We start from the raw sequence: 70,466 nt of genomic DNA, 5'->3' as shown, positions 1-70,466 counted from the left end.
TTTTTTCTCTTGTTTCCGCCCTGCAGGTGCTCAACAGGAAATCTGGTGTCTTATTTTCAGTCTTCAAAGTTGAGCTGACAGCTATGAAACTCATTTTGCTGTGTATTTTTGGCTTCAGTTTAGGTGCGTATATACGTTATGAAGGATTTTCCATCTAAAGATTCCCTCACAGGTTCTTGTTCAGCTTAAGTATTGAATGAATATTTCTCACTAAACTCCCCTTGTGTTGTTTCCAAACTTATATCATTTTCTTTCATCTGTGGAACAAAAAAAGGTGATATTTGTAAGAATTCCCTGCCTTTCTTTAACATACAGCATCAGAAGTAAACTATATTTGTAAATAGTACAGGAAGTAGTCCCTACAGCTTATACACTACATTTCAAGTTTGCTGAAAATTCAAACCGCAAACCCAATTGAACAATTTCCACACTTCTTGTTTTGTATATTATTTATATTACATATATATTTTTTTATATTTGTATGTTTTATCACTCTTTTATTAAAGAAATTAATACTTTTATTCAGCAAGGACTAATTAAATTGATCAAAAGTTACAGTAGAAACATGTTGCAAAATAATTATAAATGCTGTTCTTTTTAACCTTTTCTTCATCAAAAAATCTGATTCCTTAAAATATTTAGAATTAACTGTTTTCAACATTAATAATAATAATCAGAAATGTTTCATGAGCAGCAAATCAGCATATTAGAATGATTTCTGAAGGATCATGTGACACTGAAGACTGGAGTAATGATGCTGAAAATTCAGCTTTGATAACAGGAATAAATTATATTTGACAATATATTCAAATGGGGGAAAAATTTTAGTAATATTTCACAATATTACAGTTTTTACCCAAGTAAATGCAGTGAACATAAGAGACTTCCTTCAAAAGATTTAAATGTCAAGTTCTGCACATTTAAACTGCTTTCTGATTGACTGATGCAGTGCTCCAGTTCAAGCACTGCACCTGTAGGTGAATTACTGCAACAAAGCCACCACAAACTAGGAGTTTTTATTTCAGTCAAGCTCAAGTAGAACAGTTTCACAAATGTGCTTTTCAAATGTTGTTAATCTCACTCCATTTTTTAACTATGAATGTTGAAAAATACTGAACGGATTTGTATGATCACTATAGATGATTCAGACATAAATTGCATTTTCATACCTGCAGATTTTGCCGCTAAATGCCAAGAGAATCTTTATGGATTGAACGGAAAATCAATCCATCTGAGCATCAGTCTCAAAAATCAGTCTAAAGTTGTATGGCGACGGTTCAACAGGAAAGAGTTGCTTGCAAACTCAGATGGAGTTCCCCCTGATTATGAGAAAAGAATGAAATTAAACTTGTCAGATTGGTCTTTGACAATACACAACCTTGAGGTAAATGACAGTGGACTATACGAGGCCCTTACAAACTGGGAGCGAGACACAGTTGCTGCTTTCGCACTTACAGTGGAGAGTAAGAGCCGTCTTAATCTTCATTTACATACGTGATGTATACTTCAGTATCTCAGCTCAGATGTTGCTGCTAACTCATCTTGTGGTCCTTTTCCAGACACTGTCTCTGAGCCTGTAATTGAAGTGATTCCCCATGATGTTAATTCGTCTGCTGGAGTGTGTCGGGCTACAGTGAACTGCTCCGTTGATGGCAGCTGGGCCACGTATGACTGCGACCTAAGTCGCTGTGAGAAGAAGACAAATTCCTCCATCAACATCACTGTCACTGTACTGGACAGCAGAGGCTTCCAGTGCCACGCCAACAACAATGTGAGCAAGAATCATTCTCGGGCTGTCAGCATTATGTGTAAGCATGAAGTTTATTTAATACTCATCTTGTTTCATGTTTCACGCAGTTTGTACTTTACCCTGTAATAATTAACCATACGTTTGGGATTTCACACTGTACATTTGTAAACTACTCGTTAATGTTCTTATTAGCATATTTATGAGATTAATAACATTAATTGGATGAGTACAGGATGCAAAGAGTGTGTGCTTTAATAGCTGTCACATCTGTCATGTAAATCCCCTCTGGTTTCTTATGAAAGAAAAACTGAAGAAAGGAAGGAACGCAGAGGAGTGTTTAATTTCATCGTCTAGGGGAAACCGACAAAGTTTCTGTTGCTTTGCAAAGTGCATGAATATTTAATATTCGATATTAGTAAACATGGAGGTGGTTGCTTGGTTAATTGTTGGCATTACGTTTGGCACCACAAACTGCTTGATTGTTTATATCATCACAAATATGTGACCCTGGACCACAAAACCAGTCATAAGGGTCAGTTTTTTGAAATTGAGATTTATACATCAAAGCTGAATAAATAAGCTTTCCATCGATGTCGTTTTGTTAGGATAGGACTATATTTGGCCGAGATAGGACTATTTGAAAATCTGGAATCTAAGGGTGCAAAAAAATCGAAATATTGAAAAAAATCGCCTTTTAAAGTTGTCCAAATGAAGTCCTTAGCAATGCATATCCACTCACAAAAATAAATTTTTGATATATTTTTGGTAGGAGATTTACAAACAATCTTCATGGAACATGAATTTTACTTAATATATAAGAAATATAAATATAAAAGAAAAATCGACAATGTATTGTTGGCTATTGCTACAAACATACCCGTGCGACTTCTGACTGGTTTTGTGGTCCAGGGTCACATATGTAAACTATCCTATCAGCTCTAAAGTGCTAAATGTGGACAATTAGGTATTGCATTTAATGTACTGAAAATGTTAACATCATGAATTTCTGTAAAGCTGCTTTGAAAAAATTTAAGAAATAGCACTGAAAGTCAGAGTAAACTCATTTTCTGAAGAACAAGGAGGAAACGTTACTTACTTCAGCATTAAAAATGACTCTGGCTCCGTCTGAAATCGCATAGTCTGTTGAGTAGGAACTTATTTTTAGGTCATTTAGTGTTAATGCTCCTAAGTGATGCAATTCACTACCCCTTACACTTCGTAATATCTCATCTTTGTCTACCTTCAAGACTCAGATAAAACATATCTATTTAATATGTATTTTTGGATAATGTGGCTATATATGGCTTTTGTGTTTTCAATGTGTGTGTGAGGGTGCAAATGTATTGTATTGTACAATGTAAAGTGACCATGAGCAATGAAAAGGCGCTATATAAATAAATCTTATTATTATTTTGAATAAGTACTTCGCCACAGCTAAAAAAGTATGTTCAATATAGTATGAATGTGTGTAGTATGAATGTAATCCAGACGCACTACATTCATCATGTTGTCATTATCACGTGACCTACAGCGTCATTTGCGTCACTTCACTGCCATTCACAAATCCTCTCCTGTGGTCTCATGGGATAGTAAAGTGTCCATTGTTCACTCATATCTTTCTGGGAGAATTAGGATATTTTGCATCCTCTTCTGCTCTAATGAAGTGTGGGGCTCTGCAAGGATTGATATCAGGTCCAGTCTTATTTTCTATTTACATGCTTCCATTGGCTGATATTATCATCTTTATGCTTGCTGATGATACTCGGCTTTATCTCCCTATAAAAATGGGGGATAATTTGGCCTTACAGTCTCTCTTTGATTGTTTTAATGATATTAAGGAGTGGATGGCAGACATTTTTCTCCACCTGAATGAATCAAAGACTGAAGTGATAGTGTTTGGCCCTCTGAGTTTTTCCAAACATATAATTGATCAATTAGGCCTTTTTAAATCCAAGGTACATAATCAAGCAAGGAGTCTGGGAGTTCTTTTTGATGCTGAATTAAAATTTGATAAGAATATCAATTCTGTGGTTAGAGATGGTTTTCACCCATTCATTCCCAAGTCGTGACTAAAATAAAAAGGAGACAGGGCCTTTTCTGTTGCAGCTCATCGTTTAAGAGTTTACCCCTCCATGTTAGATCTTGTGCCACCCTTGATGCATTTAAATCTCATTTAAAGACTCCTCTCTTCTCTCTTGCATTTGATCATAATTAATTCTATGTAATTTTTGTCATTGTTTTATACTTTGTTTTAAAATCTTAGATTGTATGTGTTAGGTATGGTAACTTTAATACTTTGGCCAGTGTGTGTTGTTTTTAAAGGTGCTATATAAATAAATGTGATTGATTGATTGATTGATCATATAACACTTCAGAATCCTAGGTCATCTGGGTACTTTTTGACTCTTTTATGAGTACTGTGAATTCTCACATACTTTTTTTTGCCACATACTGTTTTTTTGTCTGCTATATTGAAGGAAGTATGTGATTTCAGAAACAGCCTTTATTTCAGGGTTTAATAAAATAAATAAAATAATAAAATAAAATATAAAATAATAACATAAAATGAAATGAAATAAAACTAAAATAATGAAACAAAATTAAAATCATTGTTTAAATGGCAGTTTTGTTGTTGATTCTCTGTCTACAATGTTTGTTTTTATAAATGTTAATATTTCCATTTATCTTCAGGGCTTAAAATAAAATACATTTTTATTTTGTTTTATTTTACCTTCAAAGTAAAACAATTAAATAAAAGATAACAAAATAATAATAAAGCCTTATAGCTGTTTTGTTGTTGTTTCTCTGTTTAAAATGTGTGTTTTAATATTTCTATTTGTCTGCAGGCCGTGAAAAACAGCAAAGTGATTTGCCCCCTCCACCACACCTCATCTCTTGGATCGCTGTCACCGTTGGTACCAGTGTGGCGTTGGGTTTGTTTATTGGTTTGATTGTAGTAATTGTCAAGAAAAGAGAGTCTTCAAAAGTTTATCCACAGGTATCAGTCAGATTCTCTTTCGGAATGGAATTATTTGTCATTTATCATTCTTTGTCATTTTAACTCTGTTCTTTCTCTGTATCAGTCCAGTCATGCTGTGACAGGCCGCAGCATCAATACAGTGATTGAACAGCATGAAACGATCTACAGCACAGTGCAAAAACCAGACGCATTCCAGAATCCTCCAGGAAACAACACTGACAGCAACACAGAAGGGACTGTCTATGACATTCCAACACGACATGTATGTTATGTTTTATATTGAGATTTTATCTTTTTCAGTTTTTTTTGTAACTGATATTACCAGTTTAGATGCAGTAAAACTTTGTTTGACCTGTTTGTTTGTTGGTTTGTGTCTTTTTTCAGCACAAGGCCTGTCAAATACACAGTGTGGTGGTAGAAAATGAGGAGCAACAGCGATCTGGACACGACAGAACTGTTAAAGTAAAAGCTACTGTACATCAGGCAGCAGAACCCGAATCAGAACAAATGAACACGGTTTACTGCAAGCTAGGAGAGATATGACACACACCGATACTGTACACGCCAGAGACGTCACCTCAGTGGTGACTTAAACCACAGAAGATCCATGTGAGAAGAAAAACTTGTACATTTTGTGTGTTTTTTATTACTGAATAGATGAATTGGCGCTCAGTTAAGCATTTAAATGGTCATTGATGGATGCTTACTGCATATTGTGCAAAATACACTGTATGCTGCCTGCTATTTTTATTAAAATAGTATGTGAAACAGTATGCATTACACTCTTAAAAATAAAGGTTCCAAAAAGTTTTTTTTAGCAAAGCAATTCATAGTTTCCAGTCATATGACTAGCACAGAGACCTCGGAGAGGTCTATCAGTTTTCCATCTCAAAAGAAGAAAAACAAAATATGCAAACAAAATGCAAGTTGATGTGATCCATATACATCACCTGCTGCAGTGTTTCAATCAATAAAACAGCTGGATATTCTAAAACACTTAGCACTTATGCACCAAAACAGTGATATTATAAGATCGAATTCAGTATTGATGATGCATACTATATACAGACAAGCAGGTAAGCCCAGAATACAAACTGAAAACAGTGTTAAATGGTTAAGCATTTTCTTTTCTATGCTTATTTTCTAAAGGTTCTATGGATTTTAAAGGTTCTTCATGGAACCATTGATACCAATAAAGAACCGGTATTTGTAAGAGTGTGTGCGATATTCAGAACAGTCCAGTGACCTCATTGTGTAGCATGTTTAATCCAGCAAGTTGTTATCTCTGAAAAAAGCTAATTTTTTTTCACTTTTAATTCCATTTTGTGTTATAATGTCATAATTGTTTTGATTAAATAATGAGTCAAGGAACAAATGTTAAAAATCACAGCATGTGCCGTATATAGTTCATTCATCACACTTGCACATTTTGGCAAATGCAATAGTTGGTCATCCAAATATTTAATGCAAACAAATATTGCATACTGATACTGTGCACAGTATTGTTACTGTTATACATTACACATTCTCTCAATCGCACTGCGTGATGTTTAATATTTCTTTGGTGCTCAGGTTTGAATGAATCTAATCATTGCTCATTATAGTGTCCTATATGAATCTGGGGGTGACAACACTTTAGTTATGAATGGAGATGAAATATTTTAATGTAATACTAAAGTTTTATTTTTGTAAAATAAAGGCAATTTTAGAGTAATTGTTTTGTTCATTTTTTTATTTATTGCTGCACTCATTTAATTTAAGGAAGATATAAAAGATATAAAAACTGACACAATCAGGTTGAAAAAAAAAAAAAAAAAAAAAAAAAAAACTGCATGAATCCAGATTATGATATTATTTAGCTGAAGGAGGGCATATGATTAACGCTTTCCGCATATAACCGATGTGGTTTTACTAGCAGCACACACAGGAAGTTCACATTTGTCTTTGGTGAATAGAATAAGGTACTCAAATCATTTTCAAATAATGTCATAGGGAAAATTCAAAGATATATAAATATTTACATTTACATTTAGTCATTTAGCAGAGGCTTTTATCCAAAGCGACTTAAAAATGAGAATAGTAGAATCAATCAAAACAACATGAGAACAACAGCACGTAAGTGCTGTGTGAAGTCACAGTTATGACCGTAACGTGCTCGTAGCGAGGATTATTTTTTTATTATTATTTTTTTAATATATAAAAATAATCGTGATAATAATCGTTATCACGATTAGAAGATCTGGCATCTGTCAAATCATGTATTAAGCGAGGTACGAAGAATATGCCCCAGATTGATTTTTTCCCCTGTCATATATCTACAGAAGTTCTTACTGAGAATTAACAGAGGTTTAGATGTTGATTTTTTAGTGAAAATGTTTCATCTCATGGTCACCATTATGGGGATCAGTATTTGATTTAGTTTGGTATTATTATTATTATTATTTTGTATTATTATTATTTCATCCACGTGCACACACACACACCATAAACACACACAGTAAACACACACCTAGAGCAGTGAGTAGACATTTTTGCTGTGGTGCCTGGGGAGCGATTGGAGGTCAGGTGCCTTGCTCAAGGGCACCTCAGTTGTGTAGGTGGGGTGAGTTCATTCACTCCCCATTTCCTGCCGGTACTGAGACCCCAAACCAGCGAACTTCGGGTTGTAAGTCCGACTCTACCATTAGGCCACAACTGCCCCCCCAGGCATTTTGCAGGCCAGACAAAAAACACTTAAAACTATTTTATTGACGTGATTAAAATACAAGCAGTGCAGGTATGAATGAAAGAGAAACACACAGTAAACACCAAAAAGAAGACACTAAAACACAAAGTGCAATGACATAAAAACAAGCAAATCATCTCTATATGGTGACATCTAGTGGACAATGAGAGGATAGATAGATAGATAGGCTACATGAACATTATACAGGATTTAACTCCAGAATGCTATTTTTTTTTTCTTATAATATTCATAATTCTGTAAATATACTATAGTAAGCAGTGTATTAGCGGTTAGAAGCCATTACAGACAGTTATTTCTCTAGACGTAGACCTTAACTTTACTGGCCACTAACAAGGAAAAACTGGCCTTGATTGACTATGCAAGTGTCAAAATTTCAACTACATTATACAATAAAGAGAGTTTTTTTTTTTTTACAAATTTGACATTTTTTTGAAAAAAAAAAAAAAAAATCAAAATCATCATGTGGTGTTGTGCTGACCTCAACTTAGCGATGACACAAAACGTGTTATAAAATATCATAGATTATGCATATTTGCTGGTTATGATTAACAGCGGTAATTTATAATAAATCATTAATAATTATGGCAATATCTCCAACAATTTTTACTGTTGAAAGTTTTGTCTAATTTTATCTTGAGCATTCGTCATGTCACTAGATCCAGCAACAGCACCTGCAAGTATAAAATTTATATTTATTGTAATTGGACGATATAGTGATATTTTGACTTTTTAGTTTATCTCACCTTAACCTGTTTACATCTTCAGTTTGGAGTAAACAGTGTCAGAACTCTCACTGGTCTTTCCTAACATATGACAAGAGCTGAGTGTTCACTATTTAAGTGACATCACTATTAACATCAGTCATTTATTTATGCATTTATTTTACTGCATTATGTTACAACAAACAATCAGAATAGCCTATGCACCGCAGCAGATCCGTTGTGGTCATACCTTTGTGTTCTTTCTTTTTCTTCATTTCCTTTACTGATTTCAGGTCAATCTCAACATAGGTCACATCAGAAGGTCCAATTACTATGTCTGCGTTTCAAAAAAAGAGATCTATCTTTTTCTGGTTTCACTTTGTATTTTAAGTTATTGTAGGTATTTCCGTTCAAAATGGTGGCTGCTATTTTGTTATCCATGATGGAAAATCTATATCAGTGTCGCTGTATATAATTCTGTATATTCTAATAGATTATTGCAGTTCAATATATTTGAGTATTTCAGGGTGATGACAGACTGACCGGCCTGTGGTGGTGTTTGTTCACACTTCTGTTCCTCTGTATGTCTGATGTTGTGCTGCTGATGGTCAGTAGAGGGAGACAGAGATCCTCCACCTATACTCAAACACAGAGAAGCTTTAGCAGTGATTCAAGCCCAGATTTTCAAAACGCAAACACGGCTTTCCTGCCCTCAGTTTACGACAGGTATTCATATAAAATTGTCTTCAACCATAAAAGCGCTTTCAATGATAATTATATTGCAGTTCGTCTCTTGGCTTTATTTGAAGAGATGAGAGAAACCTTTGTTGTGTTTGCAGCGCCACAGCATGACCAGTAAGAAAATGAGAAGAAATAAGACACTCAGTCCTGCAGTCACTCCAATTATCAGAGCACGAGATCCTGATGGTCCTGAAGATCCTTATGTTTTAAAATAAAAGGTCAGTAAATCAAATTAATCAAGTCAAGTTTAGGGTAGCGAATCATCTGGAATTTGATCATTAGGCTAAATTAAATTCAATCTTTTTTGTAAATTAAAATAGCTGAAGTTAGTTATCAGTAGAGTTAGGCTACCATTAAATAATCAGTGGAGCACATACAACATTAATTCACCCAATCTGTTCTCTGTTGCATTTACTGATAAATTGCTCATATAGCTTGGTGGTTATACTGTTTCTTATTTGTAGACATTTTTTTACTCATGATGTGAAGAAGAGATTCTCACACTCACCTGATAGCATCAGTGTAACTTCATCACTGGTGTGTCTCTCTTCCTCTACAGCTGTAATTACCTGTGTGAGATTCATTAACAGAACTGATTCTGTATTCCTGTGATTGACTCTTATGAATCACTGAATCATCACATTCCAGGTGTAGTTCCAGCTAGTGACGTCTGTCTCCTGAATGTCACATGTGAGAGTGATTGTCTGTCCTCTGAACACTCGTCCATCAGGCTGAACACGCACTACAGCTTTGGGTCTCTCTGTGCAAAATTAATTTAAGTTTAATTTAACTGACAGCACTTCATACTGTTGATGGGTAGTGTTGATTTGTGTAATATTACAGTAAACCCAAAATCAGATTGCCCTGTAAAAACCAGCTCTTGCCTCTTACTGTTAGCAGGACTCCTGGACTTTGTGTTGTGGAGTTCTTTCCTCCTACACTGCATCCATACTTTCCTGCATCAGAGACTCTCACATCACTCAGTGTGTGTGTTTCATCACCAGATTTTATTTTGATGAAGTCTTTGTACCAGATAAAGCTCAGCCCAGTTGAGCGTCCCACATCACAGCTGAGAGTAACTGTGTCTCCAGTGAACACTGAACTCTGGGACTTCACAGTTACTCTGGGTTTGTCTGTAAAATTTCATGATAATCTTGAGTTAATATACAGTCTTCATTCATTGTCTATCACTGCTTATGATTTTTATCATTTATATTAAAGGCGTCTTAATTTTACCTCACCCTTCATCTTATTTTCCTTTGTCATTATGAGTAATGTACTACTAACATGAGTTCTCATAAAGAATTAGCATGATAATAAAATTCTGTGAGACATGGCTCGTGAAATCGGGTACTTAAAGGGTTAGTTCACCCAAAAATGAAAATTCTGTCATTTATTACTTACCCTCATGCCGTTCCACACCCGTAAGACCTTCGTTAATCTTCGGAACACAAATTAAGATATTTTTGTTGAAATCCGATGGCTCAGTGAGGCCTTCATAGGGAGCAATGACATTTCCTCTCAAGATTAATTAATGTACTAAAAACATTTTTAAATCAGTTCATGTGAGTACAGTGGTTCAATATTAATATTATAAAGTGACGAGAATATTTTTGGTGCGTCAAAAAAACCAAAATGACTTATTTAGTGATGGCTGATTTCAAAACACTGCTTCAGGAAGCATCGGAGCATTATGAATCAGTGTATCGAATCATGATTCAGATCGCGTGTCAAACTGCCAATGACTGAAATCATGTGACTTTGGCGCTCTGAACAGCAGATTCGATACACTGATTCATAATGCTCCGATACTTCCTGAAGAATTGTTTTGAAATCGGCCATCGCTAAATAAGTCGTTATTTTGTTTTTTTGGTGCTCCAAAAATATTCTCTTCGCTTTATAATATTAATATTGAGCCACTGTACTCACATGAACCGATTTAAATATGTTTTTAGTACCTTTATGGATCTTGAGAGAGGAAATGTCATTGCTCCCTATAAAGGCCTCACAGGCCATCGGATTTCAACAAAAATATCTTAATTTGTGTTCCGAAGATTAACGAAGGTCTTACGGGTGTGGAACGGCATGAGGGTAAGTAATAAATGACAGAATGGGTGAACTAACCCTTTAACATGCTGTTTATAACATGCAGCATCTAGAAATGTTCAATAGTACAGTTTTTTTCAGATGCAGTTTATTAATCGTTTCATGTATCATTTGAGCAAGATCCTGATGTCAGCCACTGATGATCACTCACCAAACACAGTCAGAGTTACTGTATCACTCCATTCAGAGCAGTCTGATCCTTTGCAGCCCTGACACCTGCATATCTGTTTGCGCTCTGCAGTGATCTTGATCTCTTTCTCAGTGGTGGCGTACTCTGTATCTCCACACTGCCATCTGTGTGTCCATCCCTCCCCCTGTATGTCACATGTGAGAGTGACAGTCACTCCTCGAATCTGTGATAGTTCAGGCTGAACAGTCAGAACAGGTTTAGGTGTCTCTGTAAGAACTGCACAAACAGAATTTATGATAAAACATACAAAGAAACCAAGATAAATGAAGCAATATAAGATGATAGTGAAAATGGCAATGTGTGTATTTCTTGTTTATACAAACTATACTCTGGAAACCTCATGCCCCACAAGATGAGAACAATAAACTAGCATTTGATAGGGGAAGTGACATCATTAGTCAGTAATTTCACCACATCACAATTAAGACTAAGATGCACTTACTGCTTTAGTGAAGTTGCTTTCTTTATTTACAACCTTCTCCTTTTCTTCTGTGCAAGTAAAAGCCCCAGACTCACATGACACATTAAGTGAAACAGTGTCACTGATCTCTGACTTCTGTCCATCACTTTTTTTCTCTCCTCTACAGGTGATGTTACTGCTGCTGTGAGACACACCAGTTTTATGCTGAATCTTTGTCATGTGATGGGCCGAGACATCCCTCATAAACCAGCTGTATGTCCAGTCGTCTTCATTTCCTGGTTTTTTACATCTGACAGTGACGGATTCAGTTTAGGCTCTTATCATACAGGCTTTGGTCTCTCTATAACATAACATAAAACATTCAGATGTAGTTTAAACATTAATCAATACATTAGTTTCATACACATCTCAGCTATATAGGACCCAATAAATGACATAAACACTCTCGACACTATGCTGTAAATGATTTCTGTTCCACTGCATTATGTGTGTGGATTTGAAGAAAATATTAATATATAAATCACCTTGCGTTTGTCCAGTGTGGTTTGAAATCAGCACTAAAAAGGAAAAATAACCAAACCAAACACACACACAAATTAAAAAGGTGGGTGAGATAAATTAAAACACACTCATTTACAGAACACTTCATTAAGCAGTGACTGTTGATTTGATGCAAGATATTTTGGCTGCAGCCCAACTCTGTCCATCTCTGTTCTATAAAGTATATCCCTATTCTTTCACATCTATATAAGGCAGTCAATAACTGGAGATATTGAAGGTGAAAGAGGAAGTGTGAAGAAAACATCTTCATTCTTATGAATATATGACACTATCATGATACAATTGAAACCACAATGTGAGGAAAAGCTCACGCTATCGGACTGCAGATCTTATTTTTCATGCCATCAGCGCTTGATATGGGAAGTGACATCATTAGTCAGTAATTTCACCACATCACAATTAAGACTATGCACTTACTGCTTTAGTGAAGATCTGCCAAAGACAACACTTTACAGAACATGACAGCATGTCTGATTCAACTCATTTCAAACCTTAAACTGAATGACCGAAGACAGTACTGTATCAGTACTCACAGTAATGATCGCATCAAATTCAAGGCGTTGATGCTTGCTTACAGAGCTACCACAGGCTCAGCACCCTCCTACTTCCACTCACTCTTACGAGTCTACACTCCTACCAGAAGCCTAAGCTCATTAAAGGAGTGAAGGCTTGTGGTACCATCACAGAGAGGCACAAAATCACTCTCCAGGACATTTTCATTCACTGTCCCTTGCAGGTGGAATGATCTTCCTGCCTTTATCTGGAATGCAGAATCCCTGGCAATATTCAAAAGACAGCTGAAAACCCATCTCTTTTGTGAGCACTTAACCTCATCTTAAAAAAAAAAAAAAAAAAAAAAAAAAACTTCTTATACCTATCCTTTCACTTCCTCTAATCCCTCTGGATAGTAGCTTATGATACTCTGAGCACTGCCTATAATTGTATTGTGAGCACTTCTTGTCTATTTGCCTCTTCATGACGACTCGCTTGTTGTATTCCTCACTTGTAAGTCGCTTTGGATAAAAGCGTCTGCCAAATGAATAAATGTAAATGTAAATGATCAAAACACTGATCTCATTCAGCTACAGCAAATCAGTGTTTTTCACTTTCAAACACAGATCATGAGCTACAGATTTGATACTCAGTACCACTCAAAGAATGATAAACAGATTTAATACATAAAAATATGAAAAACAGATGAACACTGATTCACTACATCATTATTCAAAATATGGAAATAAAGCATAAATGAAAAACAATACTCACAGAGCATTAGAGGAAGTGAAGTGAGCTCCATACTGATCTATTAATGACTTGCTGCATAACACAATCTGTTTTAAACTCTCAGCACTTCCTGTACAAACAGAAGAAACCGTAGTTCACAGGTCTGAGATGCAGCATCAAACAACCCTTTCCTGCTTATACTTCACGCAGCTGATCCTGATTTTAGAACCCAATAACAATTTAGAACAAAATAAAGAAACAAAAACAATATTAGTATCCTCTTTTAAGAAATGTTGAAGAGTTCCTAATAGTAATAAAGAGTCTTGAATTAAGAAAAGTCTTGGCATGTTCATATGTGTACATTATACTGGTGATTTGTTAGGAATGGATGCAAAGACTGAATCATTTATTCCAGTGCTGGATCTGAATTGTGCTTTATATGCATCACTTTACTCAAACATTATGAATTACTGTTAGACTAGTCAAAAGAGGTATTGCCAAATGCCTGAGGGAAAAGGGAAATAAGACACAAATGTTACCAAGAATTTCTGGGTGATTGTGCAACAAATCTTTAAAGGGTAATTGAGCCACTTCCAGTCCACAGATACTTTTATCAGTTTTCAGCATGAGAATGTGAGATGTACGAGTGACTGGAGGTCAGTGTAAGTAATTTAAAGCCAAACTGCATCTGTTAAAGTCAAATAATCAAACTTCTGCAGCTGCCACTTCATGGTAACTGTGTGTGCATGAAGGCCTTTGCCTATAGAAGTTTTATATGTGATAAATCAGATTATCTTTACAATGATGACTTATACAATGATGACATATAAAAAAGAAAAGAAAAAGAAAAAGTCCCTGTTTGGATTTTAATAGGCAAATACTTAAGAATCTATGAATGGATCATTATTACAGTGATTATTATGTTTCTAGCATGTTATGTTTGGCAACAGATCTTTTAACCCTTAAAGATGGAGTGTGTAGCTTTTCATTTCTTAAACAACCATGTAGGAAGACACATCATGGCCATATTCCAGGATGACAATGTCAAGATTCACCAGGGTTAAAATTGTGAAAGAATGGTTTGGAGGGAGCATGAAGAATCATTTTCACACATGAATTGGCACCTCTGAGTCCAGATCTTAAATTCATTGAAAGTCTTTTGGATGTGCTGGAGGAGACTTTACAGAGTGCTTGACTCTTGCATTGTCAATACAAAATCTTGACCAAAAAATTATGCACCTCTTCATGGAAATAACATCAAAACATTTATTTCCATTGAGAGGTGCATCATTTTTTGGTCAAGATCTTGTATTGACAATGCAAGAGGAGAGCACTCTGTAAAGTCTTCTCCAGCACATCCCAAAAACTTACACTGAGGTTAAGGTCTGAATGCCAATTCATGTGTGAAAATGATTCTTCATCAGAATCAGAATCAGAATCAGAAAGAGCTTTATTGCCAGGTATGTTGTTTACACATACTAGGAATTTGTTTTAGTGACAGAAGCTCCACAGTGCAACAGAGTAACAGCGACAAGACAAGACACATAATAAAAAGAATAAAATAATAATATACAAATTTACAAGATAGACAAAGTGCAAAAAAAGCAAAAGACAATATATATTATAGACAATTGTATGTACAATTATGTGTGCAAATTGAGATATAAATAAGTGTTTTAAGTAAATAATATGTAATAGTGTTGTGTGTTCCGTGTTTGTCAAGTGTTCATGAGATGGATTGCTTGAGGGAAGAAACTGTTCCTGTGTCTGGTCGTTCTGGTGCTCAGGGCTCTGTAGCGTCGACCGGATGGCAACAGTTCAAAGAGGGAGTGTGCTGGATGTGAGGGGTCCAGAGTGATCTTCTTTGCCCTTTTTCTCACTCTGGATAAGTACAGTTCTTGGAGAGTGGGGAGGGTTGTGCCAATGATTCGCTCAGCAGACCGGACTACCCTCTGTAGTCTTCTGAGGTCAGATTTGGTAGCTGAGCTGAACCAGACGGTAATTGAAGTGCAGAGGATGGATTCAATGATGGCAGAGTAGAACTGTTTCAGCAGCTCCTGTGGTAGGTTGAACTTCCTCAGCTGGCGAAGGAAGTACAACCTCTGCTGGGCCTTTTTCACAATGGACTCGATGTGGTTGTCCCACTTCAGGTCCTGGGAGATGGTGGTGCCCAGGAACCTGAATGACTCCACTGCAGTCACAGTGCTGTTCATGATGGTGAGTGGGGGGAGAGCAGGTGGGTTTTTCCTGAAGTCCACGATCATCTCCACTGTCTTGAGCGTGTTGAGCTCCAGGTTGTTAAGACTGCACCAGACAGCCAGCTGTTCAACCTCCAGTCTGTAAGCAGACTCGTCACCGTCCTGGATGAGGCCGATCAGTGTGGTGTCATCCGCAAACTTCAGGAGCTTGACAGAGGGGTCTTTAGAGGTGCAGTCGTTGGTGTAGAGGGAGAAGAGCAGTGGGGAGAGCACACAGCCCTGAGGGGCGCCGGTGCTGATGGTGAGGGTGCTGGATGAGAATTTCCCCAGCCTCACTAGCTGCTGCCTGTCTGTCAGGAAGCTGGTGATCCACTGACAGACAGAGGTGGGCACGGAGAGCTGAGTTAGTTTAGGCTGGAGGAGTGATGGGACAATGGTGTTAAAAGCAGAGCTGAAGTCCACAAACAGGATCCTCACATAAGACCCTGGTCTGTCCAGATGCTGGAGAACATAATGCAGTCCCATATTGACTGCATCATCCACAGACCTGTTTGCTCGGTAAGCAAACTGCAGGGGGTCCAGTAAGGGTCCAGTGATGTCCTTCAGAAAAGCCAGAACCAGTCTTTCAAATGACTTCATGGCCACAGACGTTAGAGCCACAGGTCTGTAGTCATTTAGTCCAGTAATTTTGGGTTTCTTTGGGACGGGGATGATGGTGGAGCGTTTGAAGCATGAGGGGACTTCGCACAGCTCCAGTGATCTGTTGAAGATCTGTGTGAAGATGGGGGCCAGCTGGTCAGCGCAGGTTTTCAGACAGGCTGGTGAAACGCTGTCTGGGCCTGGTGCCTTTCTTCTCTTGTTCTTTCTGAAGACCTGGCGCACGTCATCTTCACTGAACTGAATTGCAGGTGTGGGGGAGAGTGGGGTTGATGGAGGTGTGAATGGTGATTTTTCAAACCTGCAATAAAACCCATTCAGATCGTCTGCCAGTCGTTGATTCTCCACAGAGCTGGGGGATGGTGTCTTGTAGTTGGTAATGTCTTTCAGACCTTTCCACACTGAAGCTGTGTCATTAGAAGAGAACTGATTCCGAAGTTTATCAGAATAATTCCTCTTTGCCACTCTGATCTCCTTTTCCAGTGTGTATTTGGCCTGTTTGTACAAGACTCTGTCCCCTTTTCTGCGAGCATCTTCTTTGGCCTGACGGAGCTGGCTGAGTTTTGCAGTGAACCAGGGTTTGTCATTGTTGTCATAAATGAGTCTTTGTAGGAATGCACAGATCCTCACAGAAACTGATATATGATGTAACAGTCTCTGTGAGCTCGTCCAGATCGGTGGCAGCAACTTCAAAAACACTCCAATCAGTCCATTCGAAACAGGCTTGTAAAGCCCGCTCTGTTTCGGTGGTCCATCTCTTTACAGTCTTTGCTACAGGTTTAGCTGATTTCAGTTTCTGCCTGTAGGTTGGTATGAGATGAATTAAACAGTGATCAGAGAGCCCCAAAGCTGCCCGTGGGACAGAGTGATATGCATCCTTTATTGCTGTGTAACAATGGTCGAGTATATTACTGTCTCTGGTGGGACAAGTAACATGCTGTCTGTATTTGGGCAGTTCACGTGAGAGAATCGCTTTATTAAAGTCCCCGAGAATGATAAGAACAGAGTCCGGGTGTTGTTGCTCGCTCTCTGTGATCATATCAGCGAGTAACTGTAAAGCCGAGCTCACGTGCGCTTGCGGAGGAATGTAGACGCTCACCAGAATGAACGAGCAAAACTCCCGCGGCGAATAGAACGGTTTGCAGTTAATGAAGAGTGTTTCAAGATCTGGACAGCACATCTTCTTTAACACCGTTACATCTGAACACCACCTTTCGTTGATGTAAAAGCACGTCCCGCCGCCGCGCGATTTCCCCGTTGATTCAGCGTCGCGATCTGATCTAAACAGCTGAAAGCCCGGCAGACATAACACGCTGTCCGGAATGGCGTCGTTCAGCCAGGTTTCCGTGAAGCACAGAGCAGCCGAGTTCGAGAAATCCTTATTTGTCCGGGAGAGCAGAAGGAGTTCGTCCGTTTTGTTGGGCAGAGAGCGGAGATTCGCCAGATGGATGCTAGGCAGCGGCGTTCTTAATCCGCGCTGTCTGAGCTTCACGAGGGCGCCGGCGCGCTTTCCCCGTCTGCGCGTCCTGAAGCGTCTAAACAGCGCTGCCGCTCCGCCGACTACAACATTCAACAAAACGTCTGAATAATCGAAATCCGGTAAAAGATTTTGTGGTGTGAACTGCCGAATGTTCAGCAGTTCATCCCTGGTAAAACTGATGGTGTTTGAAAAACAGAAAACAGGAAAAACTAACAAAAACAGAACAAACACTGAAGAGCTAAGCACTGTGGCTGCCATGCGCGGCGCCATCTTGATCTTGATCATGCTCCCTCCCAACAATTCTTTCACAATTTGAGCCTGATGAATCTTGACATTGTCATCCTGGAATATGGCCATGATAGATCTTGAAGGGTTAGTTCACCCAAAAATGAAAATTCTGTCATTTATTACTCACCCTCATGCCGTTCCACTCCCATAAGACCTTCGTTAATCTTCGGAACACAAATTAAGATATTTTTGTTGAAATCCAATGGCTCCATGAGGCCTGCATAGCCAGCAATGACATTTCCTCTCTCAAGATCCAATAATGATTCAGCGTATCGAATCATGATTCGGATCACGTGTTAAACCACCAAACTGCTGAAATCACGTGACTTTGGAGCTCCGAACCGCTGATTCGACACGCTGATTCATAATGCTCCGAAGCTTCCTGAAGCAGTGTTTTGAAATTGGCCAGTCATTATTTTGTTTTTTTGGCGCACCAAAAATATTCTCATTGCTTTATAATATTACGATAGAACCACTGAACTCACATGAACTGATTTAAATATGTTTTTAGTACATTAATGGATCTTGAGAGAGGAAATGTCATTACTCCCTATGCAGGCCTCACTGAGCCATCGGATTTCAACAAAAATATCTTAATTTGTGTTCCGAAGATTAACGAAGGTCTTACGGGTGTGGAACGGCATGAGGGTGAGAAATAAATTACATTATTTTCATTTTTGGGTGAACTAACCCTTTAATACATGGTTGTATAAGAAATGAAAAACTACACACGCAATCTTTCAGGGTTAAAAGAACCGTTGCCAAACATAACATGCTACAAAAATAATAATCACTGTAATAATGATCCATCGTAATAATGATCCATCCATAGACTCTTAAGTATTTGCCTATTAAAATCCAAACAGCAACTTTTTTTTTTTGGCCAGGCATGTAAACTTAATTTGATAATGTCATGGTTGTTGCTTTCTTGTTGTCTGATTTGACTGTATATTGCTGTTGAATTATGATAAGTGCCATTGGCTGTTTTAAGCTTTTAATATTTGACAGTCAAATTTAGTTGGAATATATATTTCTCTCACGATCCTTCCAAACCAGTATGCTAACATCTTAATGTAGGTTTCTGACTTAAAGTATTGATGTCTGAACTATCATGTGAAAATATATAAATCAAGCAAAATAAATAAATAAATAAAAAACCCTCAAATCTCAACATTTGCAAATCTGTTTGTGATGGATTTATTTCCTATGAGGCAGCAACCTCAACACTATATTCCCTACTTCTGGCATGTCTAATCATGTCATTAGTGTTTATAATAACAATGAAGCTTTAGTATTTAAGAAAAACACATTTGCATTACTCTTCCTTTAATTAATTGTTTAAGAAATCATGATCAACTTAATCATGATCAAACATGAGAATCAGCCACAGACAGATGTGGCGTGTGCTTCAAGCTGCACAAAACCACTTCTGAATGAAACACTCCACAAGTCCCTCAGCGATCTTCCTTTCATTAAAGCCACTGTCAAAGTGCTAATTCAAAACTAGGATGGCACACTCAATCGTTTACAACTGTCAATACACAAAATTGCATGAAATATGCACGCAGCCTTGTTCATTAGCGGTGCACGCTCTGGATTTGATACGACGATGCTAAAATAAATCTTCATTTGTCGCGTGTTTTAGTCTTAAAATAAAGTTCAATATCTCTACTCGATGTGTACGTTGTTTTTACTCTACTAAACTATCTTTCAACTCCAGTTTTATTCCAAATATGAAAGGAGAAAACACAAGCAAAGGCGTTAGTGGAGGAGCACAGACACTGAACAGGGCAGGTTGAATCTACACAGTTCTCATGCTGTGGTTAAATGCGCAGCTCTGCCCAGCAGCGGCTCATTGTTGATCACAGTCAGTTTGTGTGAGTAAAGATTTGCTCTGAGAAATCATGGCAGAAGAAACCGCTCCAGCGTCTGCCGCGACCAAAGCGACCAAGAAGAAATCAGCCGCTAAACGCAAGAGAACCGGCCCAAGCGTCGGCGAGCTCATCGTCAAGACTGTGTCCGCATCTAAGGAGAGGAGCGGTGTGTCCCTCGCTGCCCTGAAGAAAGCGCTCGCTGCCGGTGGCTACGATGTGGAGAAGAACAACTCCCGTGTCAAGATCGCCGTTAAGAGTCTGGTGACTAAAGGTACCCTGGTCCAGACCAAAGGGACCGGCGCCTCTGGCTCCTTCAAGCTCAACAAGAAGCAGGCTGAGACCAAGACAAAACCTGCTAAGAAAGCTGCTCCTAAAGCCAAGAAGCCCGCATCCAAGAAACCTGCTGCCGCTAAGAAGCCCAAAACTGCAGCAGCAAAGAAACCCAAAACTGCAGCAGCAAAGAAATCCGCCGCTAAGAAAACGCCGAAGAAGGCGAAGAAACCAGCCGCTAAAAAGGCAACAAAGAGCCCCAAGAAGGCAAAGAAACCAGCGACTCCTAAGAAAGCAGCAACTCCTAAAAAAGCAGCCAAAAGCCCTAAAAAGGCAAAGGCAGCCAAACCCAAAACGGCGAAACCTAAAGCAGCCAAGCCTAAAAAGACAGCAGCAAAAAAGAAATAAACTCCCTACTTTACCCCTGTGTGTTTTATAAAAAAGGCTCTTTTAAGAGCCACCCACTAATTCATAAAGAGCATTATTTCATTGCCTATTTAGTTTAAATTCACTTTAGTACATTTAAACAATACATATTTTGTTCTGTTATCTTAAACCCCAAAATGTCAGATGGTGCAACTCCCTGAACAAATGAACAGACTAATAAAATATTTAACATTTTATAAATATCAGTAGTTTTAAAGCTATTGAGATAATTGAAAAACTTTTGTCCAGCAATTTTTACATCGTCAGGGTTGCACAACTGCAAACAGTCGACTCTTTTATTATGAATTGACAAGGTAATAACAAACATGATAATGCTTCATCCAGAGGACCCCAACTGATCATTATGGCAGGTTTGTAAAGGCTTGTAGATCTCTCAAATACTGTTAAAAACTGCTAATTTCAAGTATGGGTAGGTTGATACACTTTCCATGTCAGGTGGTATAACTATAGTATATATACTGTATACATACTTGGTTGTACTGCCTGCCATAAAAACAGTCAAAAAAATGAATTTAAACACTTTGAAATGTTATTTAACAGCTGAAACTTGTTTAAACACATTTTTCATGACGATATGCATTACATCAGTTTTGAAAAGATATTTTGAAAAGATGATACACATTTTTTAAGCTTTATTTGTCAATGACCCAAATACATTTAGACATTAAATTTAATAATAATGTGAACATTTTGATGAAATCTGAAGTATCAGTACTTAGATGTTTGACATGTTTATAGCAGTAAACTATATGACTACAAAGCTTCAAGGCCAACTTGTTATAATGCTTTAAAAGTAAAAATTGGGCCGTATAGCGGTTTATACATAATGGTAATTCAGCTATACATAAAAAAATAAATAATGTAACGTTACATACGAAATAAATAATTTTAAAAAACAATGAAAATTAAGAAATAAAAACTGAAGAAATTAATGAAGTAATTAAATCGAAATACATTAAAAGAAAGCTAAGAGGCCGTTGACGTATGCTTGAGGGTTGTCAGTAGAAGGATTTGGAATTTGGAGAGAAGTTCACCAATTGGCTTGATGATGTGTTCAGACACCAGCCAATAAGAGACGGTGTGCTTTCATCTAAATATCTAACACAATTGTTCATCGTATCTCACTTTTACTCTGGGTGTGTCTCAATCAGTTCCCTAGCTCCCGAGCTCCCGAGCTCGTGAATCAGTATATCGTGTACACGAATTCGGGCACTGATAAGGACAGTAAAAGATGCTTGTTTACTACACATTGGGACACTTATGACTCTATTTCCGGCGACGTGACAAAGTCCTCATTGTACAACATCACTACTGGTATTTATGAACAACAACAGAGCTGATATTTTCTGACATTGTAATGTTATTTAAAGTACATTATGATTAATTATTTGCTTGTTACATATACGTGCAACATTTCAGCCGTGAATAAATTATAAATGTTAGCTAGATTATGTTCATTACCTGTCTAGCGATGTATGTTTATGCTGAAATATAATAAAATAACGGTTTGTATTTTTAAATACATCTATCGTGTATCGTTATGTGTAGTGAGTTGGCTCACGTGATTCAAGTTTCGCGCTTCAGAATTTCCGTTAAGGGAGCATAGTGAGCATCGATGCTCCCTGGTTTTCACGGTGCATTGTGGGACTTTTCAGGGAGCGACCGTTTCAGTGCCCTGGAAGGATTCTGCGATTGAGACAGCCCTTAAAATGGCCGACTTCCTGGTCAGTCCCCTGACTACTGAACTAGGGAGCTGATTGAGACACAGGGACCGTGTTCTTCTTGTTGAGTAAATTACACGTCACAATGAGCGGAAGAGGCAAAACCGGTGGTAAGGCTCGCGCCAAGGCCAAGACTCGTTCTTCCAGGGCTGGACTGCAGTTCCCCGTCGGCCGTGTTCACAGGCTTCTCCGCAAAGGCAACTATGCCGAGCGCGTTGGTGCCGGTGCTCCGGTTTATTTGGCCGCTGTGCTCGAGTATCTCACTGCTGAGATTCTGGAGTTGGTTGGAAACGCCGCTCGCGACAACAAGAAGACCCGTATCATTCCTCGTCACCTGCAGTTGGCGGTGCGCAATGACGAGGAGTTGAACAAGCTTCTGGGTGGCGTGACCATCGCTCAGGGTGGTGTGCTACCCAACATTCAGGCCGTGCTGCTGCCCAAGAAAACCGAGAAGCCAGCGAAGACCAAGTAAACTGATTGGAGGTTCTCTTCAAAAGGCTCTTTTAAGAGCCACCCAATTTGTCTATCAGAGTGCTTTCTTGTTTCGTCCCATTTTTATTTGAATTTATCTCGAGTCCGTTTGATTTAAAAAAAAAAAAAAAAGAAAAAAAAAAAAAAAATCGAAAACTACACATGAATTGACGGTTCTTGTTAAAGTTAAATGGTGCCACAGGTTTAAGTTTGTTTTTTACGGAAATGGCTCTTTTAAGAGTGGGTCGTTTTGTCTTTGATTCTATTCATAAATCACTTTTTTTTTTTTTACTCACTGCACTGTTCATAGGGGTTTAATTATGAAAATACAGTTTTTGGCACGACTAAACAGATTAAAACTGATATTTACAACGAAACATGATGTATCTGTACATGTCTCCGTTTTTATTAGTTCCACAAGTCCAACTCTGCACATTTAATAAGATTTAAAGAAACAATCACAGGTTTTGGTGTACAAATTTAAAACTGATTTCGCCCATTCTATTTTTGTGTATTCAAAGAGAAACAACAAAAGGACGTTTGGGCGGGAATCACACACTGTCCTCTCCTGTTTGAAAACAGGAGACGCAAAGCCATTGGCCAAATGTTATTAGGAAAATAACCAATCGAATGCATCTAAAGTTACGACATCCAATGAACGAATGGCAACTCTACGCTTAAATAAACGATGTGTTCGGTGAGCTATTTCGTTTATTCCCTTCAAAGCAATAGCTGAGCTCCTTAGAAATGGCAAGAACAAAGCAGACCGCTCGTAAATCTACTGGAGGAAAAGCCCCGAGGAAGCAGCTGGCCACTAAAGCTGCTCGTAAGAGCGCACCAGCTACCGGTGGCGTCAAGAAGCCTCATCGTTACAGGCCCGGTACCGTGGCACTGAGAGAGATTCGCCGTTATCAGAAATCCACTGAACTGCTGATTCGTAAACTGCCATTCCAGCGTCTGGTGAGAGAAATCGCTCAAGATTTCAAGACGGATCTTCGCTTCCAGAGCTCAGCTGTCATGGCCCTGCAGGAGGCTAGTGAGGCTTATTTGGTCGGTCTGTTTGAAGACACCAACTTGTGCGCCATCCACGCCAAGAGGGTCACCATCATGCCCAAAGACATTCAGCTGGCCCGCCGCATTCGCGGAGAGCGCGCTTAAATTTATAGTCATAAAAACCCAAAGGCTCTTTTAAGAGCCACCTCAATGTCTTTATGAAAGACTATTTTTCTTTACTTGAACTTTCTTAGCGTTAGAACGTAGGTGTATTTGATTCAGATCTGCTGAGGTAAAAAAAAAAAAAAAAACTGGCTAAAGGCAAATGTGCAATATGTAATATTTTTGCAGTAAAATATCCAAAAACTACTAGGCCAGTGTTATATATTTTGTTCACTTGAGTACTTATATCCCAAGTGTTTCCAACTATTTGTAAATGGTGAGAAAATTGCAATTTTAACCAAGGCTCTGGGACTTGTGAGAGGTCGCCTGTCAATTGCTTCATACCCGCGTTACCCTCGGTTTCCGGTTTTATTTTGTAGAAACCATGGAAACACCAAAGATGTTTATGTTTATGTTTATATATATATATAATATCTTTTAATAGACAGAAACAACTGTTTTGATATTTATAGACAAATGAATTGTTATATAACTCAACACGTTTAGTCTTATTGTTTAAATCAATTTTCTTGATTTTGAGTACCATACCTCAGAGCAGTGGTGAGTGGTTCTCAAACCTGTCCTGGGGACCCCCCACCACTGCACATTTTGCATGTCACCCTCATCTAACACCCCTGATTCAAGTCATCAGCTAATTAGTAGAAACTGCAAGAGTTGAATTGGGTGTGTATGATGAGGGAGACATACAAAATGTGCAGCGGTAAGGGGTCCCCAGGACAGGTTTGAGAACCACTGCCTCAGAGAACAATCCAACCATCTCCATTTACTTTGTATTGCGTGAGGCCACCGCTTTGTCATTTCTGACTTATAACAAAAACAGAACATGGTCTAAAAGCTGCTATGTGACAAGGTGTGCAGCAAACAAGCTAAAAAAAAAAACCCAGAACTAAATTTTTGTAAGCTACCGAACCGTAAAAGTCAGCCTTTAAGGAGAAAAAAGTGGATACAGGCAAGAAGTGAAGCATCAGCAGGAAGAATGGGTAAATTTGGGGATCCTGACACTCAGTATGCCTACAACACACTATATTAAAAAAACTGCCATTATGAATACATATGAGAATGGTGGCCTTAATTTCTTAGATTTCACCACTATGAATCACACCTTCAAGATTAATTGGATTAAGCATCACCTAAAAAAAATCCCACTTCTGTCTGGAACTTTATTCCTCATTATGTTTTTTCAAATTTTGGTGGTCTCAATTTTGTTTTGATGTGCAATTATAATATAGATAAAATCCCGGCAAAATTATCTTCCTTTCATAAACAAATGCTCCTTTCTTGGTCATTCATTTATAAACATAATTTTTCTCCTCATCATTATTTCATTTGGAATAATAGAAATATTTTATACAAACACAAATCTCTTTTTTTTTTCAGAATTGGTTTGACAATAATAAGTTAGTTAGTCAATTATATAACAAAGATGGAATGCTCTTTCCTTATGATGAATTCCTTTCTTATTATAAAATAGCAATTACTCCAAGAGTTTTCAATTGTTTTTGGTTCAATTCCCTCAGGTACTCTCATGCTTTTTAGAGGTATTGATAAAAACCTTGCCCCTGAATTAATGTCTTTTGATGTTACAAAATCTTATGTTGGTAACATTTGTTTTTTGTTAAATTCCAAAAATAATAATAGAGCTATTCGTACTCTTTTCCAAAGAGAAATTGATACTGTCCCTTATGTTGTGTCTCATTGGATTTCTTTATTAAGTGGGAAATTGATTTGCTGGAGGAAAGTGTGGTTATTACCACAGAAATATCATCTTAGAAATAAGATTAAAGAAGTTTCTTATAAGCTTATTCACAGTTTTTATCCAGCAAATCATTATTTACAAAAATTTAAAAAAGGAATAAATGTAAATTGTATCTTTTGTAACAAACATGAGGAAACTGCCTTGCACTTATTTTGGCACTGTACATACTCGGTTACACTATGGTGTAAGGTTCAAAGATTTATCAATGAAAATATTAAATGTTTAAAATCACTTTCACTCTTGTGGGAAAACATACTCTTTGGCTTTACTGACTATTCTGATCAAGAAGAACAGTGCTTTTACCTAATAAATCTAATTATATTGTTAACCAAATTTCACATTCATAAGTGCAAATTTACCAATAAGAAACCAAACTTTATGATTTTATTGACTGAAATATCTATATATATATTGACAGTATCAGAGACTCTTTAAACAAGAAAGCTTTAAGAACTTTGAAAGCTTGTGAACTTTATAATACATTTATTTGATTTGTATTGTTTTGAACTTTTATATTTCCCCCTGGCACCCTGTTTTATTTGTTGTAATTTGTTCTTTTCCTTTTTTTTTTTTTTCTTTTCTTCCTTGTAATATTGTTTCATGACACTGTATGTTGGGTGATTCTCCAACTATGGTACTTTTTCTGTCCTTGACAGATATTAAAAAAACTAAAAAACATTTCCACTTTTTTTTTTTTTTTTCACGCTTACTACATGTGTAGGGGAACCTATATATAAAAATCATTGTTCAATTCTTTTGTTTTATATAAAATAGGAGGCATTTTATATGCGTTTTTTACTATTTTGCCTCTGTCCCTAGGCCAGACTTTGGGTCTTCAACCATATCTCACTTAAAATCTAATACTGATATAATTTTAAATTCAAACAGAAAGTATGCATCATAACCCAATTCATTCAAATCTAATATTTTTTTTTATATTTCTTTTCAATTTGACATATTTTAAACATGTTGAACACTTGTCCCTTGGGTTCACTGTCATTTCCTCTGCATTAAATGCAATCCCAGGCTCAGTGCTCTAGATTTGTATACTCAGTAACCATAGTAACTGACACTCCAGAGGAAACCACATGGCTGAATGAAAGAATTGTCCCAGCAGAGGTTAATAAATTGGAGATATATCAAGGTAAATATGAGAAATACTGCGAGTATGTTTATTGTATGTCATTTCTGAACCGCTCATAATTCATTCCGATGGAAACATTTCTGGATTTTTACAATTTCATTAGGTGATATTTGAGATTATTTAATGCTAACTCTAAAACTAACACTAACAGGCTAGTTAAACATGAGATATTAGAGGGAAAGGGGGAAAATGTCATTTCCACAACCGTCTTTTCCACATCTGTCTCCATGGAAGTGATAAAGACAGGTTGGCTGGGCAAGGACATTGTCTGTGCTTAAAAGCAAAGTAGTTTGCCTATAGTACTAAAAATATAGTGTAAACACATAAACTTTACATATAATGTCATAGAGAATGTTTTAAATTGAGATATTTTATTGTTTACAACTAAATCTGACATAGTCTCTCTGTTGTTCTTTAAGATGGCACCCAAAACATCAGCAGAGAAGTCCAGACTATTCAGGGAAAGACTAAAATCTGATCCAAATAAATATGCTGAGTTCCTAAGGAAAGACAGAGAAAGATATGAAAAGAAAAAACAGCAATACACTATCCCTGTTTGAAATAAAAATAAGAATAAACTTCAAACTTGAATTTGAGATTCATTTTGTCCAACACATTGAGGTCATGACTCACTTTTGCATTTCCATCATTTACTACAGGTTTTATATCTGAAATGTTATTTTAACCATAACCCGCCTTTCCCTTGTCATTTCCACAACCACAAATATTTTTTGGTAAAACATTAAAAAAAAAATAAAGTTAAGGTAATGATGGTGGTGGTGTTGATTATTTAGCAGTTAAGGGTAACGTATATGTATATGAGTTGAAAAATATCAGATTTGAAAATGTCAGAAATATGAATGAAAGGTTTCAGTGGCTTAGTGTTCAGCCTTTTTTTTGGTGTTAACTTTGTAAAATCTTAACAGTTGCATTTCGGAGAAATAAATAAATTTACAATTTGGAAAGATGCAAGTGTGATGTGTAACCCAATATATTTATAACTACAAATATTTCAACATTTTTGGTTGAAAACACATGTTTTTGTTCGGTTGTGGAAATGACTATTTATTTTGCGATGTTTGGAAAAAATGTAAAAAAAATACATATTATTTCATAAAAATCAGCACAGCCAACTTCAGGACAGGTATCTAGGCATACTGGAGAAACAAATTATGCCAGTAATATTTTAATTAAAAATGTTTCATTTTCTGAAAATGTCCAGGTCCAAAAAGTACCATAGTTGGAGAATCACCCTGTTATTGTTCTTTGAATAAAAAAAGGAGCAGTGCGTAGAAGACAGCAGCTGTCTTCTTCTACGTTTCTATATCAAAAACTAATAAATTATAGTTTTTTATTTAAAATAAAAGCGATTACAAAGGAAATGTTTACTGTTCATGTTTTTTTATTGTATGGAAAAATCCCACTTAAAAAAAACAGACCGCCATTACATTTTTCCTCTCGCGCACCCCCTGGTAGTAGCTCGCGAACTTTGGGAATCCCTGCATAGAAACAGTCAGACGCGCATGCGCATTATTGATCCAGCCTGAAAAAGTTTTTTTTTTTTTTTTTGTCATGATTCGAGCGTTTGGCAAAAAAAAATGTATTAGACAGTTGTTGTCAGATTTCATTGGTGATTAGAAATATGAAATTTAATCATTCAAAGAGATAGGAGCTGCACTTCTCTCTGTTGTTTACTTTGAAAAATAAGCATTACAATATCAGAATCCAACACTCATTGTACAGTAATATGCTAATATGAGCTGCGTTTTTATATAATATGTGTTATAATTAATACTTTAAAATTCAATTAAAAATGACTGAAACTGTTGGCAGTATTTCACTTTCAATACTTTATTTCATTCCTAAAAATGCGGGAAAATGAAACAAAGAAACCTAATGGGATGGGGGATGGTGGCTGCGAAACATGAGGCGATGGGCGGGATTACCATTTTAAAACCTCTGATTGGGTCTCCTGCATATCGAGGAACGTTTAATGTGTCCAATGAAATCATTCTATGGGTTGGTCCATGAAGACTCACAATCACAGAAGGCCATTCTCCTATTTGATATTAGCATAGGGCAGTATATAAAAACGCGCCTGTAGCAATGTTTGTTAATTCAGCTTTTTGTCTTTGAGCTTAGCATCATGCCTGAACCAGCCAAGTCCGCGCCTAAAAAGGGCTCAAAGAAGGCCGTCACTAAAACCGCTGGCAAAGGAGGAAAGAAGCGCAAGAGGTCCAGGAAGGAGAGCTACGCTATCTATGTGTATAAAGTCTTGAAGCAGGTTCATCCCGACACCGGAATCTCCTCTAAGGCGATGGGAATCATGAACTCTTTCGTCAACGACATCTTCGAGCGCATCGCCGGTGAAGCGTCTCGTCTCGCTCACTACAACAAGCGTTCCACTATCACATCGAGAGAGATCCAGACCGCCGTGCGTCTGCTGCTTCCCGGTGAGCTGGCCAAACACGCCGTGTCTGAGGGCACAAAGGCTGTGACCAAATACACCAGCTCAAAGTAAAGCGGTGTCTAATCTGACTAACGAACCCAAAGGTTCTTTTAAGAGCCACCTATATTGTCTTTAAAAAGAGTTTCAAATGATGGTTATTCTGTTGTGGTTAGGAGACAATGTAACGCTTTTAGTCTTATTACTTTGCGTGAAATTATAGGTAACGCAGTATCAAATGTCCTTTGCAATAAATATTTCACCAATGACAGGTTTATGCATAATTTTAAAGAATCTCAATACAATATTTATATTGACTGCCAAAATAAGGAAATGTTATAAGTTTTGTTCACTAACACTTTATATTGGTACAACTTCATAAATGTTCAGAAGTTGCATTAATCTGGGAGTTCCCAGCATGTTAATGTTATTAGACAAGCCCATGTGTTGAAGATTAATAACTGGAAGATGGCTGTTTATGATAGTTTGGAAAATGACAGTTTGATCTATGTTGTCTGCACCATTTCACATAAAACTGGGATTTCCAAACTTTTTGTCAATCAAATTCATTTGACCTAAAATATTTAAGTACCCACTACCCATGAGTTATTTTAACAACACATTAACATGTGTTTGTATGGGTTTCCTCCTTGTGCTCCGATTCCCCACCCACAATCTAAAGGCTAAAGCATAAGTATTGGTGTGCGTAGGACAGACCTTTGTAAGACCTTTGTTCATCTTCAGAACACAAATTAAGATATTTTTGTTGAAATCCGATAGCTCAGTGAGGCCTGCACATTTTCTCAAGATCCATAAAGTTACTAAAAACATATTTAAGTCAGTTCATGTGAGTACAGTGGTTCAATAATAATATTATAAAGCGATGAGGATATTTTTGGTGCACCAAAAAAACAAAATAACGACTTTAGGGATGGCCGATTTCAAAACACTGCTTCAGGAAGCTTCAGAGCGTTATGAATCAGCGTATCGAATCATAATTCGGATCGCGTGTCAAACCGCCAAACTGCTGAAATCACGTGACTTTGGCGCTCCGAACAGCTGCTGATTCGACACACAGGTTCAAAAAAACATTTTAAAAATGTTTAAAATGATATCAACTCGCATGAGATGAAGAGTTCAGTCATATCAGAGGCCTAAAGAAATCTGATTTATTCTACATGAGTCACCTCATGGGTAGCCTGACTACGTCAGACTTCCTACTTCCGCTCAATTTCATTTCGCTTCTGTACTCAGTCTGATACAGAGTCATAGCTTTGTGTTTGCCACCGGTCTGGAAACAGCCGGGCCAATCAACGAACAGAGGGCGGGTTGAGAGCCGTGACGTAGATGCTAAGCGCCGAGTTTTACATTGTAGGTTAGAGAAATCGAAAACCGAAACGACCGCGGAAATGGGAAACGAGACACGGGATGCAAACTTCGGGATGCATTAACTTCGCATAATCTGCAAAAGTCGTTTACAGCCATGTTCACTCCGGTATTTCGCTCACATCATCATGTGTTTACAACAGGTTTACAGTGGAAGTTCAATCATAGATTTGAGTTAGATGCATGATGTCTGTGCTTCGATGCGGCTGTACAGGCGGATAACATACGTCATAACTAAACGTATCTGATTGGCTTACGGGTAACCAATGATTTTAAACTTCAGACAAGCGTCCCCTAGCGAGAGAGAAAACACTTCTCTATTATGCCATTCCAGACTCTGTCTACGAAGCAAAGTGAAGTAGCAGAGTCTGGTATTACCAGGCTACCTCATGGGGCCAATGAAGGCCAGATGAATCCTCCACACTTTTTCTTGGAGAAGACAATGCCCCTCTTTTCAAAAACTTGCTGCATCCATGCCAGTTGTCAATCTATCATATAGTCCAGACTCCAGTAGGTTACAGTCCAGCTTTAGTTTGGCTCTGTCTTCACCTTCACCCCATATGGACTCAGGACCTTAAAAATTAGAAGAATATTATATACACAATATTAATACACAGCTTGAATACTCAGTTGTTATTAGTCAATTGAACAACCATCTAGCCACGTAATAAGTGCAATAATGTCCATTCAGCCGATGTTATCACAAATAACCCTAAAAGGGTGATCAGAACAGAAAGAATGTACGTTAGACAGAATGTATTATCCATACTTGTTTTTGAAAGGTGCTCATACAATTTTTTGATAAAATCTTTTATCTTTATCTTAATCTTTAAATTATTGCTCATTTATAATTATTATAAAAAAAAAAACATGCACAGGGATATACAGTACCGGTCAAAAGTTTGTAAATATTAGTATTTTTAATGTTTTTCTAAGAAGTCTCATGCTCATCAAGCCTGCATTTATTTGATCAAAAACACAGAAAAAACAGTATCATTGTGAAATATTATTACAATTTAAAAGAATGCTTTTCTATTTTCATTTACTTTAAAATATAATTTATTCTAATTCAGTCTTCAGTGTCACACGATCCTTCAGAAATCATTCTAATAGGCTGATTTATTATCAATGTTGGAAACAGTTGTGCTGCTTAATATTTTTTTATAACCTGTGATACTTTTTACATTGATGAATAAAATCAAATCATCATATTAGAATGATTTCTGAAGGATCATGTGACACTGAAGACTTGCGTAATGATGCTGAAAATTCAGCTTTGATCACAGGAATAAATTACATTTTAAAATATATTAAAATGGAAAACCATTCTTTTAAATGTAATAATATTTTACAATTTTTCTGTTTTTATCACATAAATGCAAGCTTTAATGATTACAAAAGACTTCTTTCAAAAACACAAAAAATAGTAATTTTCCAAACGTTACTGTGTAATACATGTACTGTGCTGTATCCCTTTAGAAATTTCAGAGCTTTCCCTTTGTTGTAGAGGGTTTTTTTTCTGTCACTCCTAAAATCGCAGAATAATATTTATTTATCATTTATCATGATCAAAACACGTTTGAACTAGTTTCAGTTGATTTTTGCGCTTCATGTATGTGACGTCACCAATAGTAAAAACAGTCAAGTGCATACTTTTAGGTTAAATAAATCGGGAGCAAACCTTTAAAAAACCATGAAAACCTCTCATCTACACATAACATGTTATTAAAAGCCCAAATTTTCATAAATAAGAGCTCAATCGATAGAGTTAGCATACTTCTTCTGAAAACGGTTGAAATGCTAACTGACTTTTTCGAAGACGCTAAACCAGAGGTCTCCAAACTCGGGCCTGGAGGGCTACTGTCTTGCATAGTTTAGCTCCAGCTCCAACACACCTGCTTGAAAGTTTCTTGACCTTGATTAGCTGGTTCAGGTGTGTTTAATTGGGGTTGGAGCTAAGATTTGCAGGACAGCGGCCCACCAGGACTGAGTTTGGAGACCCCTGCGCTAAACCATTTCTATAAATTAAATATTCAGTTGTATCATTTACATAAATAAAGTTCTAGATTTTGTATTATTTTGTTTAGGAACACAACCTAATTATTTCATTTCAAACCATGCTTGTATATAGACAGTATTTTTTAATTCCAACACTTTGCTTTGGTTATATATTAAGCTAGTCTCATTATTTTTATTCAGTGTTTTTCGGATTCCTTAATACAGTATACTGTAAAAATACATTTAAATAAATATACATTTATAAAATAAAGATGTCCTGTAAGCACTCAGTAGAAACACTGGACAGACTATCGGCTTACCATGGTACATTGTTAGCTGGTTTACTATGGTCTTACTGCAAAGGCCATAGTTACATCATGGTTCATTATGTAGTTACTATGGTTTTACTACAAAAACCATAGTTTAACTGTGGTTACTGTAGTAAAACCATTGTTCTTTTGTAGTTACTAGGTTTTACTACAAAAACCATATGAAACGGTTTATTATGTAGTTCCTAGGTTTTGCTACAAAACCCATAGTTTAACTGTGGTTACTTTAGTAAAACCATGGTTCATTTTGTAGTTATGGTTTTACTATAAAAACCATAGTTAAACTATGGTTACAACAAAAAAACCATGGTTAATTTTCGTAAGGGAAGAAAGCGGAGAGGCCGTTGAACAGAGGTATACTGCGTGACGTATGCTTGAGGGTTGTCAGTAGCAGAAAGGGGGTTGGCTTCGGAGTTTGGAGAGAAGTTCACCGATTGGCTTGATAATGTGTTCAGACTTCAGCCAATAGGAGACGGTGCGCTTTCATTTAAATGTTGAATCACAGTTGTCTAGATTAGTCCTATATCATTTCTACTTCGCGTTTTACCTGTTGAGTAAATTACACATTATAATGAGTGGTAGAGGCAAAACCGGTGGTAAGGCTCGCGCCAAGGCCAAGAGTCGCTCTTCCAGGGCGGGACTGCAGTTCCCTGTCGGCCGTGTTCACAGGCTTCTCCGCAAAGGCAATTATGCCCAGCGTGTTGGTGCCGGTGCTCCGGTTTATTTGGCCGCTGTGCTCGAGTATCTCACTGCTGAGATCCTGGAGTTGGCTGGAAACGCCGCTCGCGACAACAAGAAGACCCGTATCATTCCTCGTCATCTGCAGCTGGCGGTACGCAATGACGAGGAGTTGAACAAGCTTCTGGGTGGTGTGACCATCGCTCAGGGTGGTGTGCTGCCCAACATTCAGGCCGTGTTATTGCCCAAGAAAACCGAGAAGCCAGCGAAGACCAAATAAACTGACAAAAGGTTCTCTTTAAACAAAAGGCTCTTTTAAGAGCCACCCAATTTCTCTTTGAGAGGGTGATTTCATTTGTCCTATTTATATTTGTATTTATACCTGTCTGCTTAAAAAAAGTAACACTTAAGATGAATGTTCATGAGTCGTCAGATTTTGTAAATATTGATGTATCAAAATAATGCCAGAGTTAAAAAAAAAAATACCAAGGTTAATTTACAAACGGCCCCGTCTGGCATTCCATTCAGAAATCTTTTTTTTTTTTTTTTTTTTCAGCTACTTTATTTCTCTCTTTGGAGTCAATGAAAATGTTATTCTTGGAGAAATTTTAGGTAGGGCATTTATTAAAGATTTTATGAATGTATTATGAAAATGCATATACCCTGGTTTCACAGACGAGGCTTATCTAGTCCTAGACTAAAATGCATGTTTGAGCTGTTTTAACTGAAAGCAACTTGTACCGAAATATCTTAAAATATGTCAGTGCCATTGTTTTGTCTAAAGATGCACACCAGTAAGGTTTTTTTTCTTCTTCTTCTGGGGTACATTTATAAAAGCTACTTATCCTAACTGAACTAAGGCCTAATCCTGGTTTAGGCTAAGCCCTGTCCGGGCCATAGTTTTATCAGCATGGCTAAAAGATATTTAACTTTTATTTATGTATACATATCAATACAAAGAAATAAATTTTTTAACATGGTGATATAAGTAACTGTACTTGTCTCAATTTTTACAGTTCCGTCCAACTCAAAAATTCAAATTCTGCACATTTAATAACATTTAAATAACGGGTTTTTGTGTACAAATTTAAAACTCATTTCAAATAATATTTGGGCGGGAAGGGAACCACAAACTGTCGTCTCTTGTTTGAAAACAGCAGGCGCACAGCCATTGGCCGACTGTTATTAGGACAAAAAACCAATCGAATGTCTCTGAAGCTACACCATCCAATGAATGCATGGCAGCCCTAGGCTTAAATATGCTGTTCAAACGAACCATTCATTCATTCTTTTTTTGCTTTTCAAAGCAGTAAGTAAACTCATTAGAAATAATGGCAAGAACAAAGCAGACCGCTCGCAAGTCTACTGGAGGAAAAGCCCCGAGGAAGCAGCTGGCTACTAAAGCTGCTCGTAAGAGCGCACCAGCTACCGGTGGCGTCAAGAAGCCTCATCGCTACAGGCCCGGTACCGTGGCACTGAGAGAGATTCGCCGTTATCAGAAATCCACTGAACTGCTGATTCGTAAACTGCCATTCCAGCGTCTGGTGAGAGAAATCGCTCAAGATTTCAAGACGGATCTTCGCTTCCAGAGCTCAGCTGTCATGGCTCTGCAAGAGTCTAGTGAAGCTTATTTGGTTGGTCTGTTTGAAGACACCAACTTGTGCGCCATCCACGCCAAGAGGGTCACCATCATGCCCAAAGACATTCAGCTGGCCCGCCGCATTCGCGGAGAGCGCGCTTAAATCCACAGCTGCATCAGTTATACAATCCCAAAAGGCTCTTTTAAGAGCCACTTCAATGTCTCTATGAAAGATCTGCAAGTTTGGCAGGGTGGTAAATTTCGCATCCCAAATGTTATTTGAGCGGATCGAGGATATTAAAAACAACCAGCGGCAACATTGTAAAAGTAGCCCAATTCCGCGGGAAAACCGTGGACTTGGCAACACTGGATAAGGCGTAACAGATGACATATGCTAGAACCGCCCATAACTATGGTTTCAACTAGGTCCTCTGGCTAACCATAAGAGCCTTTTCTTCGCTGTTTTCTTTATTCGGTTTTCGCTTTGGTTGCGAATTGACAGCGTATAGTCATGTCTGGAAGAGGAAAAGGCGGTAAAGGGCTGGGAAAAGGAGGCGCTAAGCGTCACCGAAAGGTTCTTCGCGATAATATCCAGGGAATCACTAAACCCGCTATTCGTCGTCTTGCTCGCCGTGGCGGAGTCAAGCGTATTTCTGGCCTGATCTATGAAGAGACTCGCGGTGTGTTGAAGGTGTTTCTGGAGAACGTCATTCGTGATGCTGTTACCTACACTGAACACGCCAAAAGAAAGACCGTCACCGCCATGGATGTTGTGTACGCTCTGAAACGACAGGGACGCACCCTGTACGGATTCGGAGGTTAAGTGACTCACGAAAAAAAATCCAACGGCTCTTTTAAGAGCCACCCATCTTTTCACATAAAGAACGAGTTTCTATGTGATTCAATGCGTTTAATACGGAGTCTTGAGCATTTGTTTGTGCGGTTTTGTAACTTTCAATGTTTATTGTATGCAGTATAATCTAATATTATAGTGAATTCGTGGTTTTTACATGAAGTAATCACTTTTTGCTTTTAAATAAACGTTAAAATAATACAGAATCCTCAGCTGTGTAGTCATGAAATTATTTACAATATTTCACTTTGAAAAATGCAGGGAAATGAAACAAAGGAATGGAGTTGATGTGGTGGATAGTTGTTATCGATGGGCGTGGTTTACATTTTAAATATTCTGATTGGCTCGCCAAGAAGTCAAGCAACGTTTAATGTGGCCAATGAAATCATTCTGTGGGTCGGTCCACTCACAATCACACATCTCCTGAAATTAGCATAGGGCAAGTGTATAAAAACCCGCCTCTGGCACTACAGTTTTATTGTTGTTTGTGTCTTTGAGCGAAACATCATGCCTGAACCCGCGAAGTCCGCCCCAAAGAAGGGCTCGAAGAAGGCTGTCACTAAAACCGCCGGGAAGAGTGGAAAGAAGCGCAAGAGATCAAGGAAGGAGAGCTATGCTATCTATGTGTACAAAGTCCTGAAGCAGGTTCATCCCGACACCGGAATCTCTTCCAAGGCGATGGGAATCATGAACTCTTTCGTCAACGACATCTTCGAGCGCATCGCCGGTGAAGCGTCTCGTCTCGCTCACTACAACAAGCGTTCCACCATCACATCGAGAGAGATCCAGACCGCCGTGCGTCTGCTGCTGCCCGGTGAGCTGGCCAAACACGCCGTGTCTGAGGGCACAAAGGCTGTGACCAAATACACCAGCTCAAAGTAAAGCGGTATCTAATCTGATCAGCGAACCCAAAGGCTCTTTTAAGAGCCACCCACATTGTCTTTAAAAAGAGCTAAAAAAAACAATTTGTCGTGTTTTGCTGAAGCTGCAGATATTCTAAAGATTCTAAACTATGTTTTATGTAAGAGGTATACTTCTAAAACATTTATTTTTAATGTAAAATTGTACTTTATTCAGCACTGAATTTTTACTATGTAATCACAAACAGGAGACGATGCCTGCTGATACATTTAAAGAGAACCTCGTTCTCCTAAAAACAGATTAAGACAACTCTAAAGCCCCCTTTTGTAGCTTTATTTAGAAACCGACTGACTGGACCAGCCAGGAAACCATAAAACAAACATCAAAGACTTGCAAGTTTGTGTGAGCACATTCACAAATGTTTTTCTTAATTTGAAGTATTTGAGGGCCCTCTTTACAGCCAAACTTGTGTAGTTCTATGGTGGAAAGGATTCCTTTGAATATTTTATATTAACTACCACTGTTGCTGTTGGAAGTCTCTTTGACAGTTTAACAGTAAAAGTACCTGGTGTTCCTCACATTAAATGAATTAAGACATTTATGACATCTTTACTGAAAATTTTGAACTTAATCATGTTTGTGAGTAGAAACATCTCTGTGCTGAAATCTCATCAGTCATTTTAAAGAACATTTTTCATACTAAGGTCTAATATAAAATTGCTGTCGAATGTATACAGGCCTATACAATTTTAACAGTGAGTTTTGTGGCACTAAACAAAACTTTCAAGAACAACTTTCATTAAGACATTGTTTTAGGCTTAGATGATGGTTTACAAATGTGAGACAAAGACATTTATTTCACACTTACTGGCATATACACATTAATTTCAATTTATTTACACAGAACATTTGATACAGAACAAAACTTTGGTCTGTATGTTTACAAATTACTCAAGCAAAATGGAACGGGCAACTGGTAACCAAAATCAATAAAACTGAAGAAAAGAATCATTGTCAAGCCTTCATTATTGGAAGAACAAACATCACAAAGACATGATTAAATCATTGAAGCTTGTTCTTTTAAGGTTATGACAGATCTAAATAATAACAATAACATGTACCAAATAAAAGCAGACACTAAAATATTTCTCAAGCTTAATGACAAATGATATAAGGAAAATCAAATATGCTGACAGAAATAAAAGTATGTCAAATGAATATTCTGAATCTTTTAAACCGTTAATATCAGATTGAAGTTCCTTCCTTCCTCTGTTACGGCATACTGACTTTGGTCTTCAGCAGATGGAACTATGAAATACACATAAAAACATTTATTTCCAACTCAGAAAAAGACAGCGAGCGAGAGAGAGAGAGAGAGAGAAAACAGACAGAAGTTTTACCTTTCGCTCTGTAACATTTGTAAAGCAGCACAACTGTCGCTACCAGATACGGACATGCTGCCAGAAGAAAACTGAGGATTTTGAAGACAGAAATCTGACCTGAACGTGACACTGAAAAAGAGAAACACAAGCACATTATTGAGCAACATTGCTCTGTATTAAAGGCCCACTAGAGATTAATAGATTTTTTTCTACTAACTTAAACTTGCTTTCGATTACTTTTATATATGTCTATTATTTTGATTACTTCATTGTCAGTGATGGGTTTAACGCATTACAAGTAACTCGAGTTAAGTAATCAGATTACTTTTTCAAGTAACTAGTAAAGTAACGCATTACTTTTTCAATTTACAAAATATGTAAGTTTCTTATTCACGTTTATTGACTGACAGCTCTCCTATCGCCATGTTGAGAAAAATAAAGTGCAGAAGTGTTGTGTGCACTGTGTGAATGGTTAATGATGGTTATCGTAGTTCTAGACTAAATGTGAACATGCATTTACTCATCTCACTTGCACGAAAACATTCAGTATTCCTCAAAGTTAATAAAAACAGTGAAATGCAATCTCAGAATTTTACGCAAACGTAAATTACACAAATATACTTTATGTATTTAATCTCACTCAATGTCTTTGATGCTGACCTTCAATGATCTAATTCAACCATACTAATAAGCAAAAATGACTTTAGATTTAGAAATAAGAGTGTTGGACGTTCTTCTCCTGTATTATATTCTTCTTTAATCCAAAATGGCAGCTAAAAGGTTTGTTTGAGCTGCACCCTCTACTGTACAGGTGTAAATATGCAATTCCTTCAGCCTGAGGCTTATATATTTAACTTTTGGTGTGAAAGGGCCTTAACATTTGCCAAAAATAGAACTTTTCTTGTTGTTATTAACAAAGAAGCAAGCCCAGCCCAGGTGAGAAAAAGTAACACTAAAGTAATGTAACATTACTTTTCATAAAAAGTAACTAAGTAATGCAATTAGTTACTTTTTTAGCATTATTGTAATGCATTACTTTTAAAAGTAACTTTCCCCAACACTGTTCATTATACATCAACATTATTGTTTATATGCTTTAATCAAAACATTAATTCTCATCCAAGTCCTTAATGAGCAAACAAGGCTTAGGGATGAAATGTAGGCCAGAATTCTTAAAATCGAGACTGTTATGGCACTTTAGTATATTAAACCTGTGATTGATTTATTTTAATGTTTATATAATAAAACTCCTCCTCACCCCCAAGAAGGTACCCCCCATTTCACAGACAAGGCTTAAGCTATATCCTAGACTAAAATGCATGATTGAGCTGTTTGAACTGAAAGTAAGATGTACTGACAGACCTTAAAATATGTCATTGCCATTGTTTTGTCTCAAGATGCATTGTTTTGTCTCAAGATTCCTGGAGCCTCCCCAACACTGCACATTTTGCATGTCTCCTTTGTCTGACACACCCATTTCTTGGGAGTCTCGACTAATGAGCTGATAATGTGAATCAGGTGTGTTTGATTAAGGAGACATGGAAAACATGCAGTGTTGGGGAGGCTCCAGGAATGTGTTTGGGAACCCCTGCCCTAATTGAACTAAGGCCTAATCCTGGCTTAGGCTAAGCCCTGTCTGAGAAACCAGGCCTTAGATTCCTTCCTTGCAGATTTCAAATGGAAAAAAAACAAACAAACAAACAACAACAAAAAAAACAACAGCAAAAAAAAAAAAAAAAAAACAAAAACAAACAAACATTTAAAAGGTGCTGTAAGTAGTATTTGAACTACACTGTTGGACATTGTTGATATTTGAAATGAACCCAAACAAACCCACCGCTCTCTTCATTGCTCCGCCTCCAAAACTCAGAATCAGACAATCCTAATCACCCTGCTCCGATCGCTGCTGGCTTGTAAGGCGAATGCACTATCAATGACGCTAAACGCCACATTCTCTAACATTCATCAGTGCGCAGTGGTTTATCTGCACAACTCTTACTATCTGGCCGCTGTTACACATGCAATGCAAGTGGATGTCTGTTTATCACAGCTGACGTGTAACAAAATGATTCATAAAAAATAAAGCGCAGTTGATGAATGAACGACACGGACCCACAAAAAATGAACATACAGTATACAAGAGTAAATACAAAGTGTTCATTGTTAGTCGCAAACAGCACAGCAGCTCCAGACAATAAAAACCCAGTGTTACTCACATGAGAGGGATCAAAACAGCCTCTGCGTCTGTTTTCAGGCCTTCCCACTTAGCTCTCATCAGTGTTGGAAAGCTTTTCTAATATAAACCGGGTACTAAAGAGCTTGCCCAGGCATAAACCTTCATTCCAGTGATATTCTTTTGAGCTGTTTTATATTGTGTCCCACTTCTCATTCTGCAGTTTTTTTTTTCTTATTTTCAAATCTCCCTCTTGCTCATTCTCTCTCTTCGACCATCATACGCCCCCTAATGCTGATTGGTTAAACTTCTGTTGTTGGTCTCGGCATGACTAACTTCCAAACAGTGTATTTGAAATATTACTGAGTCCCCCTTTAATCTATGGGCAGTCACATTCTGGTAGGAATGTCATTTAACTAGGATGTTGGTTATTTGGTCTTGAAGATTTCACTTGTAACTGATTACAAAAACAGCACAGTATTTAGTTTATTTTTTATGATTTGATTTGATAGATACTTTTGTTCATGTGAGTTTATTTGAAACAATAAACACTGATGCCAATAATTGATTTTTCTCCAGCAGAAATAAGATCCAGAGACTTGTATATAATAATAGTGTGGCGAATCTCATCAGATGCTCATGAATCAAATTAAATCATCTCACAGTTACAGACTGCAGAGACTCTCACCTCTGACTGAGATCCAGCTGTGGAGTGACTGTCCTCTCTCTGTTTTACAGTAGTAGAAACCCTCATGTGACTTCGAGACAGTAGTGATGTTCATCTCTCCTGTCGTCTGATTCTGGACCAGTGATCCGTCTTTATAGAAATCAGCACGGAAGATCGGAGAGTTTAATCGATGTAAACAGTGTAGAGTCAGAGTCTCTCCCACAATCACAGGATCAACAGAACTCACCAGAATCACTTCACCATCTACAAACACAAAACATGTGTGCTTAATGTAAATAGTGAGAATAAAGCAAAACAATTTATACTCAAAATACTGATATTATGAATTGAATTCTACTTTATGCCTCCTGTTTTAGTCTTGTGTAGTCTAACCCGATCTCATGAGAAAACGCAACTATTTTACAAGGTGATGATTTTGTATTAATTTAAACAATGTTTTTATGGAAACGTGCATGTTTTGATTTTTAGAAAAAAGCAAGCATGGTCATCCTCTAAACCTAACCATCAGTGGGGCGCAAGATGATCATATGAAAATGTACAAATGAGACTGTACCAATTCACACTCATTAGCCATCATGTTGCCAAAATGTGAAATGGTTTCAAATTTTAATGTTAACTACTAGCATAAAAAATTGTGAAAAATGTGTGCGGACTTTGTAATTAGAATTTAGTTTAGAATGAGTGCAGTTATTGATTAGAAAACAGGACTCACTATGTACACTGATGTTTCGAGGATGACGTTTCTCTCCAGACTCAGACTGACACCAGTACACTCCAGTGTCAGATGTGCTGAGAGACTCGATTACACATGGAGATCCTGTTTGATTTGAACAAGTTTTTGTGTCTTTGTCTGTGTATCTTCTCACTGTCCATCCAGCAGAGTTACTCTGATCCTCACAGCTCAGAGAGAGAGAGTGAGATGAGAAGTGTTGACTTCTGCTGGGATTGATGACCAGAGACACTGAAGAAGAAACACCTGAGACAGAGAGTTAATTCAGTTTTTGTCATTTGAGATCCACTTACAGGGACACAAATATTAAATGAATATTTAGAACAATCAGTTTACGATTTGAAAACTCATTTTTAAGAATTCATTAATGTGTTTATGCAATAATTCTGATATTTTCTTTTTTTTTTTTCCCACAAAGCAGAGAAACGTTTAAAACTTTTTTTACTCTTTTAAAAGATATTGTTCACTAAGGCTGCATATTATTTGAACAAAAATACAGTAAAATCATATTCTGAAATATTTCAATTAAAATGTCTGTTGTATTATATTTTAAAATGTAATTTATTCATGTGATCAAAGCTGAATTTTAGTATCATTACTCCAGTATTTAGTGTCACATGATCCTTCAGTAATCATTCTAATATGCTGATTTGCTGCTCAAGAAACATTTCTCAGTATTATCACTCATGAAAACAGCTGTGCTGCTTCATATTTTTGTGGAAACTGTGATACATTTTTTTCAGGATTCTATTGATGAATAGAAAGTTAAAAAACACATTTATTAGAGACAGAAATCTTTTGTAACATTATAAATGTAGTTACGGTCACTTTTGATCAATTTAATGCATCCTTGCTGTATAAAAATATTAATTTCTTTCAAAAATAATTAAATAATTTTTGAATAGTAGTATGTTACATTTAATGTCAAATTAATTTATGCATTACAGCAAAAAAAGTTTTCAATATCAAAAATTTATTTGCTTCTGGTCCAAAGATTATGAAAAATTTGGTGAAGAAAAAAATACAATATAAATTGAGCTGTTGCTGGTGCTACAAACAACAAAAAACGTACAAAAAGTATTCTTGTCACATTAAGGTTAAACCACGGTACTCACGATGACTATATTTTAACAATGTCTTTACTACTTTTCTGGACCTTGAATGTGGTAATTTAGTTGCTTTCTATGGGAGCTAAAAAAAAAAAAAACCTCTCGGATTTCATCGAAAAATATCCTAATTTGTGTACCGAAGATGAATGAAGGACTTACAGGTTTGGAACAACATGAAGGTGAGTAATTAATGACAGAAGTTTCATTTTTTGGGTGAAGTAATCCTTTAATTTTCTAGGTATCTGGTCACTGGACATTCATGACTAGCTGTCATGAGAACATGTTCAGATGATTGTTGACTGATAGATCAAATGAATGTTGAAAGATGTTTTGACTCACCACTGACCCACAGTGGCTGTGTGCTGCTGTTGTGTGTGTAATAGGCTGGTCGTCCTCTCTCTGCTCTGCACGTATAAACTCCTGTGTGCTGTAGAGCAGCAGGACTGAGAGTGTAAGATCCTCCAGCTCCTCTGCTGCTGTCTGACAGAAGATCATGATCTCTGAACCAGCTGAATGTCCAGCCTGTAGAGGAGCCTGAAGGAGCCTCACAGATCAGAGTCACTGATTCTCCTTCAGTCAGCCACGGCTGTGGAGACACTCGCACTGCTGCCCGAGCTTCAGCTGAACAAAACATCATGAGTTACAGAGCCATAAAGAAACTGATGGAGAAGCTGATCACAACAAACACAAACTCACCTGATACAGTCAGTGTAACAGCATCACTGCGCTGAGAGATCTGAGTGTTTATCAGTCCTGTACAGGTGTATTTACCACTGTGAAAGCGATCAACACTGCTGATATTCAACTCTTGTGTTGAGGTTTGGTTGACAGTGTTTGTATATTGGTTGTTGGTTCCCTTTCTTTCCCATCTGTATGTCCACTCAGTGTCTCCTTCCCACTTTATATCACATCTGAGAGTGACTGTTTCTCCTCTGAACACTCGTTCATCAGGTCGTACCGTCAGCACAGCTTTAGGACTCTCTGTGCAAACACAGATTATTACATTTATTTAAAGTTTTAGAAGTTCTGTATTGTCTCTGATCTGTATGTTGAATCACATGTTCTCTCTCGCCTGTAACATTGACCCACAGTGCATCACTGTAGTTTGTGTAATAGACTGGTTTCCCTCTTCCAGCTCTACACCAGTAATGGCCTCCATCAGACACTGAATCAATCTTCAGTCTGTAGGAGTTTGTTTCTGTCTTCTCTGTCTCAGGGTTCAGTGTGTGTTTGTACCAGTAAAAGTCCCAGTATCCAGTGGACGGATCCATGCGACAGGTCAAAGTCACTGTGTTTCCTGTCAGTGCAGCTCCTGCAAGATCTGATGTGAGTTCAGGCTTTGGTTTTAGACCTGCAGGAGAACAAGAACAGATTCAGGTCCTCAAGAGTCAGAGTTAACCTGTGTTTGACAAATCATTGAGCATTTGTGTGCAACAGTTGAAAAAGAGACAAAAGAGAGTAAGTGTTGAAACAAGGATTTTACAGCATTACACAGATCTATTTAAAGTGGGCATGAAATCAAAATTGACCCTGTTTACTTTGTTAGTGCATATTACTAATCTTGTGGTTAATTAATCTGTGCAAGTTAATACACAGAAAATAATTGTTTGTCATGGTAATCTTTAATCAAAATCTGAAAAGTTACTTCCAAGCTGGAATGGCGTTCCTTCTCTGAATACGTCAGTTTGACGGCTTGGGTTGACCACTCCTCTCCAATCGTTAGTCGGCTATGAGTGAGAGATGGAGAGGAGGAGCGCTAAAATAAAACTCTGCCCTCTATTCAATATTCCGTTTCACTTGGAAATACGTCACAACACTGGAGAAAAGTCGTTTGCAACTTCCGGTTCACGGGGACTTTAAATTGAGATTCATTATTTTAAGATCTAGTTTGCTTGTAGTTTGTGTTGATTAAATGAAATGTTTGCAATTATTAATATAACGAATTAAAAACATTGATATTCATATCCAGTCTACATGTATGTGTCATGGTTTAACTGTAACGAAAATCTTGTAGATTCTGAATAAATTCACTATATTTCTACTAGTAAAGGTAATGACTTGTTCATCTGTTCCTTTGTTTTTGATGAGTGATTTCTTCTGAGAGTTTATTTTCCGCTGTACTCAGAAAAATGATCTGAGTTTTAATGTCTTTCTCTGGGTCACTTACAAAGCACAGAGTTTTGACAGGTACTTTTCTGTGAATTGTTCGGTTTATTTATTTGTTTTTTCATAACATTAGTGATCAGAGATGACTAAACTGTCAGTAAACAGAGGTTTTACGTTTTGTTTGTAAAGCGCGTTTGTCTCTGGACAGTAATGTTTAGGTTGTACTCAGAACTAGTCACTCGTGATCATCTCAGATTCATGCTGGTCAGAAAGACAAGTCTGATTGTGCTGTGATGTCATGATGATGCAGACTAAAATACTCTTCTTAGTCTTCTTTTTATTGACTTCAATCATATAAAATCATAAGACTTTTTTTTATGATACATTTATGGTGCTTTTGTGTCCTTTTTGAACTCTGAAAGTTCATCATGTCATTCATTATAACAGCGATCAGTGCATTATTAAAAACATTGTTTTGTATAAGGAAGAAAGGCATATAGATTTTGAACAACATGATGGTGATTAAGCAATGACAGTATTTTAATTTTCAGGCATTGAGCTAATGTTAAAACTTTGGTGTGAGTGTCGGATAAAATAAATCTTAATTCTAATGTTTGATGAACTGTAAATCATAATCTGGTACAAAACAATGACATGATCTTCTTATAATCAAAATCACAGCTGCATTTGTATAAAGACTCACAGATTTCCAGTAAGTTCAAACAGCAATTAAGTAATTAAATACAAAAATATTTTTATGGAAATAATAAAACAACAACAACAAAAAACCTTTAATGTTACTGAATAGATGGAACTGAAGTGTAATTATTAGCCATTAACACAGAAGTATTTTTAGCTGTTCCTCAGGTCTGTGTTCACATGCATCAGACAGACGTCTTTTTCTGTTAAATCATGTTTCTTTATTTTATCAGCACTGTTTTGAAGTTCACACTTCAAGTAAAAATACTTCAGCTTTAAAATGCTTTTTCAGATCTGCATTCAGTTTCATTCTGTTTTGCTCCACAAGAACAGAGAGGACTAGATGTGTACATTTCCTGAAGAAAATGTGAGCAGTGCTTGCCATGGCAAAACTCAGCGCTCAGTTGCTTGGGTGGCATGGATGGTTGCTAGGGTGCTGCTAGGCTGTTGCTAGGGTATCCTGGATGGGTGCTTGGATGTTGCTAGGTGGTTGCTAAGGTATTCTGAGTTGCTGCTAGGGTGTTCTGGATGGTTGCTATGGTGTTGCTAGGCGGTTGCTAGGATGTTCTGGGTAGTTGAGCCCTGAAACTGGCACAAGCAACTTCAAAATCATCAGTACTCATCTTGCTGTCTGCTGCCTTTGACACAGTTAACCACCAGATCCTCCTGTCAACACTCATGTGGAAGGGCATCTCAGGAACCGCACTCCAGTGGTTCAAGTCTTACCTCTCAGATAGGTACTTCAGGGTATCTTGGAGAGGTGAGGTTTCCAAGTCACATCATCTTGCTACTGGGGTACCTCAGGGCTCCATGCATGGACCACTTCTCTTCTCCATCTACATGTCATCACTAGGATCTGTCATTCAGGAACATGGTTTTTCCTATCACTGTTATGCCGATGACACACACCTCTACCTCTGATTCCAACCAGATGATCTGACGGTTGCTGGTCGCATCGCAGCCTGCCTGACAGCCATTTCTGCATGGATGAAAGACCACTACCTTCAACTCAACCTTGCAAAAACAGAACTGCTTGTGGTCAGTGCCAACCCAACACTTCATAACCTTTCAATTCAACTTGGGTCATCAACCATTACTGCTTCCAGGACAGCCAGGAACCTTGGAGTGGTGATCGATGATCAAGCTTCACAGATCATATTGTTGCAACGGCCCAGTCCTGCAGATTTGCCTTGTACCCTTGTACAACATTAGGAAGATTAGATCCTTCCTATCGGAGCATTCCACACAAATTCTTGTCCAAGCTCTTGTCCTATCCAGACTGGACTATTGTAATGCTCTCTTGGCTGGCCTTCCAGCATGCACTGTCAAGCCTCTACAACTGATCCAGAATGCTGCAGCAAGACTGGTCTTTAACAAACCGAAGAGAGCGCATGTCACACCTCTCTTCATCAGTTTGCATTGGCTGCCAATAGCTGCTCGCATCCAATTCAAGGCTCTGATGTTTGCCTACAGAAAAACCACTGGCTCTGCACCACTATGCCTAAACTCACTACTTCAGACTTATGCGCCCTCCAGAAGCTTGCGAGCAGCTGAGTCCTTAGCCATTTTCAAAAAACTGCTAAAGACATATCTTTTTCGTCAACACTTGTCCCAGTAATAATAGCACTTACTTTTTATTTATCTTTCTTTTCTTTGATTTCTTTTATTTTTCCATCTATTTGTGTATTTAAAAAAAAAAAAAAATCCTTGCTATGAGCACTTTACTGATTAAACTGTGACTTGACACAGCACTTACATACTGTTGTACTCATGTTGATTTGATTGCTTCTACTATTCTAATTTCTAAGTCGCTTTGGAAAAAAGCATCTGCTAAATGACTAAATGTATATGTAGTTGCTATGGTGTTGCTAAGTGGTTGCTATGCAGTTGCTAAGGTATTTGGGGTGTTGCTAGGCGGTTGCTGAGGTGTTCTTGTTGGTTGCTAGGGCATGGCTAGGGTATCTTTGGTGGTTGCTAGGGTGCTGCTATGCAGTTGCTATTTGTCACAGTTGGTTACTATGGAGTTTTATAAAGTTCTTAGCATGTTATTAGCATGCTTTAACACTTTGCTAATGGTTATTAGCATGTGGCTATTCACTGCAAGCATGTGTATTATGTATGTGTATTAAGTCATGTTTGCTAGGATGAGTTAAAAGAGCTGACCTCTATCTCTATACGATGTTCAGATGCAGAGATTCAGTATTGCTAGATGGTTGCTAGGGTAGTCTGTTTGGTTGCTAGGGAGTGGTTTAGCAGCTGCCAGTGGTGATACTCCAATGGCTGCTTGTCAGTATGAATGATATAAACCAAACCCCATGCCTCTTTGACACTGTGATCCAGAGTTATGTTCAATATAAAATTCCTATGTAATTTACCATAGTAGGAAAAACAAGAATGCACAATCCCTGTTTCATGGGCTGCCCCTTCACCATAGTGTGTCTGTTGGGCAATTTTGAAATCCTTGCTCTGATCGATGACCCGTCAATGTTTGTAACAATGCAAAGTCTATGGGACTTTTTTGCCCCCTTTTTTACTGCTGTGTGAAAACCGTACACCAGATTGCTTATAAAACATATAGCACACCTCTCCTCAATAAGCTGCACAATTTGACGCCTCATTCATTGGTCTGTGACAAACTGTGTGGGACGAGTTACGAGCCGAAGTTTTGTGTGGAAGAACAATAATAAGCGTTCAAGAGAACAATAGTGATGCTTTACCTTACAGGTGAGAACCACTAATGAAACAAAATCAAGCCCTCGAAAAAGGAGTGACAACTGTTTTTATCATCAGTGTGAATGAAACATCTGAGAGTGAAAGACTCTTGCTTGGTTGTGATCATGATCATGTAGAGAGTTTGAGGACAATGATGTTCAACTCACCCTTCACAGAGAGAGAAACAGATCTTGGTTTAGATGAAACTGATCTTCCATCTATGTGACCTTTACATGTGTACTGACCCTCATCAGACTTAACAGCTTCAACAATACTGAGAGTGTCTCTGTTTACAGTGTAACGCTCAGACGTCCATAACACACTGTAGTCTTTATTCCACTCATATCTCCAGTCACTGTGATCAGAGTTTATCACACACTTCAGACTGACTCTCTCTCCAGTGAATACAGATCTGTCTGGAGTCACAGTCAGTGTAGGTGTGGGTAAATCTGAGAAGAAACACAAAAACACAGTCTGACTGAGGACAAATGATCAAGTCTCCAAGCTTGTTTGCTACACTGACAGTTTCATTTATCTGCAGATAATCTAAAAAGCAGCAGATCACTGAAATGAACTGAACACGTCTGGAGGATATAGATGATACTCTGAAAAGATCTGTGATCCTAATCAGCCTTGTATTCTCTGTCAACCTTAAACATAATCTGACTGGGATTTTGATAGGTGAAACAAACTAAACTCAAATTTACCAGGTTATCTAATAAATCTCCTTGGGTTAAAGTGATGTGATGAAATGATGAACACACTCACCTGATACTGTCAGTGTAACTCCGTCACTGAACTGTGAGTACTGTGGGGCTTTAGTCTGGGTTCCTCTACAGCTGTACACACCAGCATGAGACCAATCCACATTTGTGATTTTATAGTTCTGGTCTTGTCCTCTGCTGTAATAGATCTGGTCTTGTCCTCTGCTGTAATCTTGATTTTTATACCAGCTGTACTGCCAGACTCCTGTCTCCTGTATGTCACATGTGAAAGTGACCGTCTCTCCTCTAAACACACGTCCATCAGGCTGAACACGCACTACAGGTTTGGGTCTCTCTGTGAAAAGAGCAAACAACACACTTCATATTTGAATGATTTTAAACTCAAAATTAGCTTTCACTAAAAAATCCACAAAGTGAAAGAGAACTTACCTCTCACTGTTATCTTAATTGTATCACTGAGCTCTGTGTAGTATTTTCCTCTCTCTGCTCTGCACTGGTATGTTCCTCCATCAGAGACTCTCACAGAACTTATCGTTTTAGTTGCTTCATCAGTGGATTCAGGGTTTGAGTCTTTCCTCCAGAGAAATGTCCATCCAGTTGACTGTCCCATGTCACAGCTGAGAGTAACTGTGTCTCCAGTGAACACTGAACTCTGGGGACGAACAGTCAGAATTGGCTGCGGGTTATCTGTAAGTGTACAGTGATTCAGTGTTGAGTTAATTTATAGGTGTTATTGGTCATATTTTCTTTTCTTTCCTTTTTTGTACAGTAAACTATGTAATTTATTTTAAATTTAAAGGGATGTTTTTTTTCTGCTCCCTCTAGTGGCAACAAACAGAATAGCAAAAATATAGATTTGGAAAAGGAAATCAGTGCTTTCAATGTAGTCAAAGAATAATGTTTCAGTCTCAGGTAAGTTCAGGTGAGTATTAACAGGTCATGTGACAGACTCAGGTAAGTTTAGGGATAAGTAAATGGATAAAACCTGAGGTAACTTTTGGGGTCAGTAACTTTTCTGAAAATAACCTGCTCTGGTTGTTATATATGCAATTTAATTATAAATTACTATTTTTATATAAAGCAATGTTTGTTTTATTTTACCAGGTTATTTTATTTTTATTTGATACATCAAGGATCTGCAAGTTTAATCAGTCTTTCTTTTTTAATTTATACATTTAGCATTGGAAAATAATATATAATTCTTGTTCACAGTAATAAATATTTAATAAAAACAAATGAAAGTTTAAAGGTGCCCTAGATTCAAAAATTGAATTTACCTCGGCATAATTAAATAACAAGAGTTCAGTACATGGAAATGACACACAGTGAGTCTCAAACACCATTGTTTCCTCCTTCTTATATAAATCTCATTTGTTTAAAAGACCTCCGAAGAACAGGCGAATCTCAACATAACACCGACTGTTACGTAACAGTCGGGGTGTATGCCCCAATATTTGCATATGCCAGCCCATGTTCCCAACATTATGAAAGGCATTAGACAAGGGCAGCCAGTATTAACGTCTGGATCTGTGCAGAGCTGAATCAACAGACTAGGTAAACAAGCAAGGACAATAGCGAAAAATGGCAGATGGAGCAATAATAACTGACATGATCATTGATATCATGATATTTCTAGTGATATTTGTAAATTGTCTTTCTAAATGTTTCGTTAGCATGTTGCTAATGTACTGTTAAATGTGGTTAAAGTTACCATCGTTTCTTACTGTATTCACGGAGACAAGAGCCGTCGCTATTTTCATTTTTAAACACTTGCAGTCTGTATAATGCATAAACACAACTTCATTCTTTATAAATCTCTCCAACAGTGTAGCATTAGCTGTTAGGCATGGAGCATATAGCCTCAAACTCATTCAGAATCAATGTAAACATCAAAATAAACACTGTACTTACGCGATTAGACATGCTGCATGACGAACACTTTGTAAAGATCCATTTTGAGGGTTATATTAGTTGTTTGAACTTTTTTTATGTTGTTTAAGGCAAGCGCGAGCTCTTGGGGCGTGGGGCACCAGATTTAAAGGGCCACACACCCTGAATCGGCTCATTTCTAATTATGCCCCAAAATAGGCAGTTAAAAAAAATGAATTAAAAAAAATCTATGGGGTATTTTGAGCTGAAACTTCACAGACACATTCAGGGGACACCTTAGACTTATATTACATCTTTAAAAAAAAAAGTTCTAAGGCACCTTTAAAACATAAGTTTAAAAAATAATGATTGCAAATATGCTTCTGTCACTGCCATATATAGAGTGTTTTTTTTCCCTAGCTTAATGAAAGATAAAAACACTGACAACCAATCAGAATCCATCCGTCTTTAAAGAGCTCAAAGCATTAAAGTAGCAGACGACAAAACTGCAATGCAGGGATAAGAAACGTGTTGAGCTACAATTATTGATTTTAAAAGATCATTATTAACCACTGTAAACACATCAGCTGTGAAACTAAACTCTACTCTTGTTGTTGTGTATGGATAGAAAAGGTTTCAGTCTTTAAACCAGCTGTATGTCCACTGCATGTTTCCTGCTCCCTATATGTCACATGTGAGAGTGACTCTCTCTCCTCTGATCTGGCTTCACCTTCACTACAGGTTTTGGTCTCTCTGTATTAATACACATATGAGTAATGTAGGAATTGAGGATGAACCAAACAAATGAATCTTCCAGATGATTTGTTCAAACAAAACTCCATACAAAACTCAACTCAACACTCCAGATCCCAAATCAACACGCAGGACCCAAAATCAGAGAATCTGTCATTTGCGGCTTCATTCAGTCTACAAAACCACCAGCTAAGTACTTTATGGCCACACATGCTTCCTAGCTAAGGAAGAACAACTTGGGGCAATAAACTCCAAAACTAACTGTTGAAAAGACAGCACAACTTGGGCCACAACAAGATAATGGCAGAGGTTGTTTAGCTGAGACAGGGAGATAAAACAGGCCTTCTTCTGACCTCTGAGTGACACAGAACTGAAATCCACAGAAAGCACCACATGGGACTCTTTTATATATAAACTGCATCAAATTGTTCCAAAAACAATTCTAAACAGACTTGTAATCAAACATCATTCAACTGCATAATTCTATCTAAAACCTATACTTGTGACTATTATGCTCAGATCACTCACAATTCATGTAATTGTTATAACTATTGAATGGTGGATTCAAAGTGTGCCTTGTTTGGTAAAAGTGTAAATCTCTGTTCATAACTTAAATTTAGGCTTGAATGAAATCTGTGTAAAATGTATCATATTATTTTTAGAGAAATCATGTCTAAACTGTGCTCTCTGTACTCTCTGAAAGTTAAGAGACTACAGATAACATTTAATCTAGGATCAGGGGAGGAGAAAAGCCACCTCTGAAACAAAGATGATACCTAATTGGTCAGAACTCCTCAAAGAGGTTGGACAAACACCTCAGTTTAAATATTCAGTACACAAAGACAATTTAGATGAGACAGACAATGGAAAATAACAATGAGCAGATGATGAAGACAAGACAAGGACAGATCAAGACGATAAGAAAAATAAGAACAAGCAGCTTCATTCAAGCCATCCAACTACTCTCGTCTCACTCACTTTCCTTTCTTTTACTTAGTATCCTTTCTTTTCTGTTGAGAGTCTCATGTTCTCAGTTAAGTTTTTTCACAAAGTTTAATCAATGACTCTGCAGTCTGTGCCTGCCTCAAAACTTCAAACTTCAGCCATAAGAGAGCCAGCACACCAGAACCTGATTGGCTTCCCACAACATCAATCCGGACCCAAAAAGACCTGCAGCGAATCAAAAGAACCAGGGAAACACCTTTCTCCAAGTCAAGGATGCCGACAAAGGAATCCCCATTTAAAGACACAAATGACAAATGCAAGTACCTCCAGATTCTAGCTGAACTTGTGCATTGATGTAAAGTCTAATAACCCTGCAAAGCAATATCGATCAGCTAGATTGCTAGAAACGTGATTTCATCATTTAGTTAAAACTCATTCTTTCCTTACTTCCCTTCTTTTACAAACTTGTGTGAATGTGTGTGTGTTTGTGTTAGATATCAGTTTATGCGTTAGAATAATCAATAAATTCTTTGTGTCTTGTGTTATGTGCTTACAAATTTGTCTTAAACTCTGTTACTTTGCTAATAAATAAAGCAATAAGCCCCAAGAAGCCGTGGTTTACAGTGAATTTATAACAGCTAAGGGGCATTGTTAGGCATGTTTCTCTGCTTTATCTGCACCATTTATAGTGCCATGAGCGCTGTACTTGTAAGATGGTTTGACAATTTAAAAAGTACTTTAACTTTAAAATATATTTTGGGATCACTGCTTTGTCCAATTGATTTGAGCACAAGAACATACTATCCTGTGTGAACAGCCCCATATGAATGAGATTTTTCAAAACGTGGTTTGATGACTGTGATGAGACTTTATCTCACATGTCTGACTGGCTGACTCTCCAGTGAATGCAGTGGAACCTGGTGTCACAGTCACTGAAGATGTGGATGAATCTGTAAAGAAAGAAGAAGGCAGAGTTATTTTACTGAACTAGTCAGAAAACAAGATCTGATCATCTGATTTCCTGTAATTGTGTAACACTGATATTAAAAAGGAGAGATGTGGAGAGGACTCCCAGTTTGCTCCTATTGGATAGGCTTGATCACCACCTTGCTTGACTAGAAAATACTTCTTCAATACTTCAAACTTTGTCACAATGGTGCCAACCTGCATTGTTCCAGATTCAAGAATTCAAAGAGTATATGTTTAACAGGAGTTAGTTATGTTCAGTTTCCAGTGAAGGATCCAACGAGTTGTAGGCAATAAAAGCTGCAAAGAATCATAAATATAATGGAGAGATCACTGTTATTGAAAATCTGAAAAACCTCTTTGTTCGCAGTCTCCATTTCAAACTGAATGACAACAAAAACTGTTTTAGGTGCAAAAAAATGTAAAAAAATTAGAGGTAATTTGGAAGAAGAATAATGGAGCATCTTCTGCCCAATTCCCCGAAATAAAATGCCATCGCGTACAGATAGGAAGGCTGTTGCCATAGGCTGTTCCATTTGACCATGTTTAAGGAGTTTACAAAGTATACAATTTCCAGTGACAATACAATAACTATTTTTGTTAAAGGAACACTCCACTTTTTTTGAAAATAGGCTCATTTTCCAACTCCCCTAAAATTAAACAGTTGAGTTTTACAGTTTTCGAATCCATTCAGCCGATCTCCGGGTCTGGCGGTACCACTTTTAGCATAGCTTAGCATAGTTCATTGATTCTGATTAGACCGTTAGCATAATTTTCCAATAATTTTCCTATTTAAACTTGACTCTTCTGTAGTTACATTGTGTACTAAGACCGACGGAAAATGAAAAGTTGCGATTTTCTAAGCCGATATGGCTAGGACCTGTACTCTCATTCTGGCGTAATAATCAAGGAACTTTGCTGCCGTACCATGGGTGCAGCAGGCGCAATGATATTAGGCAGTGCCTGTGACCCCCTGCTTGCACAGGGAGCGTGCCTTGCAACCATGGAGATGTTTGTGAGAGACGCTGCGTAATATCATTGCACCTGCTGTCATTTTTGAGCAAGATGCTATTGGTCTAACCAGATTCAATGAACTATGCTAAGCTATGCTAAAAGTGGTACCGCCAGACCTGGAGATCAGCTGAATGGATTCGAAAATGGTAGAACTCAACTGTTTAACTCAAGGGGCACACCAGTCATTTGGACTTCATGATGTCATGATAATTCTATTCATAACAACAATTCATTATAAGAACGATCAGCACATTATTGAAAAAAAAAAAAAAAAAAAAAATCTTTCTTTGTTCTACAGAACAAATAAAGTCATACACATTTGGAACAACATGAGGGAATACAACTGATGATAGAATTGACATCTTTGGGTGAACTAACACTGGAAAACTTTAGTGTATATGTTGGGTAAAGTATAATTTTAACATTTGGTAGATGGTTCATTAACTGCATTCTCTCTCTCTCTCTCTCTCTCTGCAGATGAAGAACTCAAAATCATTAACAAGATGACAAGATCATCTGACCAAAGCAAAACTACATTTGGGCAAAGACGGTCAGATTTCGACTAAAGGCAAACAGACATTAAAAGACAATTCCATAAAAAATGTAAAATGTTAGTAAAGAATGACATTTAAGTGTAGGGGCCGTTCACACATGATCCGTGTTTGCTCAGGTCTGTGTTCACAAGCTTCAGTCAGATGTCTTTAGCTGTCATGTCTCTCTGCTCCATTTATAGTGTCATGTGCTTGTAAGATTGTTTTAAAAAAGTACTTTCACTTTAAAATGTATTTTGGGATCCCTGTATTCAGTTTTATTGCTTTGTCTAATTGATTTGAAAACAAGAACATACTATCCTGTGTCAACGGCCCCATTTGAAGGAGATTTTTGAAAACATGGTTTGATGACTGTGATGAGACTTTATCTCACATGGCAGATTGGCTGACTCTCCAGTGAATGCAGTGGAACCTGGTGTCACAGTCACTGAAGATGTGGATGAATCTGTAAAGAAAGAAGGCGGCAGAGTTCTTACTAAACTAGTCAGAAAACATGATTTGATCATCTGATTTCCTGTAATTGTGTAACACTGATGTTAAAGAAGAGAGATGTGGAGAGGACTCCCAGTTTGCTCCTATTGGATAGGCTTGATCATCACCTTGCTTGACTAGAAAATACTTCATAGCAAACTTTTAGTCACAATGGTGCCAACCTGCATTGTTCCAGATTCAAGAATTCAAAGACTATATGTTTAACAGGAGTTAGTTATGTTCAGTTTCCAGTGAAGGATCCAGCATGTTGTAGGCAATGGCTAAAAGCTACAAAGAATCATAAATATAATGGAGAAATCACTGTGATTGAAAATCTGAAAAACCTCTTTGTTTGCAGTCTCCATTTCAAACTGGATGACAAAGAAAAGAGTTTTAGGTGAATGGAGTGCAAAAAATGAAAGAAACTGCCGTTCCATGAGGTAATTTGGAAGAAGAAGAACGGGGAGCATCTTCTGCCCAATTCCCATAAGTAAAACGCCACTGCATACAGATAGGAAGGCTGTTGCCATAGGCTGTTCCATTTTACCATGTTTAAGGAGTTTACAAAGTATACAATTTCCAGTGACAATACAATAACTATTTTGTTAATAACCCTCTGTTGATCCAATTTTCTGTGGGCGGCAATACAAAAATGCAGAAGTACAATCTGTAGTTCAGGAGTTTACACGCACAAGTATTGTGAGTATTCTTCCCATCATTGACTGAGATAGGAACCAGCCAAAAGTGTGGTGCTGGGGTGGTGGAGGGATGCTGCAAAACTGTCATTGGACAGAAGTGAGAGACGGCTATATATATACACAGGCCTCTTCTCACACTGTTTGTTGGATTACCTGAATGTGCTCCTTCCAAACTTTGCTAAATAAACTTCAATTTTCATCAAAGCCCTGGAGCTTTCAAAAGCTCTGCACTTTTACAGACAAATGTAATGCTTTTATTGAGAAATTTATTGAGTTTATTGCTTTTCAAATAAAGCAATGTGCACTTTAGTATTCTAACACTGTTTAGGGGGACGGAATAATATTCAACTCACCCTTCACTGAAAGATAAAGAGCAGAGCTTGATTGTGATGAGTTTGGTCTTCCATCTCTTTGTCCTCTACACCAGTACAGATCCTGATCAGACTCAGTAGCTCCTCTGATAGTGAGAGTGTCTCCGTTTACAGTGTAATGCTCAGACATCTGTATCATTACACTGTATCTGCTGCCTTTATACCACTCATATCTCCACTCATGTGTCCAGTCATGTCCCCAATCATATGTCCAGTCATGTCCCCAATCATATGTCCAGTCATGTCCCCAAGCATACGTCTGGTAATTTCTCCATCTCCAGTTATTGTAAGTCTCTATCTCACACATCAGATTGACTGTCTCTCCATTGTAAACATGCCTGTCTGGTGACACAGTCAGCGTAGATGTGGGTGAATCTGTCAAGAAGAAGACAGAGCTCTTTCAGTGAACTAGTCAGAAAACATGATCTGATCATCAGAGTTCCTGTATTTGTGTAACACTGATGTTAAAGAGGAGATATGGAGAGGAGAGTGATGGTCTCTCCTCTGTCTGAACACTCACTACAGATTAAAGGAACACTCCACTTTTTTTGAAAATAGGCTAATTTTTCAACTCCCCTAGAGTTAAACAGTTGAGTTTTACCGTTTTCGAATCCATTCAGCCGATCTCCGGGTCTGGCGGTACCACTTTTAGCATAGCTTAACATAGTTCATTGAATCTGGTTAGACCGTTAGCATCTCGCTCAAAAATGACCAAAGAATTTCAATATTTTTCATATTTAAAACTTGACTCTTCTGTTACATTGTGTACTAAGACCGACGGAAAATGAAAAGTTGCGATTTTCTAGGCCAATATGGCTAATAACTATACTCTCATTCCGGCGTAATAATCAAGGAACTTTGCTACCGTACCATGGGTGCAGCAGATGCAATGATATTACGCAGCGTCTCTCACAAATGTCTCCATAAGGCACGCTCCCTGTGCAAGCAGGGGGTCACAGCCGCTGCATCATATCATTGCGACTGCTGCACCCATGGTACGGCAGCAAAGTTCCTTGATTATTACACCAGAATGAGAGTATAGTTTCTAGCCATATCGGCCTAGAAAATCGCAACTTTTCATTTTCGGTTTGTCTTAGTACACGATGTAACTACAGAAGAGTCTAGTTTTAAATAGGAAAAATATCAAAACTCTTTGGTCATTTTTGAGCGAGATGCTAACGGTCTAATCAGATTCAATGAACTATGCTAAGCTATGCTAAAAGTGGTACCGCTAGACCCGGAGATTGGCTGAATGGATTCGAATACGGTAATCTTCGGACCCTAGTTAATCTTCGGAACGCTAATTGAGATATTTTTGTTGAAATCCGATGGCTCAGTGAGGCCTGCATAGGGAGCAATGACATTTCCTCTCTCAAGATCCATAAAGGTACTAAAAACATATTTAAATCAGTTCATGGGAGTACAGTGGTTCAATATTTATATTATAAAGCGACAAGAATATTTTTGGTGCACCAAAAAAACAAAACAAAATAACAACTTATATAGTGATGGCCGATTTCAAAATACTGCTTCAGGAAGCTTCGGAGCATAATGAATCAGTGTGTCGAATCCGCAGTTCGGATTTAAATATGTTTTTAGTACATTAATGGGTCTTGAGAGAGGAAATGTCATTGCTGGCTATGGAGGCCTCACTGAGTCATTGGATTTCAACCAAAATATCTTAATTTGTGTTTTGAATATCAACGAAGTTCTTACGGGTGTAAAACGGCACGAGGGTGAGTAATAATTGACAGAATTTTCATTTTTGGGTGAACTAACCCTTTAATGATCATGTAGGCCCTGTTTACACTTGGTATTAAAATGTGTTTTGGTCGATCAGATAACAAGTAGACAAGGGGGACACATACACATTTGACCACGTGAGCGTCTACACTATACGAAAACAATCCGGTCTTCCTCTGGAAGTGGTTGAAAGTGGACAAACTCAAATGCCTTGTCCAAATACCCACACTTGCGGACTTTGCACTTGACCACTTGTCTACTAGTCTACTTGTCTAGCGTTCAAGTGGGCGTGAAGACTGCAAGTGTGTAAAGAACTTTTGATTACCCGATGGGAAATCAAGCGTTTACTGCTTTTTTTTTTTTTTATTATTATTATTTTCATTACTTTGCATTTTAAAATACACTTCTAAATGTCTGTTCAGTGGTCACTACGTAATTAACAGCAGGCACAATTTTTTAAATTGTGCTTCTTTAAGTGATAAAAAGCAGTTGCAAATGGTGTACAAAATACACATAGCCTACTCATCTTTGCATCAATAAAATGTGCAACACTTTATATTTTACCTGCAAGTACTTCAGATGACGCAATATCTGGGTCAACATGAACATTCCCAAATTTCTATATATCCTAATTATTGTTAATATGTAATACATTATTTCCAGGAACTCATTGCTTCTACCTTCAATTAAACTGCTAACAGTGATTGTAAATTAAATAGCCTAAATTATTACATTATTAGCTAACTGCATTCACTAAATTGTAATGCTGACATGCATTCTCAGTAAAGCTGCTTTGCAAAAGATATGTATCGTGAAAAGCGCTATACAAATAAATGTGAATTGAATTGAATATTTTACTACCATAATATATTACTAATTTAACTTACAGTCTAATGTTTTCCTTGGTTTCGGGGCATGTGAGTTCCCAAACATAATGCATGATGGGATACGCTTAGCCTCGAATATCGCTCCAAAGCGGTATTCAAGATAGTGTGTGTTTAGTGTGCATTAAGGGCACTGCACTTGGACATTTTTAAGACATGGGTTAGTCTTGCGCACTTACTTCCTGTCGCATACACGTATACTCTCAAGTGGCCAAGACCACAAGTGTGGGTATTTGGACAGGGCAACAATGTTTTAGACCCTGTTTACACCTGTATTTAGCATCATCCACTTGTGATCTGATCGACCAAAATGCATCTTATTACCAGGTGGAAACAGGGCCATAGAGTGAGTTTAGAAGGTCAATGAAATTAAGCTCACCCTTCACAGAGAGATAAATAGCAGAGCTTGATTGTGATGAGTTTGGTCTTCCATCTCTCTGTCCTCTACACCAGTACTGATCCTGATCAGACTCATTAGCTCCTCTGATAGTGAGAGTGTCTCTGTTTACAGTGTAATGCTCAGATGTGTTTAACATTACACTGTATCTGCTGCCTTTATACCACTCATATCTCCATTCAGCTGTCCAGTCTCTCCAGCCATCTATCTGGTAATTTCTCCAGGTCCAGTTTGTGTAAGTCTCTATCCCACACATCAGATTGACTGTCTCTCCAGTGAATACAGGATTGTCTGGTGTCACAGTCAGTTTAGATGTGGGTAAATCTGTGAACAGAAGAAAAGATTCTGAAATGAATATGTGATAACTGCACAGTATCTGTCCTTTAATAAAACATCATATCCAGTTCTGCATTTGAGCAGAATAATGACTAAAAGTGAATTGCTTCAGTTCATTCCTCTTATAAGAACAGATGTGGCTGATACAGAAAAAAGAAAAGTGTTAACCACAAATATAGTGTCAGAGTTCCTGTGTTTCACTGTGTTTTTTTCCCCGTGACCCAGTTACTTATGTGTCTGATTTTTGATTATGTTCACCTGTTCAGTTAATTATCTTATTAGTTCTCCTTGTTATTTAAGCCCAATGTTCCCTGTGTTCTTTGTCTGGTGTTGTCTATCATATGTGGATGCTTCTTGCCTTTTCCAACATTTCGCCTCTGTGGATTTCTTAAAGTGGATTTATTCCTGAACTCTCCTTTGTCGTACACTTCCTGTTAGCAGCCAACCATGACATATAGATTTTAAATAAGCATTCAAATCAAGAGTAGCATTAGTTCTGGCAGGTCATTTCGGTCAAGCTTGCATCAGCTGACTTTCAGCTAATCTATAGGCATGTGATGCCTATCACAGCATCCCTATTTACAAGGTCCATTTAGTAATATGAGCAGCTTTATAGTGTTGCACAGGAGCAAATTACCCTCCTTCATCCCTGGCTCCTCCTCTTGACCAGTCAGGACTTGGCCTTCTAATATTCCTCTTCGAATCAGACTAATTTTTCTTAAATTATGCTGTACATTAAATTACTGAACATTAATGATATCTGCAATACATTTATGTTGGTTCTGGGTTATCGCTGCTCTCTCTCTCTGCTAGGCTGCATAGATGTGGAGGGATTTCTCGCCCAGAACAGAAACATACCGTCAATCCAAACTGTATGCCACTTAGTAACTGTTGCTTTGTCCGACAAGCCATGGTGCTGTCATGCCACACAGAATGAAAAATACATTGCGAAGCAAAGAAGACACTGACAACACGTCGACAGATAAAACAGAGCAGGTTACTTGTGATATTAAACAAAGTCCCAGCTTTCCAATTTTAGTGTAATTTAAGAAATTCGAACAATAAAAATCTTTTTGTGGCTCTTTCATGTGTGTTGTTGTAGCGTATCAGCTCAAGCGGCTCGTGAACCAATCATCTCTTCCTATTAGTTAATTTATAGCATCAAATAAACATGAATGAACATAAGACTGAATATTGATTCAAACGCAGAAAGACATCACATGCCATTTTTCAAGTTCAAGTCCACTGAGGTTAAAGGGATAGTTCACCCAAAAATGTAAAGATGTTTATCTGCTTACCCCAAGCGCATCCAAGATGTAGGTGACTTTGTTTCTTCAGTAGAACACAAATGATGATTTTTAACTCCGACCGTTGCCGTCTGTCAGTCAAATAATGCAAGTGAATGGGAACTCGAACAATAAGAGTCGAGAAGACTTGCATAGACAAATCCAAATTAAACCCTGCGGCTCGTGACGACACACTGATGTCCTAACTTAAGACACTAAATGATCGGTTTGTGTGAGAAACCGAACAGTATTTATATCATTTTTTACCTCTAATACACCACTATGTCAGCATTCGCTTAGTGAGGTCTGATCAACAGAAGTAATGTCTAGCACTCATTGAAGTATAAGCACGAGACATCACTGCCATTGTCAGAGCGCGATCAGACCTCACTAAGTGAATGCTGAACGCAGTTGGACATAGTGGTGTTTTGAAGGTAAAAAATAATATAAATACTGTTCGGTTTCTCGCACAAACCAATCGTTTCGTGTCTTAGGACATCAATGTGTCGTCATGGGCCACAAGGTTTAATTTGGATTTGTCTATGCAAGTTTTTTCGACTCTTGTTGTTCGAGTTCCCATTCACTCGCATTATTTGACTGACAGACGGCAACGGTCGGAGTTAAAAATCATCATTTGTGTTCTACTGAAGAAACAAAGACACCTACATCTTGGATGCGCTGGGGGTAAGCAGATAAACATCAGATTTTCATTTTTGGGTGAACTTTCCCTTTAATCAACTAACTCCTGACTGCTTTGTTGGACAAAATGGCAGATTCTGCGTTATGATTGGTTAGATCGCTTGCCAGTCAAACTCCCAGCAAAGGGTCAATTGTCACTCGTCTTTGACAACAGTGGTCCTGACAGAACAGTTGAATATGAACACTCACCTGATACATGCAGGGAAATGGCAGCACTGAATTCTGATCTCTTTGCTTCACAGCTGTAATTACCACTAACAGACACATTGGATGCGATGTTGTAGACTCTCTCAGTGCTGTTTGGGATTAATAAACCATCTTTAAACCAGCTGTATGTCCACTGAGTGTCTCTTCCTCCTCCCTGTATGTCACATGTGAGAGTGACTGTCTCTCCTCTGAACACACGCTGATCTGGCATCACCTTCACTACAGGTTTTGCTATCACTGAGTCAACAAATATGTAAGCACATATTGATAGATTAAAAATCAAACAAAGCAATCTGTTTTTAGTTGTTGTTTTTTTTTTTTTTTGCACTGTGTGAGTGGACAGATATGTCAGAAATAATCTTTGGTGTTTCAAGGATAATTCAAACTGCACTGACAGAAACAGACCAATGGCAACAGACATTTGTCATGTTTTAAGGGATCAGCATGTTATCCTTGTTGGTGTCTGTTGATGGTCTTTGCTTGTTTCAATATGTTCAGTTTCCATTTGCTGGGTCGTGAAATATTACATGCTTTAATCTGGTGATTGTCTGCATTGGTCTGTGTCTGTCGATGCAGTGTGAATTGGCCTTTAGAAATAGGTTATTTTTCTTAGACATATCCATATGTATTTCCTCTTAAAACAGAGATTTGATAATATATGAAGGAATGATGACATTACTGACCTTGAGTGTGTCCAGAGTGCCTGAATAACAGCATCAGGACTAAACATAAAAAAATAAATAAAAAAAATACAGAAAGGAAGCATTTATTATATTAAAACAATGGGGAAAAACACATATCAATAGATACTGATGCAAAAAAATCAAAATAAATAAATAAATAAAATAAAAATTTGGGTTTGGTTAAGTGTATTTTTAATTTTACATGGCCATAAGAATAAACTATAAGATTATAGGTTATTGGGAGTGCACAATGAAGATTTATTACACATTTGATCTACAGTTATGCTGTGCTTCTGCAATGCAGCACCATCCTTCATTATAATGGTATATTCTAGGTAATAATGATAATGATATGACAAATGTCACCATTATGCAGATATTTTTGATATAGCAAGATCAGACCATAGGTGGCGCTATAACTGTTAAAAAGCTTTAAAAAACATATTTTTAGTGGTTTGGGCTGAAAATGTATATAAGTTTGGGTGTGGTCGACTTATTTTCACGAGAATCACATCCTTAGACTCCTGAATCCTTGCTGAGTCCAACGATACCAGACTTGCCAGGTTTCGGCTTATGGTTTGTGCAACGTTGTGATTTAGCGCTTAAAAAACTTTTGCGAATATCTTCGAAAACGTTAGTCCGATTGGGATGAAACCAGCATAGGAAACATGGCACTCAAGTTAGTTAACTAAATGTCACTGCCCAAGCGTCAAAATTTTGATAGGAATTGGCAAAAAAATCCAATCAAAGACACTCATGGGTCATTTTTTATGCTCTCATATACATAAGTGTCTATAACTTCAAAACGAAATGAGATATTTTCACCAAAATTAACACGCATATGTATGGGCACACTCTGAGGGCACCCCAAAAAAGTGGTGGAGATCGGGCAATAGGTGGTGCTGTCAAAAACAACAAAAAACAACAAAAAATAATTATCAAAAAAACTGGAGGTTGAAAATGGGTTTCTTCCAGGTTCTCTGGTTTCCACCACAATCCAAAAACATGCAGTATAGGTGAATTGGAGACGCTAAATTGTCCATAGGTGTGAATATGTGTGTGTGTGTTTGATTCCCAAGCCATGTAATGGGTAGGTTTGAAGAAAGGCAACCCAGAAAAATCATTGTCAGATAATTCATGGACAGTCTCTTGTGTATGGCCACAGAATTGGGTGTCGATGCATAATGGTGATACATATATAAGCTGTTTTTCACATGGGGACCAAATAAATTCCCCACAAGATCAAAAATCTGGTATTCCTTGTGGAGACATTTGGTCCCCTCAACTTGGTTTACTAGGACCACACATGCTCCACTTTTCATTTAAACCAAAGAGTCTCATGGAAGCTGCACAGATCTTGGCCTGGATGACAGACATTTCAGTATGATTGACAGAACACCACCCTAACTCAACTTAGCGAAGACAAAACCACTTTACCAAAACCACATCGCAAAGATGGCACAGTCATGCAGGTTTGCATTTTACAACATCAGGATGATCAGGCCCTTCCTAACAGAGCTGCTCAAGTCTTTATCCAGGCCCTTAAAATCTCTATATTATTGTAAAGCTCTTGTGCGCATGTAAATATTTGAAACTATCTGTCTTATCATTTATAAAATATAACTGGTCCTGTTTTCTTTTGGGCTTTGCTTGTTTGCCCAAATATCTGTTTGCTGCACGAGGGACAGGTGACAATGTTCTGGAATGTTGGGGCTATAAATGCTATTAGCATGATAAGTAGAGTAGAGAAAGCTAGCCAGATAGTATTGTGTGAACTCTGTGGAATGTGTGAATTCTTTAAAGGGGACCTATTATGCCCCATTTTACAAGATGTAAAATAAGTCTCTGATGTCCCCAGAGTGTGTATGTGAAGTTTTAGCTCAAAATACCTCACAGATAATTTTTTATAGCATGTTAAAATTGCCACTTTTAGTTGTTGATCAAAAACGAGCCGTTTCAGTGTGGGCCCTTTAAATGCAAATGAGCTGCTGAGGGCGAAGCTTTACGAGCTGATTCTCCAGTGACCGGTGTTACGAGATTTTCGGTTTCTGAGATTTTCGGTTTCAGGAGGCGGAGCATACATGAATATTAATGAGTTTCCCAGACATGCGCGATTGCATGTGCAACTGAGAATTTTAGTTCATATTTAGTGGATTTTCCCATAAAGGTAATATTCTCAGCGTCGCAGCTGATTTATACCTAAACTACAGTCGTTTACTTCTAGGTAACAGTTTATAATGTTTTCATTAGTATGCACGATTTGTGCATTGGTCTGTAACAATGACAGATACTTCATGTAACAACCTTCAGCTATCGTCTACAATGAGTTCAGCTAGTTGTGCTCTTCCATAGGCTACCTTGCGATGTAACAGCTAATCCCATAAATGTGTTTGGAGTCTTTGGACATAATATTTTTTGTAACCTACAGACTACTGGTGTGATTATACATGTGCTTACGTGTTCAGACTAACATTCTCTGGTTTTCCGGTTGGTGACAAATTCTGAAAATATTGCTGAAACTATATTGTCTTTTCATGGTTTCCGTTTATATTAAAGAAAGATACACTGACACCACAAGGTTTAATTTTTCAATTACACAATTAAACAAAGCCTCCCAGAACACCTGAATGAGTTGAAGTAGATAATACTGATTTCATATAACAAATAAATGGGAAAATAAATAAATAACATATTGTTAAAAAAAAAATATGCAGCTGCCATTTCAATGATGTATTCCTATGTTCTTCTGTTACCTAACCTTATGAAGATTTAAAATGAGGTCATCACTCTGGAAATGAAAGAAATGTCTAAAATCAGTGGCTTAATAAAGATTTTTGCAACCTTTTGTTATTCTCTGCCATGCATTGTTTTGACCATGTGTGACTTGTCTACCTGGATATACAATGATGATCAGTGATATAAATGGACAATTTATTTTGATACACAAACATTAATTATTTGACATATATTAAGGTTGATCAGGAAACTTTTTCCCAGTCATATCAATGGTAAAAAGTGTCCTAGTCAACCTGAATTCACTGGTCATTAATGTTCATAAACATTCATGTTCTTCATGGGGTTTTAATTAGGGGCACATGAAATTTTGAAAGAAATTATTTTTAAACTATGTCAAAACATATATCACAAATCCTGGAATAAAGATGGCAATATGGCCTTTGCTCCTTATTAATAGATGCTTTGTATAATGTGTGATGGAGTGAACATATGATATTATGTGAGACATTTAATGACATTTTGTTTTTGTACAAAAAGATGGGCCATGGACTTGCCAACAACAAACTTTAGCTACTGTAGCAGTCCCTTAATATATGAAAACATGACACATAAGAAAGCTATTCTCAGATCAAAAAAATACATTTTTAGTCAAAGTTTTTGACATTTTTACCACTCTTTGAATTTTAATGACTTTTTTATTTACTTAAAACTATTTTTATAACAACAAAACGTTATCTTTTTACAGACAGTGGCCCCCAAATAATTTGCACAAATGCATTTGCATCAAAATACTATTTGAATGTCTGGAATCACTGTAGTTTTTTAAGAAATGAATTTCACAAGGATGAAGTTTATTCAACAAGGATTAATTAAACAGATTTTTAAAAAGGAAAAAAAAGACATTTCTAATGTTACAAAAGATGTCAATACTGTTATTCAAACTTGATGTTCTGTAAATCAACAGGCACTGTATCATGGTTTCCTTTTTTTCAGTACTGATAATATTAGCTAAGGATGTTTCTGAAAGCAGCATATCAGAATGATTTCTGAAGGATCACGTGACACTGAAGACTGGAGGAACAGGAATAAACAGCCATTTGAAATATATTAAAATGGAAAACAAATTGCAATATTACCGTTTTGCCTATTTTTGATCAAATAAATGCAACCTTGGTGAGCTTAAACATAAAGAATTGTGTTAATCCTTTTGAAGAGCAATAGGCCTACATCATATCAAAATGAACAAGAATTTAAGAACAATACCAGAATAGATATAAACATTTACAGGTTTATTTCAGTTGTTTCAGGCAGTGATGTACTTAATGATAACAACGAATAAAATACCGAGTTTTAAAACAACGCAAAGGAAGAGCACAACTAGTTGAACTTATAGACGATAGCTGAAGGTTGTTACACGAAGTATCTGTCATTGTTACAGACCAATGCACAAATCGTGCATACTAATGAAAACATTATAAACTGTTACATCTTACCTATAAGAAAACAACTGTAGTTTAGGCATAAGTCAGCCGCGACGCTGAGAATATAATTACCTTTATGGAATAATCCACTAATGTCTTGAGATACAATGTGAACTAAAATTCTCAGTTGCACGTGCAATCGCGCATGTCTGGGAAACTCATTAATATTCATATATGCTCCGCCTTCTGAAACCAAAAATCTCAGAAACCGAAAATCTCGTAACACCTGATTCATCCTGCATTCCATTCGAAGGGCTCATCCTTATGCTCTAATCCAGGGCTGTCCAAACTTTTTTAAAAGGGGGCCAGATTCGATGTCGTGGACACATCTGGGGGCCGGTATATATATATATATATATATATATATATATATATATATATATATATATTTTTTTTTTTTCCTTTAGGCCTACATGTTTTGTTTCTTGAAATCATAACAGATTTAACAAAAGCTTGAGCTGACAGTAGAGTAGTTTTGAGATTATTACTGAGTTAGAACTCTATTCTTATTTAAATTAAAAGTACTCTAATTAGATCACCACAGGTAAAACCACACGTCACTTAACTACATGGTAAAAAGTAAAAATATTGTTTCTATCTCTAGAAAGGCTTTAAGGTATTTAGTCTATAAACACATTTAATATAAATACGAATGCACAAAACTGCAAGTTTATGACATAAATAGTCTGTAATATGGCCTTATTGGCATTACATACAAGCCTACATTAAAAATTAAATAAAATAAGATATTAACTTAAATTTCTGACAATATACCATGGTTACAGTTAGTGTAATCCATGGTGAATTGTTGGTTTAAAAGTATTCTAACTGGATCGGCTCAATGTTTCTCCTGATTTGCACGTTAGTGTTGTTGATAGTCAGCGCTGTTTCAACTGGCTTTAAACTGAATTAAATCACAGAGAGATTTGCAGCTTGTACCTGAGACCTCTATGCCGAACTTGAACACTTCTCACCATCTGTTTGGTGGTCTCAAGACGCTCAGCAAGTAAACACCATAGACTGTAAAAAAATATGGACGTAGCGTCCGTGACGTCACCCATAGAGTTCTGAACAGCAGTTTTGACGCCTAAATGAGGCCGCAGCCATCTTAGCTGCGCGTCACCGCACGTCACTCCCAGATAACTGAAAATGGGAAAAGAGGCGGGGAGGTGGTTTGAGCTGATATGACTGGTTGCTGAAACCACGCCCGCCTAGCTCGACGTGACCATGTTAGCAGCAAAGGAGCTATATATCTAAGATACGATCTAAAATATTAATGAAGATAAGTTTTATCATCAGAACGTTCTAAAGGTTTACTGTCAATCTACGGTGTTTTTTAAGATATAGATGCTCCAACACCAGTAGTGTTGGTTGTGCAAATAACAACATGGAAAATCAAATGGGACTTCATACCTTTATGATGAAATAGAGATCGCGAGATGAATCCAATCCGTGGCACTTGGGTAAAATATGAATGTCCATTGCAAAACAAAAAAACATGTCACATTTCTTCTGAATGATCTGCTCTCTGTCATCGTTCTTCAAGAAAGGATGCAATCTGAGCAGCGATCGTATCTAACAAACAAATGAGCCCGTGTCCAAAGTATATTTTTTTCAAAATAGTGCAGCAGTTTTAGTTATAATATCCAAGCAGTGCTGTCGGATTTTGATATCCTCCCGCCATTGTCATTGCAGTAAATCTCACAACCAAAACTTTCAGCCAATGCCATGATCCAACAACGTGTGTTCTGTGTCTCTTCCCCATGCATGCACATCTACACAGACACACATCAGTCTCGAATATTATGCAGCAAGCCATATTTTATAATTGTATAAAATAATCGAGCACAAATACGGCTGAGATGCCAAATTCAGCGGCAGCTGAGGTAACATGACGGCTCACAGACAGCAGCGCAATATACCTGTCACTCAAGTGACCACGCCCTTAATTATGCAGAACTTTAAGGCTTAATATAATTTAAACGGATAAGTTATAAAAAAATTCACCCCCCTCAGAGTTGTCATGAAGGGCAAAAATAGCAGTATAGACCAAAACCACAATTTGAACCAACTTGTAAACATGTTTTTTTCTGCTATAAACTTGGCCAATTTAACATGGGACTCTATGAGATTCTGCTCTCTTTTGGAGCCTGTCCCTAGCGGCCAGTCAATGAATCGCAGTTTAAGTTACTTCCGTATTGGCTTCACGAGAGAAAGGGGGAGGTTGCCGCTTGGTAAACACATTTGTGAGCTTGTGAGTCGCGCGGTGCGCACAAGTAGCGCTGTTTCGTTCCGCATTTGGTGCGTTAATGTTTCCCTTGCCTAAAATCTAGTACTGCCGCCTTGTGTTGACATTGTGAAACTGCACGATTTGTAAATAATGCATGGCGGGCCACACATAATATATTTCAATAGACAAGCTGCGGGCCGCTTAAAATTCATCCGCGGGCCGCAGTTGGCCCGCGGGCCGTAGTTTGGACACCCCTGCTCTAATCCCTTCAAAGGGTTTACCCTCCGGAGTGAGAGCTTCGAAGGGATGAAGGGTGTAGGGGTAAAAAAAACTCTTTTTTTGGAACACACTTCTGCATCATCTTAACGAGACAATCAAGGAGACAAGCTGCGGCCTTTGTTCGACATTAGTTTATTTATTTATTTAGGTTTATCGCACCATATTGTATATTGTGTCTATGTATTTTAAACATTTGAATGGACTGATAAATACTGTAAAGTATTTTTGTTGAAGTAGGGTAGACCAGGTACAGTTGGTTATAGGGTACAGTTGAAACACCTTAAATAACTTGCGTTCGCAACAAGTCTGATCTGTGAAATTTTCTTAGCACATGCATATTAGCGCCCTCTTCAATCATGTGAAATTTGAAGTAGCCTACATGCGCTTCTCCAGTCCGAAGATATCGGCAAAAGTTTTTTTCTAAGGTAATTTTTTCACTTCACCACGTCGCTTCCACATTGAATAGCTTCTCATCCTTACATGACTGTTAAAGTTAACTTATATTTTTGTA

General features: G+C 37.6%; 11 protein-coding genes across 12 annotated transcripts in view; 9 read left to right on the top strand and 2 right to left on the bottom strand.

Annotated features, from left to right (window-relative positions):
- The window catches only part of si:ch1073-220m6.1, a 7,567-nt gene extending 1,123 nt beyond the window's left edge, over positions 1-6,444 (top strand). The window contains exons 2-7 of the mRNA XM_048185484.1: positions 27-123; positions 1,176-1,463; positions 1,560-1,808; positions 4,597-4,748; positions 4,834-4,992; positions 5,115-6,444. Of these exons, the coding sequence (XP_048041441.1) occupies positions 84-123; positions 1,176-1,463; positions 1,560-1,808; positions 4,597-4,748; positions 4,834-4,992; positions 5,115-5,273 (1,047 nt within the window). The 5' untranslated portion in view covers positions 27-83 and the 3' untranslated portion in view covers positions 5,274-6,444. The remainder of the gene's footprint in view (positions 1-26; positions 124-1,175; positions 1,464-1,559; positions 1,809-4,596; positions 4,749-4,833; positions 4,993-5,114) is intronic.
- A 1,014-nt stretch (positions 6,445-7,458) lies between these two features.
- On the bottom strand, positions 7,459-12,908 carry LOC125264059 (low affinity immunoglobulin gamma Fc region receptor II-like). The gene is given in 11 exon segments (XM_048183304.1): positions 7,459-8,147; positions 8,220-8,279; positions 8,428-8,514; positions 8,721-8,813; positions 9,000-9,116; positions 9,427-9,461; positions 9,463-9,559; positions 9,562-9,678; positions 9,803-10,051; positions 11,176-11,430; positions 11,653-12,908. Coding segments are annotated over 10 exon segments (1,326 nt in total). The 5' UTR covers positions 11,879-12,908; the 3' UTR covers positions 7,459-8,147; positions 8,220-8,229.
- A 6,875-nt stretch (positions 12,909-19,783) lies between these two features.
- zgc:110425 (uncharacterized protein LOC553782 homolog) lies at positions 19,784-20,649 on the top strand. The gene has a single exon (XM_048185485.1). The coding sequence runs from the start codon at positions 19,948-19,950 to the stop codon at positions 20,593-20,595; it is 648 nt and encodes a 215-aa protein (XP_048041442.1). The 5' UTR covers positions 19,784-19,947; the 3' UTR covers positions 20,596-20,649.
- A 1,485-nt stretch (positions 20,650-22,134) lies between these two features.
- On the top strand, positions 22,135-23,292 carry LOC125265349 (histone H2A-like). Its single transcript, XM_048185490.1, has one exon. It carries the CDS (start codon positions 22,441-22,443, stop codon positions 22,825-22,827), a length of 387 nt encoding a protein of 128 aa, XP_048041447.1. The 5' UTR covers positions 22,135-22,440; the 3' UTR covers positions 22,828-23,292.
- A 264-nt stretch (positions 23,293-23,556) lies between these two features.
- Positions 23,557-24,068, top strand: LOC125265347 (histone H3). Its single transcript, XM_048185487.1, has one exon. It carries the CDS (start codon positions 23,574-23,576, stop codon positions 23,982-23,984), a length of 411 nt encoding a protein of 136 aa, XP_048041444.1. The 5' UTR covers positions 23,557-23,573; the 3' UTR covers positions 23,985-24,068.
- A 4,849-nt stretch (positions 24,069-28,917) lies between these two features.
- On the top strand, positions 28,918-29,617 carry LOC125265350 (histone H2B-like). The gene has a single exon (XM_048185491.1). It carries the CDS (start codon positions 29,049-29,051, stop codon positions 29,421-29,423), a length of 375 nt encoding a protein of 124 aa, XP_048041448.1. The 5' UTR covers positions 28,918-29,048; the 3' UTR covers positions 29,424-29,617.
- A 3,518-nt stretch (positions 29,618-33,135) lies between these two features.
- Positions 33,136-34,466, top strand: LOC125265348 (histone H2A-like). Its single transcript, XM_048185488.1, has one exon. The coding sequence runs from the start codon at positions 33,633-33,635 to the stop codon at positions 34,017-34,019; it is 387 nt and encodes a 128-aa protein (XP_048041445.1). The 5' UTR covers positions 33,136-33,632; the 3' UTR covers positions 34,020-34,466.
- A 373-nt stretch (positions 34,467-34,839) lies between these two features.
- On the top strand, positions 34,840-36,054 carry LOC125265346 (histone H3-like). The gene has a single exon (XM_048185486.1). It carries the CDS (start codon positions 35,071-35,073, stop codon positions 35,479-35,481), a length of 411 nt encoding a protein of 136 aa, XP_048041443.1. The 5' UTR covers positions 34,840-35,070; the 3' UTR covers positions 35,482-36,054.
- LOC125265352 (histone H4) lies at positions 35,830-36,150 on the top strand. The gene has a single exon (XM_048185494.1). It carries the CDS (start codon positions 35,830-35,832, stop codon positions 36,139-36,141), a length of 312 nt encoding a protein of 103 aa, XP_048041451.1. The 3' UTR covers positions 36,142-36,150.
- Positions 36,151-36,225: 75 nt separating this feature from the next.
- Positions 36,226-42,332, top strand: LOC125265351 (histone H2B-like). 2 transcript variants are annotated; one of them, XM_048185493.1, is made up of 2 exons: positions 36,226-36,985; positions 41,326-42,332. In XM_048185493.1, the coding sequence occupies exons 1-2, from the start codon at positions 36,679-36,681 to the stop codon at positions 41,343-41,345; spliced, it is 327 nt and encodes a 108-aa protein (XP_048041450.1). In that variant the 5' UTR covers positions 36,226-36,678; the 3' UTR covers positions 41,346-42,332. The 2 variants fall into 2 exon arrangements, with proteins under 2 accessions (XP_048041450.1, XP_048041449.1); XM_048185492.1 differs by lacking the exon at positions 41,326-42,332 and having other exon boundaries at positions 36,226-37,114.
- LOC125265342 (Fc receptor-like protein 5) lies at positions 37,901-63,278 on the bottom strand. Its single transcript, XM_048185483.1, has 16 exons — positions 63,230-63,278; positions 62,529-62,783; positions 60,001-60,342; positions 56,977-57,369; positions 55,828-55,899; positions 53,802-53,873; positions 49,786-50,043; positions 49,400-49,690; positions 48,799-49,080; positions 44,187-44,465; positions 43,811-44,095; positions 43,454-43,735; positions 41,988-42,251; positions 41,276-41,518; positions 38,433-38,543; positions 37,901-38,340 (listed from the first exon to the last, which is right to left on the bottom strand). The coding sequence occupies exons 1-16, from the start codon at positions 63,261-63,263 to the stop codon at positions 38,264-38,266; spliced, it is 3,540 nt and encodes a 1,179-aa protein (XP_048041440.1). The 5' UTR covers positions 63,264-63,278; the 3' UTR covers positions 37,901-38,263.
- Between the last annotated feature and the right edge of the window lie 7,188 nt (positions 63,279-70,466).

This window comes from Megalobrama amblycephala, linkage group LG3 (assembly GCF_018812025.1).
Source record: "Megalobrama amblycephala isolate DHTTF-2021 linkage group LG3, ASM1881202v1, whole genome shotgun sequence".
Classification (NCBI taxonomy): Eukaryota; Metazoa; Chordata; class Actinopteri; order Cypriniformes; family Xenocyprididae; genus Megalobrama; species Megalobrama amblycephala.
Note: the sequence above shows the minus strand (reverse complement) of the source record. Positions and strands in the feature narration are given on the sequence as shown.

Bases quoted from the DNA above. Each gene is read 5' to 3' on its own strand.
- zgc:110425 (XM_048185485.1), top strand. From the start codon at position 19,948: ATGGCAGAAGAAACCGCTCCAGCGTCTGCCGCGACCAAAGCGACCAAG.
- LOC125265349 (XM_048185490.1), top strand. From the start codon at position 22,441: ATGAGCGGAAGAGGCAAAACCGGTGGTAAGGCTCGCGCCAAGGCCAAG.
- LOC125265347 (XM_048185487.1), top strand. From the start codon at position 23,574: ATGGCAAGAACAAAGCAGACCGCTCGTAAATCTACTGGAGGAAAAGCC.
- LOC125265350 (XM_048185491.1), top strand. From the start codon at position 29,049: ATGCCTGAACCAGCCAAGTCCGCGCCTAAAAAGGGCTCAAAGAAGGCC.
- LOC125265348 (XM_048185488.1), top strand. From the start codon at position 33,633: ATGAGTGGTAGAGGCAAAACCGGTGGTAAGGCTCGCGCCAAGGCCAAG.
- LOC125265346 (XM_048185486.1), top strand. From the start codon at position 35,071: ATGGCAAGAACAAAGCAGACCGCTCGCAAGTCTACTGGAGGAAAAGCC.
- LOC125265352 (XM_048185494.1), top strand. From the start codon at position 35,830: ATGTCTGGAAGAGGAAAAGGCGGTAAAGGGCTGGGAAAAGGAGGCGCT.
- LOC125265351 (XM_048185492.1), top strand. From the start codon at position 36,679: ATGCCTGAACCCGCGAAGTCCGCCCCAAAGAAGGGCTCGAAGAAGGCT.
- LOC125265342 (XM_048185483.1), bottom strand. From the start codon at position 63,263: ATGCTGTTATTCAGGCACTCTGGACACACTCAAG. The intron at 43,736-43,810 runs GTGAGTTTGTGT...TGTTTTGTTCAG, and splicing joins TGTTACACTGACTGTATCAG to CTGAAGCTCGGGCAGCAGTG. The intron at 42,252-43,453 runs GTGAGTCAAAAC...TCTCTGTCTCAG, and splicing joins ACAGCCACTGTGGGTCAGTG to GTGTTTCTTCTTCAGTGTCT.